We start from the raw sequence: 72,089 nt of genomic DNA, 5'->3' as shown, positions 1-72,089 counted from the left end.
AAAAGAAAATTCATTAAGCAACACCCTGAAGACTTCTATCTTGGGTCAGATTATTTTTTGGGGGAAAAAAGATTCATTAAATTGTTTCCAGTCAATGCTAATTTATATTTTTCTCTCCAATAACACAATTACTCCCTTATCAATCCTAGAAACCTGTTGTTATGTGGGAAAGACAAGATGATAAAGAGAATTTTCATCTTTTTTACTAGAAAGCATCCCCACTTAGCTGACTAGGAAATTAGATGGATCAGTAATTTAAAATAAAAAAGTACTCCTACCTGCATTAATACTTCAACACACACCTCTTGTTGTGCTTTGCAAATGCTGCAAAGGCAAATTCTGAATAATTTTTCTCCTTTCACCCCTCCCCAAGAAGCTAGTAGGGGAAATTACACTCTTCTAAGGCCCAAGATTGCTCCCATTCCCAGGATGCTTCAATTAAAAAAAAAAAAAAAAAAAATTGCTAAGCCAAACTTCCTTGTACCGTGACTGAAACCTGTTCTCAAAATAAAGACCATCTTCTTAGAATTTACTCTTTCTCTCTTTCTACAAGAGGCCAGGTATGCAAGATGTAGCTATTTCTGTTTAAAAGAGTTTTTTATCTGAGGTAGGAACACGAAATGATCCTGAGTGATTTCCTGGGTGTCAAACAGCCAAATGACCCCTTTTATCTGAAAAAAAAACATTTGAAATATATACATTTCCGTAAAAATCATCCTTCAAAGGAAAGTGTTGAAAAGAATAATGCAGAGTGGGTAAAAGGACAGAAGAATTAATACACTGACTTAAATTTGGCCTCTGGTTTTCTCTAAGAGAAATAAATCCCTTTGTATGATCCAGTTTCCACCATAACCATAGAATTGTTATCCAGACTGGCCCTGAGATATTCTACACCATGGAATTAGAAATATTTTGCATTACTTTCTATCATAGCAATGTGCAGAGTACTCAGGACTCTTGGCAAACTGAATCCAAGATAGTAACTTACACTGACAATCCCATACCAGTGACTCCTGCTGTTTAATTTCTTAATTAAAAGGTATATTGAATTTTAAACGCTTTCTTTTACAGAAAAGAAGAAAAATGTACAGAGATTACAGATAAGAGAATCCAGCATAATTACAAAGAGTTTGGTAACTGCTCTATTTGAAGATCACTGGATGAAAAGCACTTTTTTATAACAAGTCATAGCACTAAACAATGGTTACAGACCCTCATTGAACATAGAAAACAAGTTTTCCTGGCCTGTTTTTCCTGCATGATCTCTATTTTGACAACTGATCTAGGTGAAAGCTATTAACTGTCCTATTTTCATCAAGATTTTACTCTGCATCTTTCAGCAGGTAAGAGAACACCAGAAACATCTTTTTCTTACAAAAGCCACAGGTGATTACCAACTTCATTTTTACCTGTCTACACTTCAGCAACAGCTCTACTTAAGGATGTCTGTGCTTTATCCTGTTTCATCAGGAATCCCAGCTATCCTCACAGATAGGCAGATACAATGAACATGTGTTTTACTCTTGCACCTCATGCAGAATCCCACACAGAGGGAGACTGGTGAGCACACTGCAGGATGGTGCAGCTTGCTGTTGTGTGTTTCCTGTGGTCAGTATTTCGTGGAAAAGAGAGCATTTGAACTTCTACCCATTTAAATTTCTCCAGGCACTGGCACACAAGAGCTCTGCTGGATGCACACACCGGAGCAAGCGCGGCAGCTGCGACGGCCCCAGGATCTGGATGTACTTGCCCACTAGATGGTGCAATGGAATAAAAATAAGAGCTGGAAACTCCACTACTTAATGTTTGGTATCCCGGAGAAATCCAAGTATTCTTACTTCTCATTTTAGCCCATAAACATCACAAGTGTTGTATAACCGTGAATTTTTATACACCTAATATGGAGGTTTTTTTAAAATTCTGTTTTTAAAATTAATAAATACTAATATTCCTTCGCTGTGAGGGTTACAAAGGCTTCTTCAAAGGACCCTGCATAGTAAATACTTCAGGCCTCAGCTTTCAGTATTAAAAGGCAGATCTCTCAACTAAGCCTGTACAAGTATTTCTTCAAGTAAGTACTGCATTACCACAACCAGCAGTAAATCCAGGGAGGGCTCCCCTAGCTGGAGCCTGGCAGGAATACTGCCTGTTAGGAGTGACCAGGTTCAGATGGGACTCAAGGGTAAGACATGTCCATAACTGTTAGTGGCACAGGCAAACTGGAAAGCATTTACCATTCACCATAACACATGTGGGTATATATTTGCTTTGGAAAGTATCTCAGTAAGCATTTTACTGCACTGACAGTGACCACAGGAGGAAAATGGGGACTTTGGCACCCCTTTAACAAAAGGTGAGGATCTATTTCATTTTAATGCTCTCTGATGCTGCTAAACATGTTTTCCTGTGCATGCATACACTGACTGGAAGCACAGAACTCCCATGAGTAATAAAGCTGCACCCCTGAGAACAAATTATTGGAAAAGGAGTGGAAATCAGATGTGGATGAACCTGGAGCTCAGAAATGACACCAGCATCCACAGTAAACATCATGTCTCTCCCCCCTCCAGTCCATTCAATTCACTGGTGTCATTTCTCAGGCAAAGTATTCTTGTTAACCAGTTCTGAAAACATACTTCTCTGAATTCTGCACACTGCAACACTTCAGTGCTGCCTTTCCATAAGTGGCACCAAAGGGAAATATACTCTGACATGTTCAGTCTGCACCAGGTGGCTTTGCAGAAACTTGGGAGCCACTCCACGAACAGTGTGGTGCCACACCACTTCACTGTCCCCAGTCTGATGCCAAATCTCACATGCAAAGCAAAGGAGTGTCTTTCTGAACTGTAGCAGTTGAGAAGTTGAAGTTGTAGCTTTTACTTACAAAAGTCTTCCTCAGTAACAGTCAGATCATGGCCACAGGAAGCCTTTGCGCCTCTGCCTGCTTAGAGTTTATTCTCTGATCTGTTCTAGTCGCACCAATTTCTTTAGGTTCTTTTTTTCAGGTTATTTCCTCATATCCACAAACTTCACCAGAAGAGAACCTGGCAGGTATTAGACATGCATCTTGACATGCAAACCTTCCTTCTGCCCTCTGTGCTGCCAGAGCAAAAATTAATAAACTGGGGTAATAATGCTCATTCTCAAAAGACGACCTGGCTTTGCTTCTTTCAGGCTTTATCTCAGATGCCTCATCCAAAATCCCATTTGTCACTAGAGGGCACTTCAAACCAATCTGTCCTTACATATTAGCACAGCCTATAAATGTGGAGGGTTGTACCCAGTCTACAAAAAGTTCTTGTGGTTCTTAGCAAGCATGCACAGCAAGTTTCTTACGTTAGACAAATGCCCATTTTAAAAAAATAAAAAATTTTCCTACATTTGAGGAGCAAAACCGTGTCCAGACAATGTCTGTCTTGAAAGTCTAAACCGAAGCTGTATGTAGTATAAAACAACTTGTTTTAACACAATTTGCACTTTAAAAAAAAAAAAAAAAAAAAAAAAAAAAAAACCAAATCTTTTCACTCACTGTTGCCTAACAGATTCTGTCTCACTACAGTAAGCAGTGTTTTGTCTGTGTACTTTTAACTTCTGAATTTCGGAGATTAAAAAGCATGAATCAGGACTGAAAACAGCTTGGAATTCAATCTTACTGAAAGGAAAGCCTAGGACCAGTCAAGCACTACTAACCTGTTCATGTTTAGGTAACTGATGCCCTGATTTGCCACAAACTACTCACCAAGAGCTGCCTTACTTGTTAACAACTGTAGGTCAACCAGTTTGGTCCCATGTATGTGATGTCCTATTTGCCAAACTCTTTAAAAGCTTGGAGTACAAGTGCTTGAAAGCCCTGCCCAAGGTGTATCCCAGTCAATGGCCAAGACTTGAGGAAAGCAAAGATTACTTTCAAAGTCTGGATGACATTTGACTTCTTGTCACTGCATAAACAAGCAGTTAATTAATAAGATAGTAGGTTGGGCGGATAACCTGCCAGCCCTGCTGAAGTGGGAGTGACCAGCTGCCCATGGTTTAGCAGCATGAACAGTAGTACCCAGTAAGGGACACACCACATACAGAGACTTCACATAGCACTGGGAAATGTTCTGTCATTGCTGCCTTTCAATATTGCAAATTTTGACACAACTTATTTATAGAAAAGGGGACAGAAATTTAAACCACTGAAATTGCAGTGATAATTTTTCTGAAATTAATTATGAAGCCCTCAGACACATGTAAAGTGAGTTATTTGCAGAATGAGGTAGCTCACCTGAGTAGAACATACTTGTTTCTCAAGTGTATCACCAGAGTGCCAGTGCTGATCAAAATATCGGTACAACAAAACTCAAACAAAACTTGAGAACATGGTCTGTGTTTCCTCACTTAAACCAGAGAGTCCTGTCCCCTAGAAGCACTTACGAAAATTTTAAAATGAATTATGAACACCTAGAAACAAGTTACAAAACCTATAGCCCTACTGCTTTCAAATCCTCTGAGAGCAGAGTCTCATTTTAAGAATGCCCTGGGTCGGCAATATTGACTTTACCACAATGTTTTTAGCTGCTGACCAATTAGTTCCCAGATCCACCTACTGTGAATATATGGGATATGCTCACACTTTGCAACAGAACAAATTCCTTAATGCTATCTTTAATGACTGTATCAAACTTACAGGGCCAAACCTACAGGATCTGATTCCTAATACCACTCAGTTACATTCAAGAGTAGATTTATATTAAAATTAGCTCGTACAAAAGCTGCTGCCACCTACAGACCTTTCATCAAATTCAGAAACAGTTTGATTCTATGCTTTCTGAGAGTGCCTCTTTAAAAGCTGCCTGACCAAAAGTAGGAAACTGAGCAAACCCAGGCAAGGAGACAGCAGTCTGCTTTTCCCTTAGGTTTCATTACAATAGTAGCTTCATTTTGCAGCAAAAAATCTAGTTCCAGTTCCAAATTAAGTCACTCGAACCAAAAGAAAAACAAGCAAAAACCCAAATATAGGGCTCAGAGGAGATGTGAATTTTTTTTCAATACAATATCAAGGAAATGAAATGTAGTTTTCTGAACAAGTCTGCCAGTTTGAAACTTGAAAGTTGTTGAAAAGTGACAACTCAAGATGTGACTGGAGGGTGCTCTCACATCAGTGATGAACTTCAGCACTGGAAGTGAGCTCAGAGAGGCTGCAGTGGCTCCCTGCCAGTACTAATATGTACACAAAGGGTGTTGCTTCAGCTTCATCACACGCAAATTTTACTGAAGATACTAAAACAACAGCACTGCACAGTCCTTCAGAGACTGGGCCAGCCTTGCAGAAATCTTTACAACAGTAAAAATACTTAGGGCCAACAAAAACATCATTGCACACATTTAAAACTTCAGAACACATTGGTTGCTTGGCCAAAGGCCATGAGCCAATTGTTAAGAATGGAGAAAACTGTAGTTTAAGAAAATATTCATGAAAACTCTATGAAATGAGAGTTACCAATAACAGATTTTGGGCCTTCACTTGTCTTTGTGAGCACAGCATCCAATGAAGATTTTTAGGCGGAGACAGTTCCTCACCTTATTCTCTTCGCTTCTGCAATGACATACCCATTGCATTCCCACCTCCACCCTATTACTCAAACCAGTGTGATGATAGTTAATACTGCATGTTCTCAAATCATAGATAGGGATTTCAAAATTATGTAATTTTAGTTTCCTATAATACAAAGGAAAAGTATGTGCTTCTGAAGAGCTACAAAAATATATATACTTGATTATTTAAAATATGTGTTAGCTGCTTGCTGAGCTGCACACTTGATTCTATAAATGAGAAGAAAGCACTACATTTCAAAAGTCTGATACAGCTCATTTAAATGGTTTTTACTCTAAGCTGCACCTAAAGGCACAGGCTTGCCTAAACAAACATTTGGGTGAGTATCATTCCTAGAGGATCTGCAGCACTGAATATATGTTTCCATATAACAGCAGATAGTTTTGATGAAAACTCATAAAGAAATTCCAAAAACAACCTGAAAAAAACCCACAATTATTACCATCTCATGGTTATCCTCATCTTGCCAAGAACTGGTTTAACCACAACCATTTTTCCTAAATTCAGGAGAATATTGCATTGGACATCATATAAACAATCAGACAGACTAGATGGGCATCAAAGATGGTCAGATGTCATTAATCTGCTGGTCACTGAGCCACCGAAGTGTAAGTGAAAATTCCTGCAATTCATCTGCAAGTACAATACCTTGTACTTCCTACTTATAAAGTCTCATCCATTTCTAATATTTTGGGGTTTGTGGTTATCCACAAAGCGGGGAATTTTCCTGTCCCACCCACAGAAGGAGGCTCACTGCAGCTTTGTCTGAACAATACATCATATTCATATCTTTCAATTTTTGCATTTATGTTAGCACTTTGAAAAAAAAAAATTAACTGGGTAGATACTTGAGGAACCTAAGCTGTGGTTTTAGCACAGACATCCATCACAGATCCCCGTGATCTTCCTGTAAAAGCTTTAGATCACACCCTCATCTCTATTTAGTTCAGAGGAAGTGGTTCTTTGAAGGTAACCGTTATTATCTCAATTAAAACAGATGAAAAAATCTAAAATTTTATCCAAATTTGGACCAGATCTTATTTGCAGTGCAAAACTGTCTAGAGAACTACTGTCTTCAATTTCTGTTCCCGGTTGTGGCTAATTCTGTAAGAAAGAATATCAGGACAGTCTTCAGAAAATTACCAGACCACTCTGGAAGATCAAATATTGGTGTGTTTCAAAAAATAATCCCAAATACTTGTTCTCATGCCTTTATATCTGATATTCACCTGTTCTTAGAGAAAAAAATATCCCAGTAGATGAACACTTTGCAAAAGACAAATCCTTCAAACAAAGCAAAAAACACAAAGCACACCAAGACTGGCTTTGCAGATACATTTGCCATCTCCTCGTGGTTATTTAAGTGAACCTGTAAATTACTAAGTTCTTAAACTTCAGAAGGAAATCAAGGAACAATAAAAATTGATTTAGTCATATAAATGCTGAAAGCAATAAAGGTTTCATGTGATGTTTGACCTTCTGATAAACTGTGCCGCTAAATGATTCCTGGTTTCAGAGCAGTGAAAATCTCTTGGTTTGGTAACCAAGAGATTGCTTCTATAACATAAGTATGAATAAAGTATTGTACTCACCACAGCCTAAAGTCAAACTTTCGGGAGAGAAGTCAACAGACCAAAAGAGATCAGTCCCACACATGTTTTTCCAAACCTGCATCCATCCAAAAGATGCAGTGACTCAACTGTGCAAGCTGATAAATAACAGTTGATTTTCTTCCTTGAAAAAATAACTTCATAAAATCCCAATGGCTACTAGATTTTTCACAACACTCCTCCCTTATACCTAGTGGTGGAGTATAGAAAGATGCTTCACAATCTCTTGCAAGATTGGTTCCATTATCTGTCTACTACAGGCTCTGCATTGTGCTTCTTGACAGCATCAGAGAGAAAAAGGTTTGAATTTTCTTGACAAGGAGAGTGATCAATATAATAAAACAAACAAACAAACCACCACAAAACAAACTAAAAATCCACTATGAAATACGAGTCAGGAAGCAACAGGACAGGAGAAATTGGGAGTTCAATAGTACCAGACCAGAAGAAATAGGGCATAGGACTCAAGGGTTTCTTTTCTCCTTCAGATTTATGAGATCAGTAGTTTGTATTTCCCATGAGGCCCAAAGCACTCTTTTCATGTAAAAACAGCACTTGCAAAAGGGAATAGTTTTGGAACAAAATTCAGTCCTACCAATAAGTGGAGAACAGTGCATGAACTCTAAAAGGAGCTGGACTCCAAACCAGTTCTCCCATGCCCACAAATCCTTTTATAATCCTGCTGTGGAACACAATTAGTATAGAGGTACATAGTGCAACTTCCAGTCACAGTGAATTTTGTACAGAAAATATCCCACTAGCCAGAACAAGCAGACTGAGGCCAAACTTCTTCCTTGTTCCCAGATTCTTTTGAATCCTATCTATTTCAGCATTTTCTGCACATAGATTCTATGTCACCACTTTCTCCAGCTGCATGCCAAAGTCAAACAGTGGATTTTAACAGGGACTGTCAAAAGAAACTGTAATGGATCCTCAATAGAAGCAGCAGAAACAATCCTAAAAATATCCCTTGAAGATTCCAAAATATTCTCTTCTGAAGGTCAATAAAATCCAACTAGGAGCAGTAGCATCTTCACCCTCTTAAAACTTCCTTCTAGAGCTTGACCAGATCTTCCAGTTTGATACTTAATTTACTTGAGGGTTTGTTAAATACTTCTAAGCATGTCATTAGTTAAAGCCCTAGGGGACATGCAAAGAAGAAAAGGGGTTAAAATATAGAAAAAAGTGAAATCTGTGCAGTTAATCTTCAATCAAATGCTGAAAAAGTTCAGCTTTGTGATGTTGATTAAGGGATTACAGCATTGACATGTGCACACATCAAATCTTATTCCCTAAGTTGAATGACTTTAAAATTGAATTTTACAAATGTTGTGAAGATGAAGTTATGGCATGCTTTGATGTCTCTCTTTGTTATAATAAATTCCCTGAATTCATTTAGATGACCTTGATTTCTTTAATCATAAAAAAAGGGGGCAAAGTTCCATCCTGCCCTTGTCTTTTAGCCCTGGCACATCACAGTTTTACATGATGTCACTTCAGTAGAGAATCCTCAGAATACAAAAAAAACCTGTTACTAATTCGAGAGTGCTCTGACCAACCACTTTTATGGTAGGATTCAATTAGGCAATACTCCACAGGAAGACCAACTTAAGAAATATTTTAAAGCAGTCCACAGACATCTTTGGAACTAGCAAAAGGTGTAAGTACTTTTTTTACACCATACCACAATGCCTTACCACCTTCATGCTTGATATCAAAATCTACCTGAAACTGCTGGTTTTCTGGTCAGGCTGTTCACAGCTATTGGTGGAGCCTGAAGATGAGAGTGGAAGAGTGAGAGCAGGCTACTCACAGAAGGGTTTTCCTGCCACGTTTGGGGCTGGGACTGTACCCAGTTGCAGGGACTGCCCCATCCTGCCACCCTCCCAGCCGTACACACAGCAGTACCATTGTCTCCGAGTCCAAATCTTACAGCCACGTGCTAAAATACACAAATGATCAAACACCACCTAATATGCAACATCCAAACCAGGACTTAGTTCAAGATCCACGAACACTCCCATTGGCTGTGGCCAGCTGGCAATCTGAAGACTGGGAGAGTTGCTCTTACCCAGGGTTAATCCAGCCCCCAAAGCAATACTGCATCACAGTTAGTGGGAGTTAAAACTAATGGGAGCTACTGAGGCACTTGAAAAAAAAAACCAGTCTTTGTTTTTCACCCTAGTTCTTCCAGAATGTTTGTGAAATGTCACCCTGGAGTTGACTGCAGATATCTGACCCTAGGAAGGGCACTTTAGAGCATTTACGATGTGCTAAATAACATTGAACAGACCTGCCAAGACAGACTTTCTGTGCCTCTGGAAAATCCACAGCAAACAGCAAAGCTGTTTCTTCCTCTCAAACTGTTTCTTCCTCTCATTCAGCACTTACCTGTCTGCCTGCAGTTGGTATCAAGAGGCTTATGGAACAGAAACCAATCACCATGACAAGAACAAAGGACAAACTGCTGCCTTACAGCATTTTAAACACTTTTTACTTAGCTTTTTCTTTTTTTTTCATTTTAAACCAAATACATGTAAAGGCTTTTTGCTTTTAAAGAAGAAATAAATACATAGAAAGGCTCTCTGAAGGTCGAAGGAAAACACCCAGCAGAAAACAACTTTGGATCATAAATATTTACTAAAACAAGTCTGTAGTTATATAAGGCCTTTCAGCCTGGCATTTCAATGTACTGGTTCCCGTGGTGAGCATCCTACTCTGCACTGTTTCTTCTTGCTCCACGACATCCCCTTTTGAGCTGCCTAGCTTTTACCATGAAATACACAAAGTTTAAAATGTCCTCATATCTGCTTTAATATGTTTTTCAAACACAGGCACATAGGTTGCATTTACTGCTGGAAGTAACAACACAACACTCAGGAACAGAGCCCTCTAAATTTTGACTTCCATTACAGTAACTGTGACAAGTATTTTCCTCTGTGTAATATTTCTCTGTAGAAAAATATTTAAAGGCAGCCTGTCTTTAAAAATCAGGGATACATTTTGCAGACAAACTCAACCCCTCTATCCCATGCTATGCTAGTTTTACACTAGAAAAAGTCCCATCTAACTTGAATTGTCTAATGGAATGAAAGAAGCTCCAAAAGCCAAAGAACAGGCCTAAATCATAAGGTTTTGACTGGACATTAAACAGAGCCAAGGTTTAGGGTGCCCATTACAGGACCCTGAACTATCAGGCACAGACCTAAATTTCAGAAAAAAAGCTGTACTGGCCAATTACAGAAAATATACAGATATTACAAGACATCTCAATTCCTTCACATGTGAAGAGCCATGAAAACGTGCCATTTAACTTCCTTCACACTTTTTTTTTTTAGTTGCCGTTGATAATAAACCTTCAGCACTTGCCCAGCTTTGCAGGGTAAGTTGCATTGCTTTGCTGTTCTGGCAAACATATGGCAATTTACTGAGCTGGACATTCGTCACATGTTGCCTGGAAGCTGCTCCCCCAGCAGGACATTCCTTCCAAATGAAATACCATCTTATGCCTCCCACAAAATGCAGAGCGCAGCTGCAGGGGAGAAATTCTGTCACCTCAAAGCTGCAGCTGCTGCAAGGCCAGGAACTGCATCAGCCAGAGCCTGGAGGACACCTTCTTCCCCTCCTCTGATTATGTGTGTGGGCAGGTACAACCCAGAGTTTAGTTTCACTGGCAAAGAAATACTCAGACTTGCTTAATGTATGGGGTCATTTGACTAATTAACTTTTATTCCCCCATCCTTCTTTTTGCTTTTTGAATATACAATCTTCCTTTAAAAAAAAAAAAATTACAATCTACAAGACCTGACAGAGCATGTCATGGCCACTTAAACTCCTCTAACATGCAAATGACTAATAAAACTGCACTATAATGCACAACAGCAGAGTGATTTATTTGCAAATCTAAATGGATTCACATGAAAAAAGCAAAAACTGGTAAGGTACCATAGAGACAATAGAAATTGCACAAACTATTATGTAAAATCTGAAAAAGCAACTATTACTGGTTCAGCAACAGCAATAAAAGAAGATTCAAAAATCCCAAAGGTCATGTTATGTGCTCTGATGTACTAAAAGTAGGTTAATTTTCCCAAACTGTGTTGGCATTCTCTTGTATCCCCAAAAGTCCACAATTAACCTTCTAAAATACATTTTTAAAAGTCTAAATATAGAAAAGTACTGTAGGAGAGTTGGGTTTTTTTCCGTCCTTTCTTTTCTAGCAAACAATTTGCAGCATTATTTCTCATGTGAATTCACTGATTTTTGATTAATACTTTCAGAAAAGTAATGGAGGGATACAGTAGATTTTCTTTTTTTCTGAACTTGATGATTGTGTTCAAAGAATTGTACTATAACCTATTTTAGGTAGGCAAAAGGGCCAATATATGCTAGAGAACCTGTGTTACTTGTTAACCAAAATAAAGTGTCCACACAATGAACCTGTCACTAAATGCAGAAAGGAAAAACTCCCCAGCAGTTACTGAGTTTCAGATAAAACTCTGTGCTGGAGCACATCAGGCATGTTCAGTTATAAAATACAGGTGAACCAAATAAGCTCTATGTACTTCCAGGCACACTTCAGCCCTGAATGACCTTGTAGTACAGGGTAGGGGATGACACAATAAGACACAGACAACAACCCAAAAAACTCACCAAGCCATCAAATCTCCTGACTGGTGCCACAGCTACAAGACTAGATTTTTTTATTGCCTCAAGAGACCAAAATAGGAGAATTTTCTTCAGACTCAGAAAAATCCAATTCCCTCTCTGTCAACAAAGTTTCATAACTTATGGATTCAGTTAAAACCATTTTACATGAACAAGCAGGGCATCACATTCTAGTCCTCTTAAACCACACAGAGAACATCCCTGAAGTCACTGACAGTTAAACTAAGCAAGGTTCCACACCTGCATGGAAATCTGCACCCCAAGTTTAGCAGAGATCAATACCCATTCACTGTAAATTGAAATGTAATAGTACACAATTTTCAATACTATTTCTAAGACAATGCCAGAAGTACTCTCAAGATTTTCTGGTTTTCCAGCTGAGCTGACACAAAATACTCATTTCAGCTTCACAGCTGTAGATATTTAGTCACTGAGAGTGGTTTAGGTTAAATTGACTTCACAAATGCACATGGCCTCCCTTATGTATATACACTGAAGCTGAAAATACAGGCAGGAATTCTGTTTTGCTTACCCAGCAAAGCCCATTTAATTTTGAGAATTTATTCCCTTGCATTTGTGTTACATTTATGCTTCCCAAAATTCTGAAGTAATTTATTACCTTCTCCCAACAGAATCCTGAGTCTGGAAAGTCAAACTGTCTCCTAAAGGCCAAACAGGCTCAAGGCAGAGGAGTCTACACTAAGGCTTGAAGCAATTAAAAAACCCCAAAATTTAAAAGTCCCTTATCATAGTATCTTCTATATTGCCCACATAAGCAGCCTAGCATTGATACTCTTTGCTATTGGAAGCGACTCAAATAAATCACTTAAAGGAAATGAGGAATAGTTGCTAATCAAAACACAGGAGTTCCAAATCAGCCACTTTGACTAAAGCCTGAACTCCTTTATGTTGAGATTACATCAATCCCCACTACAAAATACAACTTTTAAACAGGAACAAAATACTTTAGACACTACATTTCATTAGGAAACATTCCATCCCACACATTTGGTTTTATTTCTCAAAAGCTGAGAAGGCCAGATAAACTGCCTGCAGTATCTCCAAGGCCTCTTGGCAGAACTGCAGTACATAATAATAATCAGCCCAAGCTCAATTACAAGTGCATTTAAAAAAAAAAAAAAAAAAAAAAACAGCCACAATCATGACTTAACCAGAGATACACACCTCAAAAGATTCAATTAACCTATGAAAAAGCCCTGCACCAAGTTTGGTTTTACTTTCTGAAGTTTGTTTAAGGTCATCAAATGATCAGATCAGTTTATGACCAAGACATTTCAAAAGCACATAGGGCCAGAAATTTGCAGTTAATCCTTTCTCCTCTAGTATTTCAGCCTTATCTGTGACCTACTAAAAGTACAAGATACCTACAAAACTGACCCACAAAATATTCACTGCTTTTTGAGACAAAAAGAATGCTATGAAGTTCCTTTGACTCCAAACATAGTTCATTATTCAACAGCCTGAAACTAATAATTAACCATTCACCAGTTTTATAACATTGATCCACAAAACTTATTATATCCCATTTAATGAAATATGTCTAGTTACTTAATTTCTGTGCTTCCTACACGTTTGAAACTTTAACCTTGAACACAAAGTAGCGCAGGCTGCTGATTTCAGTGAAGGTATCTTTGGTAGCTTCATTTTTGTAACATTTGTCCCTACACAATATTGACACTAATTATTCACAAAGATAAACCAAGCTTTTTTCAATTAGCAACTAAACAGGTCTAGCTATGTATTGAAAGCATTTTTTTTCAAATTAAGTTTTGTAATAGGAGATTTATAAAAGCATTTTGTTTTCTAATGGGAGAAAAGAGTAAGGAGAATAAGGCCACTGAAGAATTCTACATTGTCTTTGAAACATACAGAAAAATTGATACTAAAAAATATCCATTATTGAGCAAAACTTACTTTGTAGCAGATAATGCCTTCAACAAGGATGCAGATGCCCTCCAGCGTTCGTAAAGACTAACTCTTCCTAAGTGAAAGCAACCTTTAGGTAAGTAGGGAAAAGAAACCTCAGATCCCTTTGAAATACAGATCATCACTTAGATTTTCAGCTGCTGCAAATCTAGGTAGCACAAGTGATTTCAATCCCCTCTGACTTTATGGAGCTCATTTTAAGTTACAGCAGCTGAGGACAGTCCTGTAGATGTATTTACTTCTAAAGACTTAATGCAGCAAATCATTTAGTGAAGGATGGACCTGTCTGGGAGGATGCCCAGCTGTAAGTCAGAAGCCTCTCAGCAACCATAGGGATAGCCAGCAACAAAGTAATCTGTGCAGTTCAGTTCCTGCTCACATTTGCTTTGCAAATGTCTTGCTTGCTTAAAAATCAGTGCTTTGTTGCCTTGTAAGAGAATTGTTCCATTTCTCCAGAGAACTAGGTGGGAAAAGAAGGCATGGAAATTTTAAGTACATCTCTCTCCCCACTGAATGCTAAGGATGCATCACAGACACCACAAGAGTGTTCTAGGAGATACAAAGCCTCTGTTTGCCTCTGGGAGCTTTCCTGGTCTGGTTTCATGCACCTTGCCAAAGTTCTTTGCTAGGAATGCAGCTGCCCTAGGCTTCCTCTGATAGAAGTAACTCTAGAAGTGTATGCTCCATCCAATGCCCCTGCTATCCCTTACCTGGAAATTAACTTTCTTCTTTTCTTAGTGAATGTTGTTTTCTTTAATGATGTTCAAAACACCTAGATGGTTTAAATGTTTATATGAAACTCCACAAATAAAACCAAGACAAAAGATATTTTGTTACGGTTCAATAAATAAAGGACGTCCAAGACTGAGTGATCCATTTTGCCTGCAGTTATCCTGATGTAAATGAAGGAGAGGGGGTATTTGCAAGACATTACCAAATGCTAGCCTTGATCTGATCAGATGTAACTGAGAACAGAATTTGGCCTACAGCTACAAAGTGTTCAAGTTGAAAAATCTAGCTCTATCCTCCCAGGCAGTCTGCACTGCACAGACAAATGCAATAACATGTAGATTTGGCAAACAATCTACTACTGGAGAGGGAAACGTCCCAGAGCAGCCTGCAATAACAAATTGTCACTGTTCAGGCTAATAAGAACAAGCACTTAACAAAGTTGACATGGAGAACTAGGCTGATCTTACATGGTAGCAGGTGACAGCAGCGACAGAGACATTTATGGAATTTGGAACAGTACACTGAACAAGGGGACCGCCATCCTCCCACTGTGAGAGTGCCTTAGGCTGTACACAGAAGCATCAGGCTTTAATCTCCTCCATATTGCTCAGAACTGAGACCATAATCAGTATTAGATAAAGAGGTATTTTCATATTTGTTTATATTCTGGATGGCAGAGAAACACATGCCGTCATTTGAAGCCTTAGAAATGAGATGAGCTGGGGGTTTTGTGCATGTGTCACCAAGCATTAAAGACAAGTATCTCTCACTAATTTGCTAAAAGCTATGCTAGGCAGTTATAAAACAACTTTATAATCGTCTGTTTGCGGTGACTGCTCCTTTTCTCTTTAATGTTGCATCCCAAATAGTACCCGACAGCAGAATACCTGGTGGGATCATCATTCTGCTGCTTACCTAGAGTTCATCTGCTTGCTTTTCTCTCACAAGCAGCAAGCCAAGCCTTTGTTTCACTCATTTCTTATCCATGCTGTCCATTAGTTTTGCTGATCTTATACAGCACAATAGAAGAGTCAGAAAGAGCATTTCTTACCACAGAACATTTGAAAAGTCCACCACTCCTTCATGTCTGCATGAGAAGTTAGGATAAGGATGAGAATGAGGAAGGAATGTTTTGGTCACAGTCAGACAAGCACAAATGGAATGGCTAGAGGTTATAAATGTTTGCATTTTTTAATAGGGTGCTGGAAGGCATTTTTCAGATAAATACAGACATAAAGTGCATGCTTTGAGGAGCTCATAGTCCAAACATTAGATTTTGGGCAACTGTTCAGGACGATGTTGGACTGTCTTTCACGTTTCCCTGAAACAAAAAGATCCTTCTTAACAACTGTTAGTAAATCCAAAAACTAAGAGCTGATCTCTTCTGTTGCCCCTCTGACCTGAGCTAGTGAATGCAGCAGAGCTGGATATGGATGCAGCACAACTACACCCTCCCACACTGTGCCTGAGGAAGCCACACAGACTGGAAATCTCTGAGGGCCCTCTGTAAGGTCGACCCTGTAAGCCAGCCTGAAGGGGTCTGGTTAGTGCAGAATGCTTCTCATGCTCCAGTGCAGTACAGGATACCTATCCTGTCAGGTCTGCTTCCAATTTACTGATTGGTACAGCAGCAAATGGTCTTGATCTGAAAAGACTTGTGTGGTGGGTTTCTGCTAAGTCTGAGAAACTGAATCCCTCTCCAAAGTGGTGTCACTCCCAATTACATTCTCTGTGACACACATAAAAAAAGTTCCTAAGTTCATGCCAAGAGGTATTTCCTGTTTCCCAACCCTGGTATTTTTAATCCTTCTTGGACCAAAAGTTAAGATTAGTGGGTGCCTTTAGCTTAAGAACATAAGAAAAGCCATAATAGTTCAAAGAAAATGTCCCATCTAGCACTATTAGGGCTGTCCCTGGGGTCAGAAGTAGCATGATTTTTCCTTGTATAAACTTTACAAGCTTCTAAGAGTCAGTGGCTCCAGAGCTGGAAGATGCCTTTAGACCACTTTGACAGTAACAGCTCGATCTCTGAACCCAGTAAGATTAGTATGAAGTCAATAAGCTTAGTACTAGAGTTAGGATCAGATCTGGCATTATTCAACATGACTATATGTACATTAATTGACATTAACTTTTCCTACCTCATCTGTGGCTGTGAACAACAACTGCAGAGCTTGTATTCTGCTTAGTTCAAATGAATGATATATATTTATCCAGCTCACCTTGACATTGTTATTTTGAGGTGGTTCATAATCTTTCTTGCTCCTAAGAGCTCACAGACCTGTGGCATAAGAGTTTCATCACCACATATGCCATTAATGAGCAACTCAAGTACCTGAGAAAACAGAGCAGACTTGGCATCATTCTCAGACCTTCCTCCCGTGGCTCAGTGATGTGGCATTTGGCACACTCACCATGCACAGCCAGAGGAAGCACAGAGTTACCAGCGTAGCATGTGGGTCACAAATTTATGTGCAAATTTGGGTTGCAAAACTGAGGGACAGCAGCAGTGGTGGGATGTGTTCCCTTCACTTCTGTATGGACTCCCACAAGGACTTCTGCTGTCAGTTTAAGTGGAGTAAAGGTCTTATTTGTCTTGGATTAATTTTAACTTTGGAACAAGGGGAAGAAATTGCAATTTCCTTCTTTCACCCTATTTCACTGTGTCACAATCCCATGCACTCTTACTGGGTGTCACACTTGGTACAATTCCTTTCTCCTGACTCTTCAGCAAGGCAACTTCTCAGAAGAAAGCCTGACACAGATGCCTCCAGAGTGGAAGCATGAATGCTACTCAGTTACACAGGGTTCCAGGGGATGTGCACTGCTCTGGTACCTGAAAGTCACTCACTGGCTGTAATAAAATTTGATAGATATCAGTATCCCTTCAGACAATTTTGATGCCTTCATTATCACTTGTTGCCTGCAGAGAGTGAACTGTCAGGCATTGGTTGACACAGAAGACCCAAAAGAGATTATAATGCTAAGTCTTTTAAATGTAACTTTTCCTGCCATTAGTTTAAATGATCTTGGAGTAAATACAAGCCTAGAAAATAGATATTAACTGTAACTTCAGCAAATTCTGTTGTAAGATAACAGATAACCTTTTTTCCTTGCCAACTCATTTCACCCATGTGTTGGAAGTATTTAGATGAATTGAATTATTTGAGTTCCTTATTCTTATAAATATTTATATTCAGCATGAATCCAAGACAGTGTCTCCATCTAAAAATAGCATTCTGATTTCTGGCTTTGCAAACATGAGTTGAGAAGTCAGAGCATTACAAACTAAATACAGTAAGTGTGTGTAATTATCCTCATTAAAATACTTTGAGTGGAAAATTTTCATTACACTGGAATATAAGAGAAAGCAGGACAGACACCCTCTGGATCCTGGTTGCAAGCTACTTTTATGAAGACCATGTAATCCTGCATTTCTAGTAATTTGCTCCGACTTTGAGGGACTTTCCTCTATTCCTGAAGCTACAACCTGTCCATGCAGAGCTGAGGCAGATGCATGACCACTTCCTAAGTAAATCCCTGAAAAATTACTCTATGGATTTCTGCAGGCAGGTGGTCTGGACTTCCAAGTGTCAGAGGTGAAATTTGAAAAATGCTACGGAAAGGCTCTAAGCAGGACATTTAGAGTTCTGGTCTTCCAAGATTTCCTTGTTTAAGAAGCATTGTGCTTGACTACAAGCTGAGTATTTGGTGTTGCCACTCAGTGGGGCCTGGAAATTGAAATATAAATGAAAACATCACCATCCCATAATTGCCAATCTGTCTGATATTCTGCAGCTGCCTTCATGAGAATTGACATTTTACTTTTATTCTCCTGCTTTCATTTTAAAAACATAAATCCTCAACATACGTTTTCTCTCCCACAAATTTAGGCTTTCTCCTTTTCCCCTCCAAACACCATCATGTTATTTCCCAAAGAACCCAGAATGTTTCTGCCCTACTGAATTAGGGGGACCACAATCCTTTTCACTTCTCCTCTGAATTAAATCACAGCAGGAAGAACTCCTCTGGTGATGTTTATTCAGCTGTGAAACCATCTTCTAGAGGAAGTAGCAGAATTGCTAACACCTGAGTCATTTTATCACCAGACCCCAAATACTGCAGAATCCATGTCCTCTGCTAGCAGCGTAGAGCTGATCCTGTTTTGTCAAAAACCTCCCAGCTCCTGTTCCCTTGTCTGAAAAATGTGAAATAAAATACAAATCGATTAAAAAAAATTGTTCATCATTCTTCTTCTTTGTTAAACTTCTGATTCTTGTTCTTTCCCAACTCATGTTCTGTGGTAACATGTTCAGTTTGTCTTTCCTGTTGATAAGGTGACTGTGCAGGAGAAGGGCACTCTGGAGAACACACACTTATGGAATGACTTAGAATTAGTAAGTGACTCAGATTTAACAGGTCTAATCATCCAACACACTTTCCCTCTAAGTACTTAGTTATAAACCTAATCTTCTCAGCAAACTACTCTCTCTTCCATTTTCAGGATGTTAGATTAGTTTTTAATATATTTACTCATTCCATTGGCACATATACATATCCATAGGAAAAAAGGCATATGGAATATAACAGTAGAAATAATCACAGTCCTAGTACATGTTAACTATAGCACTTCTGCTGTATCAAAACCCTTTGGCCCAGAGCAGAAGCAGAGATAAAAGATAGCAGATGAGGAATCAAATTCAGATGGCTCCATAATGCCCCTTACCTAACATTTTGTCATGGTCCCCCCATTCTCCACATGTGCAGGACAGTAACTCAAAGGAGGGTGCACTTATTGACAGGTCAAGCTGTAAAAGTGTTACTGCTCATGTTACTGGGTCGTTGGCACTCCAGTGGAACGCATTGCAATGACCTACATATTAAATCTTTTTAATTCACTTCACTTTGCTTTGAATGCAGAAAGTTTAGATGATCTCTAATTTTTTTTTCGATTTGAATCTTCAGCGTGAGAAACATCACCCTATTCTGCACTTGCTCAACCAATTCAGGCTTCAAATGGTTAACCATCCTCCACAGGGTAAAAAAAAAAAAAAAAAAAAAAGGTCTTTTTTCTTCTGGGCTTCCTCACTACAGCTGAAACTGAAAACAGAAGGGCCAGAACACCACAATAAAGGCTGCTCTTACCGTATTTTTGAACTGACTAGAAGAGACAGGAAGATCAAGAAACCCTGTGAGAGATAATAAAAGACAAGCACTTGAAAACTAAATTGTGATGTGGCCACCAGAAATACCACTCTGAGAAGCAAAAATACTTGAAAAGTGCATCCCTAGAGGATAGACTGCCAAGCCTTGGCTTGGCAGCTCTGCTCTTTTTTTTAAGATAGATTATGCAAGAATCTTCTGTGAGCACAAGGAAGGAAAAACCAGCAGTGGCTTTTGTCAAGCATCAAGCTATCATGAAAATCTAGGAATTACCATATTAGATTAGGCTATGCCTCCTATCAAATTCCTCTTAGCAGTCATTAGCCCCAGATGCTCCAGAGGAGGCTGAGACAGTTCTAGTATATCATATTCCCCAGGAGACTTTCCCCCCTCAGCCCTATTTCTCATGTTAGTGTTTGGACAAAGCACTGAAGCACCAGGGCAGGACTGCCTCTCTCTGTGCTCCACAGAGTTCCAAGGAAATGCATGTAACTTGGCCCCTAACTGATGGGTCTCTGGATCTTTTCAGAGTAACTCAGGGTTAGCTCTAGTCCAAAGAACATTTCATTCGTAAATGTTTTTAATAAAGCAATGGGAGCCACCCACATCCTGCTGGGACAGTATGGGTTTGTGTTTCTGAGCTCTTGAACCACTTCAGCAAAAAACTGATGTACACCAGAATCCTTTTAAATGTCATATCAGGCAGTAAGTGACATTTGGCATAGTGAACTAATTAATTTCTTAATAAAAAGGAGTTATCCAACTAAATTTTTCTCTACGAACACACAAGAGTAGCCCCAGCTCAAATGTTTATGCAAGATGAGTACACAGCCCAGTTTCTTCCCTATTACCTTTTGAGAGGCAGCAAGGCAGCCTCAGGCAGGCCTCTGTCTGCTTGGGAACATCACTGGGGAGCTGTACCACTTCAGACTTCTTCAAAATAGGAAAGCATTTCAAAACCAACCACACACTTTAATTACTGGCAATTAGAAATTCCTGGGTTTGTGTGTTTACAGCTGAAAAATGTTAATGTGTGCCAGTTGTGTCAGAAAGTTTGATTAGTCTCTTTAAACTGAACTTGAAAAACTTAAAACACTCCAAAGACTCTGATCAGAGTATCTTGGGGGGCTTACCAAAGTGATGTGTAGAAGTCAGAACTGCTTTAATAGTCTCCTCACTGTTCCCAGTGGACCACAACTTGCCTTGCAAAGACACACACCCAACATAGTTGGCAGGAGAGATTCCTATCTGGCAGTTTTACAAAGACTAAGCAGCATCTTAATCATATCTAAGGTCACTGTCTGAATGGCAAACTGGAGTTACATCGAAGTTCCAATGATTGCACCTGAAGTGAGTGGGGTTTCATAGGAGCAGCTATGAAATTAGATAAAGATGAGGCTGTATGGGTTAGCTGCTTTTTCAGCATACAGCAGAGCTGTGTTAGTAGTTTTGGAAAATTTAAGACTCCAAGAAAGAGCATCAATAAGAAAGTGATGTTAGATGAAGTTCATAAGGAAAATACAAAGAGAACAAAAGGTACTTTTTCCTGGCCTAACAGAGATGATATTTCCATAGACACGTAAGGCTGGTGATGAATTCTTGCTACAGAGTTCTCCATGTGTCATAAAATATGAGCAATAAAATAAAGCCAAAGAATTGAAAAGACAAATGACAAGCCTCTGTGCATCATTAATGAATGATGAGGGTAGAAAAGCAGAAGATAACCCTCCATGCATATAATAATGACGTCTTTGACTGGTGATGTTTCTCTATGCCTGCACGTTTAATAAGATGTGTTAGAATTAAAAATTTAAAAATCAAGTCCATGTACTCCATAAAATATGAGGAAAGAAGCAACTCTAGCCTAAGTTAAGATCTTAGCATTGTACATCCTATTAAAGAAGGAGATGTGTTGATTTATGCAAATACTCATAAATGAAGCATGATGGTATTCTAATTCTGATAACAAACCAAGTCATACAGTCAGTAATCTCATGTCTCATTAAAGAAAGAATTTTGATACTTAGCAAAGAGTTGGAAGTCCACAGGAAATCATCTGTTATTGTATCAAGTGACCTTTCGTCAACTGCAATATACCTAAAGCTGCTACAGACACCAGGCTGACTAGCAGAGTTCTTTATTTTTTCCTGAATAACATGGATTAGCAAGAAGACACTAAGGGTTCATGTTTTGCTCGTAACACTGTCCATTGCAACAGAACTGAACACAGTAATGAACAAACCTACATGCTTTCAGTATCACAGGTACTCCCTAGTGGAGAAATGAAAGTCTGGGATGTGGCTAAACCCTGGGATGGGAGGCCCCTGACTCACATTAACAACCATTAACAAGTGGTTTTGACTCAAATCACCAACAACCCAGTAGTTAGACCACAACAGCTTTGATTTCATTATTACGGCTGGTGCTAAAGAAATTCAGACCAAATTTTCAGAAATAGCTAATTATGCAGAAACAACTAATTAATATCTGAATTATTTTGTACTATGAACCTCATCAACAATAAAAAAAAAATTAATTTTAAAAAGTGCTAGTCATAGAATTTCCCTTGAAGTAAAGTAACCAGAAGTAGAGGCAGCATAACCATGCTGGTGCTCAGAGATGCCATTGCAGGGAGTTTCATACGAGTGAGTTGTGCCTCTGGGGAGTGTGCTGGAGGGGCAGAAAGAGGAGCCTGTGTGTGCAGCCAGATGGTGGGATGAAGCTGAAGCCTTGGAAGAGAAACACATCATAAAACAGGCAACAGAGTCACACCATGTTACACCTTTTAAAAAGAAAGACACACAATCAACCACAATATCTCAATACCTTGACACATTTTTATCTATAAGAACTGTTAACAACTGTCTTTGTCCCACCCCCCCCAACTTTGTTTCAAGTTAAGAATAAGGAAAATGTGCTTTAATGAACCATTAGTGTCTCTCAATATCTTCCAGGCTAAGTCTACTCCATTTATGAGGCAAGGGATTTTCTTTTCTCCTTTTTTCATTTTTTTTTCCCATGCTTCCAGCTCTGCAAATGCAACCTGGAATGAGAAGTCTGATGGTAATGGCTCAGATATCATCACCAACAATAAAAATCTGGTAACCAAATTTACCGGAGAGTGATGCTGTTAATGTGCCAGACAGAGCAGAAACCAGCTCACTTTCCCACAACTACATTGTCTCCTAATTGCTGGCAATAGCAAAAGCTCAGTTCAGTTAAGTAAGAAGATATGTCAGACATATGGGGAGCAGGTCTAGGGGGCAAGTGCCATTGTTTTATAGTCATTTCCCTCACTGTAATGGCATTTAGGAAAAAGTTTTTTGCAGCATGTAAACTAGAAGACATGCATGTGGGCATTGTGTGAGAGACAGATGAACTAGGAAAAGCATCTGGCTTCTATACAACAGAAATCTTAAACCTTACAGCAATTAAAGGTCTTTAAAGTAAGGAACTCTGTCCTGTCCCCCAGGGAAGAACACGACCAACATTCCAAGGTCTACAAGAGGAAGAATCCACCATCAAAACTTCCAGGAGTAAAGCATGAGCTATTTGTTTCACTGCACTTGAAAAGTTCTTGGTCAAAACTCATAGATTGTAAAGGACTCATAATGTTAAGGTTCTTAGGCAATTTTCCTCTGGATGTAGAAATTCTAGTTTGCTACATAATTGGAACAGAATTATTTTTAGCATTACATTCAACACAAAAAGGACTATAAATGACCCATTTCATGGCTCACAACTGGGTGAGAGGAGGAGGAGTTACTTTGGCCCACAGGGGCTGGGAGGGAGAGAAGTATCACTGGGTTGTATGAGAAAAGGTTCTGCCCATGCTTCAGGAGTGCACCTTACACATCTAAATACACTCTGCTGCAAAGCTCTCCCAGTGAGAAGCAAGGAACATGGTATGATATGCCAGTAAGAGGGAAATGACTTTTCCCACTTTGATTATAGCAGTGTCCTAACACTGGGCAAGGTGACTTGGCCAGCCCAAACTTTTTGTTTGGTGGAAGTGAAAAGCAGAATGAATGCAGTAAACTTTAAATCCAAGGACTGGTGTCATGGGAGACAAAAAGACAAACTTCTTATAAAAGGATCTTGGATAATGGCAAATAAGAGCTGTACTGAAATCATATTTTTAAATTATTTTTATCCAGTTGAATGACAGAGCTTGTCACTTCTATGTAGTATGAATGACTGAATAGTTGGTATGAGCAATAATACCGCGGCAGACTGAGGCAAGCCAAGATTTGATTCTTAGCTCTGCTACCAATTCATGCAGATAAATCATTCAAAGTCTTTGTGCTTTGACTTTCCCATCTGAGAAAAGAGATATTCAGCTTAGTTCACAGAGGTGTTGAAATGTTGATCATTTTTATGCACACAGCAATGTGAACTCACTGGGTGAAAGGTGCTTTGGAAGTATTAAATATTTTTCTTGCTGTTATGCCTGCTTTCCTCTTCATACTGCGTATGAGTAGTGCTATTCTTTTGACTGAACTTCAGCCTATTAGAATTTGACAATATAGAATTTACATTCTTTGCAATGATAAATGCATTTAATTTTCTTCAAGCAAATACATTCCAATCCAGCATTTAAGCATAAGACTAATCTCTTTTGTTTCACATGACTATTGAGTAAAAACAAGTGCTCAAGTGCTCTGTCAGATTGAGGACATAAGAGTTTTTTCAAGAATAAGCAGCAACGGGCAGGTGAACTCTTTAATTTGAAAAAAGTTCTCTTCCGAATCTTGGAGAAACTATCAATACTTTGGTTGCTATCCCACCAAGATTTATGAGGTGTAGCATCTATACACACAGGTTAAAAAAACGCAAATAAGATAAAAAAATAACTTCCCATCGTAGTTTTGATTGTTCCTCTAGAACTGCAATATTCCCTGTTACATCTTGTTCTAACTCTGGAGGGGAAAGTAACACTAATTACAAGTCCAGGAAGACTGAGGGAAGAGGAAGATTCTTCCCTTCACCATCCTCATAGGGACCGGGTTTTCTGTTGCGGTTTTATCAGGTGGGTTACCTTTCCTACAACCACAAGAATCTAATATACCATCAATGCCTCTGCCCATTTCTGTTGTCTTCCTGTTTTCCACATCAGTAGTAGTTATATTCCTTACACAGCCAAACCATTGATCCAGGGTATAAGGAGGTGTGTGCAGCCTCTGAGCTATAACTCATGAATTCCTCCAGAGAACATGCAGTGTATCCACACATATTTCACTGATTCCAATCTGTATATTCACATTAATAACAAATGACTGCTATGAATCAGTTCTCATGCCTATCTGCAATAAACCAGGAAATAATGTAAACAGAGCTCACTTACACTGGTTTTCTTGAGATGTTGTATTAAGTCACAACCTCACTGTGACGATCAGTTTGTAATCTGAAACATTACAGATTATTAGGATTTCATCTGACTTCAGAGGCAGAAGATTATCTTCACTTTTGCATACAGTATTGGGGAGATTCTTGGAATGATCTCGTCAGCTTTCTTGAAAAGAGAGACTTGAACTTCAGTGAAATGAAAACGGAAGTTTCTGTTCCTATGAGTTTATGTACCTATGAAAGAGCCTGGCACACAGCAGGATTGAATTAATGAGCAACATACTTGCAAACAGTTTTTGAAATGGTGAATTCAGAGAGGCCAATCTAGGCAGAAAACTGGAAGAGCTAATGTGTAAAAATCTCCAATGGACACACAATGCAAAACCTAATAAAGCTGGGACACTTGAAGAGTCCTCCTTCCCTCAAACCTAGGTATTATTAAGGTAAGCAAAAGTTAAATTCTGTCATCAGGAAAGGTATTTGATCAGTTCTTGTAGAAACGGGGTTAAGATTGACTTAAAATTGGCAGCAGCAAATGCTGAGTTTTACTATGCTCAGAAAGGGATTCTGGAGAGGTAGGACTGGATCTTGGACCAAGAGTGTGGAAAAGCTTCTTGTCTTAATTTATGAGCTCTCAGTGCACCAAAATAAATGGCAAATCACTTATTTCATTCCCCAAAGAAGCCTTAATGTCCTACCTCCCCCTTGGGAACTCAGAAAGTCAGGTTTTTTAAGGTTACAGATTTCTGCTCAGTGAATTACCTGAGTGAGATTTGTAGACTGCAGGTACAAGCACCAGAGAAGTGAACAAAGGCTCAGTAAAGCAGCATCCTGAATGAAATCACTGTTCTGGGTAAAGCATCATGTCTCATCTCAGATGACATGTGGACTGCCATTCCCAAAGCTACTCAGGAGATCAAGTAGAAAAAAATAATCAGCTACAGCTGTTGAGGTTGCAAAGACACTCAAAATGAACAGCTGAAAGCAAGAAAACTCGATGCATTTTAAAGTATATGTCTTCCTGGATTAGGAAGATAACCCCACCATAGATTGTAATGCTAAAAAAAAAAAAAAAAAAAAAAGAGAAACTTAGTAATATGGTAATAGTGTACAGGTGCTGCCTACACCATAGCAAATGGCATGTTTTCAGAAATGCCTGTTAATTCATCACCATACACAGAAGTTCCCACTGCTTATTTTACTATCAACAGTAAACATTTACTGATTTGCTTATGATCATAATTCCCAATCTAAATCTATTACATTATAGCAGACTGGGGAGGTGGGAGAGGCTAGGAAATACAGAAATGAAACCAAAGTAAATCTTCACTTAAATTTCAGAGTAAAACTTTAATCACTTTATTCTTTGAAACAGAGGAAAAAAAAATACATGACCCAGACTTTGGGTGCAGCAGTAGTCATATTGTTTAATATCATCTTAAAATCAGGAACAAAACCCAGTGTGAACTTGTGCAAATGGCCCTAGGATCAGTCTTCCTGATAGGAAAATGTAGACACATGGTACAGTCGATCAAGCTGCCTCTGGAAGCAGTTTAGCCATTTATTTGCCCTGTATTAATAATGGTCAAGTATGAAAGAAATTAACGGCTCATAGAAAGCATAGGAAGAGCAATAAAAATGTTGAAAGACAAAAAAGTTGGAATTTAATCCCTTTACGGAAACACTCCCTCTGCCCATTAAAACACTGCCTTTATCCAGCCCTTCCCATTAAGAGCCAACACAGCCCTCTGAAGGACAGGCAGGGGGTGCAGCTCCTTCAGGTTTCCACACTAATGGAGGTTTCCCTTTGAACTCGATACCTCCCACCGAAGCACGGCAGCCTGGCAGGCTTTCCTCACTTCTCCCCCTTGGGATTCCCACAGTGCCCTTCGATTTTTCTTCTTTCTGGCATCTTTGAGGCTGCGATTTTGTTCCTGAGATCTCTGTGATGAACCAACGCCTGGTACAACTTGTTAAAGGAGAGAAGCTGACCCTGATACCCAATTAAACCAGCAAGGAACTCACGAGCTGGTTTCCTGAGCAGCTCCTCAAACAGCTCCTGCCCCACGTGCAGAGCCAGGAACTGCCTGAACAGGCTTGGTGTGGACCCTGAGATAACTTCTACATACTGGAGCTTGAGAATAAGCCAAAGCTTTTCTAGTATGATGCCATGAAATATTGCTCAGCCAGAGGAGAGCCTGCAGCCAGCTGACGTTTCCTTTGGTTCAGCATTCTGAAAGCCCAGCCTCAGCTGCCCTAGCAATGGTTGGGCCTGCAGAAACAGCCCAGTGCTATTAAGACTCATATACAAATACACCTGCCAGCCAAACAGCCTTAAATAATCAAATGTGAGTAACACTTTGCTGCAGCAAATTGACAAAAAAAAACAAAAGAAAAAAACTCCAGATAAAAATCCTCCATGATTGTGCCCAGGAATTCCATATTAACAGTTAAAAAATCACAGTTTTAGCACTTGGTTGAAGTATTACATGAAAAGCTAGCAATATAAAACTGATGAACTTTTTGCAATATTACCAAGAGCAACCACTGAAGAAATCAAGTAATGTCTCCTTTCTAAGGAAGCTATTCTATTTTTATAAGATACATTTCTATTTTTATAACTAAGACGTTGTTGCCACTGTAAAGGTAAAGATGGTAAATACAGATGACTGAATGATGTTCAATATTTACCAAAAACATTTTTCAGAAAGTGCTGAAAAATTTGGAATCGTATTTTCTTGCTGTTAAACCATTTCTGTAGCTGCTAAATAAGACATTTCTGAATTTTTGCCAGCTTGCAGTGACTAATTTATTCAAATGCAATTTTTTCCATTATTCATCTCCCTCTCAAGGCAATTTTTTTGAAAGATCTTGATGTGACTTATTGACCAATTTCCCTTAGCTATATTACATTGTAAATTTTGTTTAATTTATTAGCTTTTGTATGTGTACCAAGTAGTTATTCTTGTTGGTTAGTTTTATTTGTTTGTTTTTTTATGATGGTAAGATCATAGGTTGAGCTCTATACACAGGACAGGGAAATTTGGCAATCTCAAACGATCAGCTAGTCCCACAGAAAGGAAGACCCATCCCTTAGCAGACCAGATGAGATGATAAAACTTAAAATACAACCCACAATTGTAAAATCAAAACCACAAATATCCTCTAAATCTTTACCCTTAGTAGGCAGAATAACCAGCAAGACCATGAAGTCCATTCCATGGACTTTATGGAAGTCACTGCACTAGTGGGATAGCAGTATAAGTCTCCTAGATAAAAAACATATTTTATAAGATATTTAGGTGAATCAAGATATATGGCAAGATAAAATAAACTGAAATAAAATCAACTGTCATAAGAAAACCATGCTCTCTGGTACAACAGATTTAATCTACAGCAATAAATTCTTTTACATGTTTGCTTAAGTCCAGGTCTCCTAGCACAGACCAGAAGGACATGCACTTGATCAGTGCAGTAGGCTGAACTCTTCAAGATTCCATGAATTTCTCCTAAATTGTCCGTGTGAAAGCACTGCCTCAGTTTCTCTTTATGTGAAATTTTCCTACAGCCTTGACAAGAGTCCTCAGGTGCTGGAGGGAGTACCTGAACCGTAAACAGCATCTTTCCACATCATCTCTACAAATAATAAAGTAGTATATAAGCATTTATACAAAAATGTGTCTTTTTTTTTTCCCCTACCAAGAGAGACATTTAAAATACATGAGGATTTTAAAGAAGGAAATGGGAGTAGGAGGGGGAATCAAATGACTGCAGGCCCCTTGACCTTACCATTACAGGGACCTCTCTGTTTAAAAAAAAATAAAAATCAACAAAAACCAAACATTCTGTTCTCTGAGTCTGCTGTGATGAAATGGAATTTGCATTCAGCATCCATCACCAGTGGTCAGAGGAAATCACTGTCTTCGTCAAAGATTGTGCACTTTAAATCCTCTGCTAATTCAACTGCTATATATTTGATTTTAATTAAAGTTCTACCATGAATTATAAAAGACCATATCTTCAAAGTCATTAATTAAGGCCCCTCGGTGTCTGAATACTAACACCACACTGACAAGTGAGATGTACCGTGCCTATCAACAAGCGGCTGCCCAGCAGCAGCAGCAAAGCAAGCAGAACTATTATTCTGACAAGTTCAGGATTGCACTTGCTGATTGTTAGAGCAAAGAGATCTCCCATGAATACAAACAGAACAGCGGTGGGGAATAGTCAGTCCTTGGCGTGGCTCTGTTTGTAAGTCATGTGCCTCTTCCCAGACTTTGGGAAATGGGTCGCTCGGTGCAGATTCCTCGGGGTTTGTCTCTGACATTTGAAAAGCACAAATGCTATAGCTCTGTACTGTGGGGCTTAGGAGCTGGAATTTCCTTTAAAGACAAATTAGTTTGGCATCTTGTATACACAAGGTCCAGCTCTTTTTCAAATACGTAAGCCATTGACCAGACATCCCTCCCTTCCCTACAAGTAGCACCCCTTGGGTTTTTTTTTTTAGACACCTTACAAATGCAGTATGAAAGAACACAAAACAGCTCAGTGGGTTTTAGACATTGCAACCAGCTGGGCAAACCCCATGGTAAGTGGAACTTGCAAATTGTTGTGGAATTGGATGCTTGAAAATAAGAGGAAGAGCCGATATGTGAAAATGGAGAAAAAGGAGGAAATATCATATCAGATACTAATAGTCTTTACATTCTTCTTTGAAATAATACAAACTAATGCATTTCTTAAAGTTTTAAGCTGGCTGCTCAGGTTTACATCTGAAACAACTCAGGTTTCCTGTGCCCTTTACAGATGTATGGTCTTCACAGAATATTGATAGCTCAAATCTGAAAGATCCTTACACGAAATCAGCTCAACTCATTTTCCAGAATAAAGGTTTCCTCTTACTCCTCTGCACCTTTTCCCCCCTCAGTGCTGAGGACCATCTTGAACTCTGTTTTCTCTCCCCAGACCACTGGCGTGTGGGCAGCCAGTGCCCCTGGAGCCAACAAATGAGGCCCTTGAGGAAATCAGAGTCATCTAGAGTTTTTCTTTCCTCAAGTAGATTCTTGACCAATAGACCATGCTGATTTCCTTTAAATTCAGCTGCTCCATAAGCTAGAAGGGAGTTCTTCAAACTCATTTTGAAAAACATTATCAATGCACACTTTCACAATATTCTACACTACTTGTCCAATTTGTGACAACTATTTTTAATTTACTGACCTTGTACAGAAACTCTTTCTCTATTTTCACAGTTCCACCATAAGGAATTGCCTTATACTGTGCTCTGTTTATGCCCATTTAGGAATATTTCCCCATTCCCATCCCTTGCAGTATTAAACTATGTCATTTTTACAGAAAGCATTAAATTTGATACTTTACTGGCATGATTTTCACTGAATACCCATTCCAATTACTAACCTTAACAGTTAGCAGGTCAGGCATATATTATGTACTATATAAGTCTCTAAATGGACATACCTAAAATACACATTTTTTTTAGGTATGAAATTCAGAGATGACAAGCAGACCATGACCAACTTCAAAGAAAAGAGTTTAAAATTAGTTTCTTACTAAATTCACAATGGTTTTATTATTTCTGAACTAACTCTCTATCAGAATACTCACAAGAAATGAGCAATCAGAACACAAAAAATTAAAGCTACAGTAAGTCATCAGATGTCACTTTATCCTTTCAGGTACTTGAAATCAAAATAGTTAAAACAGGTCAGAAAGAGACTGGGAAGATGTGTAGGGAGAAGAGATAAAATTATAAAAGGAGTCTGAATTTTTTTCTCTAGACCACCTGGCAGCATTAAGAAGGCTCAAAGAAGTTTGTCCTGGTGGTACATGTAGACTTGGCCTGGGGTTGTGCCCTAAGTAGTTCAGTGTATTTCTGCTGAATTAATTTGCCCAACAGAAGCTTTGCAATACCAATTAACACCAGCTGAAGACACAAGCAGGAATTTCTGGTTCAGGCAGAAGTATAATGAAAAAATGCAATGGAAAATGCTTTGTTGAGAGTAACAGATTTACTTAAAATTCATTTCTAATTTAGTAGCAAGCTAACAAATTAAATCCATGTGCCAATGGAACTTCACATCCTCAGGACTTAACTTCTCAAAACAGAAGGGATGAGAGAAACCAAAGCTAAAATACAATTGCTACCTTAAATTCTGGAAATCACATCTGGTACCAGCTGTTGACCCTTTGTCAACAACATTGTCCTGCTCTCACCCTCTCATGCACTCACACACACACGGATTTCCAGCAGTTTAAAGACTCCCTCATGTGGTGGTCAGATATGGCGAATTAGATCACTGGAGTCTGAGCCAGATGCTGAGCAGGCACAGAGCATACCCAGACAATACATGATGGGGATGTTTGAAGCTTATGTTCTGTTGGGATCAACCCTTCAACATATAGGGCTTAGATGATCTCACTTGCCTGCAATATAAATGAGTTCTCACTGAAGTTATTAATCCTTTTAAACTCCAGTGGGGACTGCTCTGACTAACCACTGCTTCCTGGAGACAACATTACTAAAACAGATAAACTGCTAATATCATACCTTCCTCTGTTCCTACAGGAACACTTCTCCACTAGTCTACTGCAGGAGACACCCCCTATTTCTGCTATAGGCACTGAACAGCAGGTAGTTGCAGCTTTGTGAATTGCCAGTGCCAAACAGAAAGTCTGTACTAAGTCCCTTAGTATATCAATACTGTTACTTATAGAGATGGTCCATCTTCAGCATATGTACCACTAGGTAAGCAGTGAGTAGATAAATGACTCCTATGCACCTCAGTTTCAGAGGGGCACCACGCTGGTTGCCTTTCCACCACAGTGCCCTACAAGTCAGACGTTGAAAAAGACATCAGAATTCCTGCTTTAGCATAGTCCAGTCCTACGCTTTCTTCCGTAAGCTCTTTGATTTCATCGTACTTTAAAACTTCTCTTCCTCAGGCAGGAAGAAAGAAGGCTCTGGAATGATGATCCAGGAGAAATTACGGAACGGGATCTCTGCAAAGAGAATGAGTCACAAGGCAACCCTGGAAAACCAAGAAGGAGCCAAAGGCCTGGATAAAGTGGACCTTGGGTTAGTTGCATTGGCACCTTTCCTGGAGCTCAGGCAAACTTTTCCATCATCTGAGTTTCAGGTTTTCCAGTTCCTTAGAAGTTCTAATTGAAACACTCTGAGAATACGACATTGGCTCGGGCAATTTTAACTGGTCATTTCTTTTTTCACAAATCCTGCTACAATCAATGGAAGTCCGTCTACATTAATCAAGATTCTGGTTTGCTTCCTAAATTAGAAGCTATAAACTCACAGCACATAACCTAGAAGTAAGAAACACCAGAAGAGGTTATATTATATGTACCACAACAGTTTACTTGCGGACACACATCCCACTGCACCCAGTTCCAGTCAGCTGAGTCTGTAATCAGAGGATCAGCTGCTTTCTTAAGATCTTAATTGTTCTGATGATTATTTATTTCTTCAGCCTAGCAACAGGTTTCAAATTAAAACATGAAACTCCCCTAGGAATAAATCCATCATCCTCCCATGGCCTATGCTCACTGACGCTCTGCCTAACATACTCCTCTGGAACCACCAGGAAATCATCAGCTTTTGATAAAATTTTGGAATTAGTGGCAGTGGGAATTGCTACAGTGCATTTCTGGAAGGATGACTACTCTGTCAGCAAGTTACCCAGGACACCATCTGACATCTAATCCTGAAACTGCTGAGTGCTCCTGAATAATTTCAAAAATAATTTTCTGAAACAGAAAAATCCTTTGATAAAAGTAGCATGTTAATGCACACTCATGTGTCTCTTATCACGGTCAGATCTGAGGTATGTAGCTTACAGCTCAAAAGATATCATGATTGCCTTTTTACTGTTATTACTGAAGTATGTCCTCAACAGAGGCATTTGCCATCTCAAACTGTGTGATTTCTGCCATACAGTAACTATTAATGCATAAAAGTAGGCATTTAAAAGTAAATCTGGCATCTTACTTATAAAGTAGATGGTTTAAAATTTTCAGCGTGGAGCTTTTTATGACTCAGGAGAGATGAACCAGTATATATATCAAATAAATATCAAATACAGAAACTCTGTACAACATGGAAATAATTTTTTTTCACAAATACATCAAGTCTGTAGAAGGAGTTATAACTGTGTTCCTTTTTCTGTAGCTGATCCAGAAGTAGTGTCTGTGTATGCAGACAAAATATCTTATAGAGTATTAAGGTAAGAGAAGGAGATAGAGGTTAGTGTTTCAGTTCTTCCATAAACTTGGTAGATGGTCTCATGTTTTCTCCTCAGAGGGCTTTTTCTTCTTTCCCTTTGTTTTGCAGTGCTTCTTTCCTTAATTTTTAACTCCCAGGGAATCCATACAGAAGTTACTAATTAATGTCAGAGGCAATCTCTTCAGAGTATGGAGTGCCGAGGAATGTTTATGCACTAAACACTAACAGCACTTAAACTGTCAATCTGTCAATGTCAAAAAGCATCAGTTCAAATGCTTCAGAGCCTGTCTCTCTGATTTTAACCTTATCTAGTCAGAGAAGAGAAAACACATCATACTGTGTTTTTTCAAATTCAGCAAGAGTGGTAGGGTGATGGAGTAATTCAGGCTGGAACAGACCTCAGGAAGTCATTTAGCCCAACCTCTGGTTCAAAGCACAACCAGCAGCAGAAATGTCCCTGCTTCCAGGATTTAGCACCACTGCACTCCCCACCTGTAAAAGCAGCACCTCTGTAGCACACTAGGAACAGGATGATCCCATAGAGCTTAAGGACAAATATAAGGGCATAAGAAACATTTAATTCTAAATTAATTCACATTAAAATAGGACTTCTACTCTCACAAATAATTGCCACCACCATTTACTTTGCTTTGCCTATCTGAAAGAGGGCAGCTCAGCTGGGACCTCATAAGCTGCTACTGATCTCAGGTGCTAATGGAATAGAGTGCCTTTTACTGCCTGCTCAGAAACTTAATCTACTGGTTCACCCACTACCTGTCAATCCAATATTCCATTATATATTATGTTTCCTAATTGAAAATAAGTTGCTTAATTGTTCCCTCACTGAAATAATACCAACAAAACAATTTACTAGCAAAATGCAAACAAAGGTGAGAAACAATGCTTCACTGCGTGGTTTTTATTGCTTTGACAATTCCTTTTAAGAAGTGCATTTAGAAGGTGACCTCAACCTACTCTCGCTGTGAGCAAAGACAATAAACAAAATACAGTGAGTTTTTCAAACTGTAAAGATCTCACAGTCCATTCAAAAGTTTCCTCATCCATTTCTGATCCGATGTTCATTAGGACACACTGAGAACAGAGCATTCATTAGTTCCCAATGAGGCTTATGAGTGCAACAGGAATGTGCCAGGACACATTTGGCTTTAAATGGCTTCACTGCAGTACTGTTCTAAATCAAAGCTACTGAGTTATCATAAACTACATTAAAATTCTTATGAAAATGGCATGGTTCTTATGCTTTAAGATTCATGGCAGCTCTTGAACTAACACAGAGCATAGAGATAACTGCAGAATCTTGCAGCATGATACATAATATTTTTACTTGCTTAATTAAGGAAAGCCAAGAGCAGCTTGGCACATCTAGTGAAGGCTTTCTTAGCCTTTGTTCTCTTACAGTGTCACATGGCCAGATACAAATATGAGCTGTCATCACAAACAAAGCAGAAGAGTCATACTCCACAAATATGTACCGGGCTCTGGAAAAACTGGACCATATTTTCAGAACTGCTGTTTATTAAGGCAACTCTTTAAATGACCATGGGGTTTTGCTGGTGGGGAAAAGCTGAAAAAGAAGGTGCAATTTCAAAGCTGAACCATTAGGGGAAAGTTGTTGACTGTAAGTCAAGCCACATTGGCTTCACTCCTGGAAGGATGAGCGGGTATAAATACAAAGCTACTTGCTTACAAAGAAAGCTCCATTCATGCACGAAGTTCCCGTAGCTCCCTTTTCTCTCTCGAGTGTTAAGTGTCATTTCCCATGGCCGATTCACCCCACAGCCATGCATACAGCTGCTGTGTTGGGTTGTCAGTGGAACTGTATGGGCAACAAAAACTCCTGCAAATGCTTTCTCCCTGAGCCCCTCAGCCCACGCTTTGAAACCATCACCTTTATGTAAGACTGTTCAGTTCAGGGATGATGGGGTGCAGTTAGCAAAGTAGCTTGATATTGACACAAATCAAAGAACTGCCAATATTAACTATTTACAATCAAATATTACCAGTAAACACAAAATACCAGACAAGTATTTCCTTTTCATTAACAGCCCTATGTTAATAGGAGTCACATCTGGGAAACTTTCACTTAACATTCAGTGGAAAGCTGTGACAACCTTTATGGTGGCATACAACCCAGAGGAACTGTCATGGCTGGACTCATGTTCAGTAGAAACTGTAGACACTTGGCTGGCCAGAACAGTTTGCATTCATGCAGAATTGCCTGAATCTTGAAAATTACCTCCCATCTTGAAGAGTCATGAGCCAAACCCCTAGATTAGGGTTATTCAGCTAAAAAAATTATTCCACTTGTTATGACATCTCAAAGCTGGCAATATTATGAATGACACAATAAATAGACTGTCCATGACAATGGCCATATTTACATGAAAATTTCAGACTAAGGCAGCTGCACCAGTGGATCTAACCCCCATTATAAGCAAACCCTGAATTTTCTTCACGTCCCCTGACATCAGTTATGAAGGTAATTTCTATTGCTGAATCTGCCTAATTATTTCTTACCCCATAGATTAAGGTAATACACTGTGCCTGTTGCTGGCAAAGGCTCCAGCTTGTTCTAAACCCAACAAGCCACAATAATCTTGTTCAGAGCTCTGCATGTTTTGCACAGAGCAGGATGAGCCCTGTGTACACAGCCTGTGTAGCCTCAGCAGGAGTGGGACAAGGAGCCTCCCTCGGCTGCACCAGCCTCAGCAGGGTCTGCCCAAAATCCATAATCAAAATGTTTGCTGTAAGGCACTGTGTGGGAGTGTGACCACACAGGACTAAAGCATAGCATTATGTCTGTGACATAAAAAAATAAGCTAAAAAATAAAAATTCTTAGCCAGGAAAATAATGTTTAGCAATTTCTTTCTCTTTTTGGTTTTTTGTTTTTTTTTTTTTTTCGTTTAAAAATATATGTGGGACTCTGCCTTCAAGATTAAGCCAGATTTTATTTTTTTCCTGCACTCTGGCATAAGTAAACACTTTCATGTATGCAAATGGGGAGAAAATGTGGCCTCTTTCAGCAATAATATGTATCTGCCTGTTGCTACCTTAAAATCACAGCAATCACATCTGGTAACTGCCCTTTTCTCATGTTTCCACTAGTTTTCAGACTTCCTCTTGTGGTAGCTTGAGACTGCGCATCTGGATGTTTTAAACATACAAAGGAATTGCTAGAGCAAGCAAAAGGGAAAAGGGTGCCGAGACTTAAGATGTGCAGATAAGCAACTGGTGCACCGTGCAGCTGAAGTAACAGAGAGACGGCGGGGAAAAGCTTTTTCCAAAGAGGAGAGCACAAGTTTAGGCAGAATGAAGACTCACATTGGCTGTGGCTTCGTTTTTCAAGTACTACTCATCCAAGTATATCTTTTTAACAAAACTATAGCTGCACCCTCACCAATCATCAAGTTTCCTGGAGACAGCACTCCCAAAACAGACAAAGAACTAGCAGTGGTAAGTGTTGGTTTCATCTTTGCTTCAGATTTATATTGTTGTTTCATAAGCAGATGTTTCTTTCTTGTTTCAGCTGAGGCTAAGGAATGATTGTAGCATTCTCTCCCTGGAGTCTCTGGAACTGCTAGCTAGCTAGCAAAGGTATCAGCTTTCAAAAGTTACAACTGGAGCCAAGTAATGTTTCCTCTCTTGAAATTTTTAAAGCCAGCAAAGAAAGTGATTTGTTTTGTTTTCTTTTTCCTTGAGTCTGAACATACAAAATATTTTCATTAAATCACCAATGATCAAAAGATTGCAATGGTAAGAGGGGAGAAGGATAAATAAGAGACATCTAGTTTTTTTACTTAAATCAAGTAGAAGTGAGGGCTGTTGAGACTCCCTTAATGCATGTAGCACAGCTTTCAGAAGTGTATTTTCCAGAGTGTTTACCGTGTGTTGCATAAACACAGCTTTAAGGGACACCACAATTGAAAGCTGGCTCGAATTTCAGAAGCCATTGTGACTAGTTTTGACTTTGAAAAAAAAAAAAATCTCATCAGGGGTTTAAAGAAACATTTTTTTCCCAAATCCTATCTGGAGCAGAAAAAGAGTTTGGATTTCTGTGATATTAGCAAATAATAGCTATAACTCTACAGCATTTTATTCTAACCTTATTTTAGCCCTGTGGACCTTCATAAAAATGACATTGTGGGGAAGTCCATTTAGAGGAAGATTGAGATGGATTATCCTTATTTTAGCATGTAAATTATAGACATTTCTCTTCAGCAGTAAATCCATTTTAAGGAAGATTGAGATAAATTATTCTTATTTTAGGGCACAGAATTTTGAAAGTTGGTCACTTTTCTCTAAGAGTTTGTGTGCATCTTGGGAAAGCTTGCCAGGTTAAAGAAGGTCTGGGGGAGGGTAGAGAGAGAATTTCCAGATGGCAGCTGTGTTGGAAAGTTTAGGAAAAACAAACTGACCCAAAAAGGGCACTCCTCAGTCTTTAACAAAACAAATTCACCCAAGGTTTTGCCTTAGCAGCACAGCAGCCAGGGGATGGGGGTGGGGGGTGGAGGGGGGCAGTGCATTTGGGAGAGGAGTGTGGGGTCCCACGTGTCTAAGAAATTTAATCACTCTTAGATAAACCCTTTTCTTAGACACAGCCAGGCTTTTATTCAATAACAGCAATCCACATCTCCCCTCATCTGTTTCTTTCCAACAACCTATTTATTATGTGTACGCAGAGGAAAATTACAAGTTGGTTTAACTCTGCAGTTCTTCTTTGTCTTTCTTGGAGTATTCTTGGGTAATGCTAACTGGCTGCCTTTCCTCACACCCTCCATCAGAACAGCCCCAACACTCAGCATCAGAACATAAATTGCTGTGCTGCAGCTGGACCCTGTTTCATTAATGGGCTGGATCAAAATTCCAGATCACCACAGCTCCCTGCTGACTCTGGGGAAACTGCATTTCGCAGCCTAGGCCAAGATGTGGTTTACATAGACATTACATTTGCTTCAAGATTCTGTTCTAATAGAACAGCTGGTCATGTTCATTTCTCATCTTCAGTAAAATTCCCATTTCAGAAAATATTCAAAGGGGTTAGCTTTTTATTTAGAATCCTAGCAAGTAAAATTCTTTACCATGCCTCATTTTATTTTTGGTTGTATATCTTGCTCCCAAACCTAAACTGGCAAGAGCAGAGGCCTGGTTCTTCACTAAACTTCAGTTCTGATGTACAGTCTGTATATCATGGTACCTCATGGAGAGATGCAAGCAGAAGCATAAGAAAATCTATCAAACTACACCAAAGTGAAAATTGGGGTAAGAACAGAGCCTCCAAACAGGCTTGTTTGATTATGTTCTAAATGCATTTCACATAGTTTCCACCAGGCCCCATTAACTATGTGTAGACAGCAGCTAAGTGGAAGCAAAGGTGAAACCACTCTGTGTCCTTTACTTGCCAGTGCCACAGTCTCAGCTGGAGAAATACCACATAAGTTACAGAAATCACAAAACCTAGACCCCCTCTGTGCTTAATCACTGTGGACGGAGAATATTCTGAAGGAAATGGTGTAACATTTTGATTAAATCCTTTTCTGAGTAAGCCCTGAACCATTTCCTATGCAGGGCAGATGAGGTTCGCCTGGACTTTGTGAGGAGGGTGGTGAAATTCAGGCTTGACCAACTACAGTCATCAAATATCCTTTGCTTTATTTTGCTGATGTTGTGGTCTTATCCCCAGTCTCCTGGGTGAACTTCAGCAATTAATTAGACACATAAAACAAGATTTCCCTTGGGAATACTCTCTGGCACAAGAACTTAAACGATCAGTCATTTTGTCAGGCTTCTTGTAATCCTCAGTTTGAAAAAGTTCTCTCTCATACTTCCAATATATTTTTGGCAGCTTTACCTTATTTAATTGTTTTCCTACTTGTAGTTAATATTTTGGATACAGTACCTGAAATATGTTTCTTCCTCTGCTGCAGACCATTTTTACCAGAAAGATCAGTAACTTGCAATCTTCTTGTCTAACAGCACCATGGGCAAGGGCATCTCTCAGCTCTGTGCTAAGCTCCCATTTGGGTGGCCTGCACAGCAGTTTGGGAACACCTGCCCTGTGACATGGCTGTGGCTCTTCTTTGACAGCTAAGCATCAAATATCGTAAAATATCATGAACTCATACTTAAGAGAAAGCAAGGAGACTTGGGTGGGTATCATTTTAGGGAAGAGAAGAAAATTATAGGATTTGTCCCATCTTTTTGGCCTCTTATGACAACTGTTTTTTTTAATGAGAGATAATTTTGTGAACTGCCACCATGATTTTATCAGAAACATCAGTCTGGCCATAATGTGCTAGAGCATTCAACAGAGTTTTATGTATGCAGATATTGATTGGCTGCAGTGTCCAAGCAACTGAGATATTACCAAAGACCTTCTTCCTCAGGTCTTTGCAATGTTTGACTCAAAAGCAAACACACATAACATTCAAACAGCTCTGTCCAGTTTGAATAAACAATGGGGTTTTTCACTTGTAAATAATATGGTCTCATTTGTGGAGCTGCTTTGATACCTTGATAAGTTTCTCAATAATCCAGATCCTTCCAAGAAAACATTACACAGAATCCAAAACTGTAAGCAAGTTTAAGCAATTCATTAAGTAAAGGTGATAGCTAATAATGGAAATGATTGCTTAATTAGCAATGTTGTGTGATCAAGGATGCTCTGTGCCAATTAAGGAGATTCTGCTGGTGCCTCGGTTACTAATAATAGTAATTTTGAAAAGAAAACTTGCAAATTACAGATGGAAAGCTAACATCAAATTACAGAATTTATTTGTAATGATTAACTATTTCTTTTATAAATGTTTAAGTCTTTGTTCTGTACTTTTTTTTCCCAAGCAATACCTGAATAAATACTATGGGTGCCCAAAAGACAATTGCAATTTATTTGTCCTGAAAGATACTCTGAAGAAAATGCAGAAGTTTTTTGGGCTGCCTGAAACAGGAGATTTGGATCAGAATACTATCGAGACAATGAAGAAACCCCGCTGTGGTAACCCTGACGTAGCCAATTACAACTTCTTTCCAAGGAAGCCAAAATGGGAAAAGAATCATATAACATACAGGTACTGACTGGTGATGGTGGGTTCTGCTCACAAACAACCACAGTGCTTTCAAGAACCAATCAGACAAGACACTTAGCACTGGAGTAGGTGCTTAGAGGACTAAACAGGATTCCTTGAATGAGAATCCCCTTGTGTTTGGATATCTATGAGTTGCTTTAACAAATATCTCCACCATTGTAATTTTTCAGAAATATTCATCTCATGATCAACTCCACGATTCTGGTTGCAACTAAAGAGAATTGGGGTTTACTCTTTGCTCTGCAGCATGTATCCTAAGGGAGCTGGAGCAGGAGTATCTCATCTGCCCATATGCCCCAGGAGGACCACAGTACTTATTGATTGCAGAGGCCAAATTCTTCTGCATTCAGCAGTCCTTAAAGTGGAGATTTGCAAATTAGTTTTAAAATCAATCAATCATATTGTTTGATATATAGCGACACGAGTTAAAGCAAGCCTGCTGCAATAAGTTTGGCACATTCCAATTTCTTCATCTTCAGCTAGAGAGTGAGGGACCAACACACCTTTAGTTGCAGTCAGAAGTAAAAAAGTCATTACCTTAAGGTGGTCCAAGAAGAAACTTTTAGCACCAATGAGAACAAACAGTGGATTTGTCTTAGTCTGCTGCTCCCTCACAAGTTTTGACCCAAAGCATCCCTCAGGCTGTGACTAACCTAATAAACACTGAAAAAAACCTGTGGTAGCCCTCGCAGCTCCCACTTGCTTATGTGCTTCCTCTGATTCTTCCTCATTCTCCTTAAGCACAAAGTAGTTTCCCTCACTATGCACAGCCCCAGCAGAAATGAATTGGAAACTGGTCTATATAGACCAGTGGGCTATGAAATAAGGCACAAGGAAGTCCAGTTAAAACATATGAAGAAGAAAGCAACGCACTTAAGAGTTTGTCCCTGTCTCACGTCAGGCCTGTGTCTCTCATGTGCTTTTCCCTCCTACTTCCCCATCCATCCCACTGCCAACAGAACCAACACACTGGTAATGGGTCAGCATCCAACAGGGATGAAACAACACACAGTTAGTGACAAAGAGGAGGGAGCAGGGCGGCTTTTCTGAGCAAAACCATCCACTCTTCAAACTTTGAGAATGTTATTAACCTCCTTTTCTGGTCTCAGTGCTGATGCAAAACCCAGAATGTTTTGTGCGAGGCTTGCTGCCAAGCAGGCTTCACAGCCTCTGGATATATAATTTTCTTCTTGCTGCTATATCAATTCCAAAATAAAATAAATAATAAGACCCACAACTAAACACCTCTCTAATCCCAAGGAAGGTGTTTAGATTTCATGTGCAGCAGGGTTACCTCTTAAATGGTTCACCTCTGAATATACTCAGCACGTAAACAACTAACAAAAGGAGTAGGTTTGTGTGTTAATTAACTCTTTTACCTCTAAGGATTATAGGCTATACCCCGGATTTGGATCCTGAGACAGTAGATGATGCCTTTGCTCGAGCCTTTCAAGTCTGGAGTGATGTCACACCGCTAAGATTTAACCGAATACACGATGGAGAAGCTGACATTATGATTAATTTCGGCCGATGGGGTATATTTTTCTATTTCTACACATGTTTTTGGTTTTGTTCCTTTCATTAATCCTCAGTATTGGGATGATCCACCCTCAACGAGCAGCACCCATGAGCCCTTCTGGCAAACCTTGTCCTTGTTTGCACTTGACTTATACAAGCTAAGACCTAATGTCACTAAGATTTTTTTTTCTTTCTTATACATGAGAGAGAGAGAAGTATTTATACGATATCCTTATACTATATTTAACTTTCCAAAAGAGAATTGCTAAGGGCAACACTTTATTTTTAAATTTACAAATCAGTAATGGAACTGAGAAATATTGGTACAGAGCTTCAGATGATGCGAGCTGGCTTCCTGCCACGGAAGAGAATGGAATGCCATCATACCATTTATTTATAGCTCTGTATGCTGTTTTCCATTGATAGTGGTAAAGGCTATTGAGGCTTAAAAATGGATTTGTGGGTTTCAATTTTGACTCTGTAGCTGGTTTCCATTCTTTAGGATAGCAGAATGAAGGCTTTCAATGTGTTCTTTGGTCTTGAGGAATTTAAAAACATGAATCATAAGCTGAATTATGGTTCGAGTCCAGTTGATTATAGGTGACTTGATTCATTTTCATTGTACATGCCTTCTTAATTAATTTTGGTTTCCTCTGAAAGAACGTTTATAGCTTTTCCATGTAAACACAGAATTTTAACTTCTTCTAGACAGTCACAGAATTTTTAATATTAATGAAGATGCTTGTATAGCCAATCACTTGGGAGGTAGACTTTGGAAGTGAAGTGAACAGTTCAAAGAATAACTGAGCTCTTTGTACAAGCCTTCATTTCAAGGTGGTTTTCTTTGCTTTAGCTACTGATGAGTTGACCTCAAAAGCTTCAGAGATTCTGTACACTCAGAACTTCAGATCCTCATCCAGGCCAGCTTGGTTCACAAAAAAAAAAAAAAAGTCTCATAAAGGCATAAGTGTTTCTGCTGTTTTTAGAACTGGTTATAGTCAGCTCAGACACTGTGGGCAAAGAGCTCCTTCCACATTCAGTCATTCTTATCACTTTACTGCATGTCACATCCACAGGAGCTGAGACATCCACAAGTTTGTTTGATTTTTACCCTTTCTCTTAAGCAAAGAATCTACTTTGAAATAAATGAGAGTAAAGCATGTCACATGTGTTAAAATCTTCTCCTTGACAAGTGACACTAGTCTCCTGAAATGAATGAACTGAACTAGTATTGAGAGTGACACCAGCCTGAAATCAGTGTAACAGAGAAGAGAATCAGGCCTGTGTATTTAGGGCTCCTGTTAAATGGCAAGACATCAGACCAAAAGGCCAGAAATGATGCAACTAGAGTTGCTGGCAGCCAGCTTTGATGCACAGGTCAGTGTGGTGGGAAAGCTATGAATACCAGGGCTATGCCCGTGCCAGCCTGCCTTACCCACATGTGGTGTACTTCCAAGAAAAGCCTACAGTGTAATAACAGCAGAGCTGCTTAACCTGCTGCTGCCCTGTGAGCTGCCTGAGCCTCAGGCTGGCTGATGTGGAGGAGGAATAGGCTCCTTCAGCACTCAGAGCAGCAAGATCAAGCTTTCCAGCGGCTCACTGCTGACACAGTCAGCTTTGCTTTCCTGCTTGAAGGAGCGAGTATCCTGCACAAAGAAAAGAGTAGCCTGCAAAATTAAATCTGCCTTTACTTTCCAATCTCTGTGTTGGACACTGATACAAATTACCTGAAAATGTCCCTCATCTGCAATGTTTATTTTACAGCTTCCTATCAGTCTCCACTGAGAAGTAGCAGTGTATGCAGTCATACATATAATGTACAACACTTTGCTGTTCTTCACAGTCTTTTTTTCCTTTCCACAATACTTATGAGATATAAAATAACATGCTGTGACAACTGCAGTACTGACACTTAACGTTCCTTGTAAGAACTGGCTGCTTCTCTTCTGGTTCAGTCTTGCCAGCACAACCCAAACCAATAAACCCCCTCACTAGAGTATTCTGCTGCTGTCTAGAATAGGGAAGTACACATGACAATCATCATTCACATTGAATCTGACAGAGCTGAGGTCATTAGCAACTGCTTTATTTTGTCTGCTTCCTCCTGCAGAACATGGTGATGGCTATCCCTTTGATGGCAAAGATGGTCTCCTGGCTCATGCCTTTGCACCGGGGCCAGGAATTGGAGGAGACTCCCATTTTGATGATGATGAACTGTGGACTCTGGGAGAGGGACAAGGTACCAGACTTTTTAGTGTTTCAGAACATATGGCCTGCTGGCTGCTGTATTTTAATGCTGTTTCATGGCACTGCACTAAATATTTTCATTGTCTGTCAGCAAATATTAGGAGGTGAAAAATCATTTATATGATTTAAATTGTTCTCTAAAACAATTCTATCTAATTCCTTAATAAACGTCACGTAGGATTTCCCTTTCTGTTCCTCTACTGCTGCCTCATGACAAACTGAATTAACAATTGGTCTGATGCTGCATAACCTTCACAAACTGTTGTAAAAGTACAAAGCCATAACTATATTTTTGAATGTTTCAGTTCTCAGGCATTCAAACTACACCACCTTTTACATAATTTGTAAGAGGCAGACTGGTCAATGTTTTTCTGCTGACATACCCTTTTTAATCGTATTTAAGCTGTGGCTCCAGTTGTTAAAAGTAGAACCATCCACCTGAGCAAGTTTTTACATACTCATGGTATCTTAAAAAACAACTGGAATATAAATCACTCATGCTGAAGACTGAAACAAAATTGACATCAAACAGTGGATTAAGATCACCTCCAAGAACCTTTAACAGACAGTTCACACACCTTTTAGAAGAAACCACTGAAGTCCAGATTATATCACCTGAACTAGACAAACAAGACCAAGTAGCAGTAGTTTGGAACCTGTTTTTTCTGGTTGAACTTTCCCCCAACCATATACTACTAATTATAATTCTTGTACTGTAAAATAATTTGGAACATTTAGAATAAGAGTGAAAACTCATGTTTGTCTTTCATTTCAAGTTCTAGTTTTCTCATCTGTCCTCCCATGAAAAAAATAATTGAACTTTAATAACAAAATAGTGATCTTCCTTCTCTTGGGCTTTCTTTTACCTTTAGCAGAACCACTGGTAAGTAACTGTACTACCTGGACTGGATCCCTGCCTCAGAGACAGAAGGAAATTCTTTTCCATATAAGTGAAAATACGACACAAGCAACCAGTTAGCTACTGTCATTAAAAGAAATGCTATAGATAAGTGAATTATCTATGCATTAATATATATATTACAGCACCAACACTGTAGCCATAAGACCACATGTGATAAACTGTAATAAACCCCAGGATCTGAGTGCGTTTCCACCCTGTCCCCCTGTGCCACAGCAGATCTCATTCAAGTCACACTGGAAATACCCAAGTGGTTTATGAGGCACAAGGCACTTTGAGCTCATGTTCAGCTGCTGCCTGGAACCTTTGAAACTATACTGAACATTTCAGTCTATATTACCAATGAAGCTAAATTACTAAATGTATTAACAGCATGTTTATAATTTTGCCTTGCCATGGTAACAACATATATATTTTTCCGGGCTGATTCTAGCACTTCACCATGAGTAATATCCGTGTAATTCTTTTAAAATTGCCAGTTATTATTTCAGCTATGATGATCATGCCAATAGAGAGACCAGCAGCATATTGAATTTCAAAGTGGAAATTCAGACTGCATTTCTCTATCAGTATCTTCCAGGAAAAGAAGATGTCCAGAAACTGTATTTTTTGTATTGGTTGGTGGCTAATTTCACCACTGCATTTGTTCTCTTTATAGTGGTTAGAGTGAAGTATGGAAATGCAGATGGTGAATACTGCAAATTTCCCTTCTGGTTCAATGGCAAGGAATACAACAGCTGCACTGATGCAGGACGCAACGATGGATTCCTCTGGTGTTCCACAACCAAAGACTTTGATGCAGATGGCAAATATGGCTTCTGTCCCCATGAGTGTAAGTAAATCAATGTTTCTGTGTTCTTTTCCTGGTAGACTTTCCCCTTCTTATTTGTTCATCCACTTCTCATACTTTTCCCACTTCTTTTCTGGTAGATTTAAATTTACAGCTTTACAGTTTGTGGTTATCTCTAAGCAGACAAAACTCGTTTCACTCTCCCTCAGTGTAGAAGAGTTTGTAACTGATGAAGAAGCAAGCCAAGGTCCTTCTCTGAACACACAAACATATTGAATGTGTGCCTGAAGCAATGTCAGCCCATATATACATCAAAGACACTCCAGGTTGAGTTTTACCATCAAGGAAAGACCTTTTTGGATTAAGCCGAATTTGGAGATGGAGCACACTAAATGACAGAAATGTCTCCCTAACTTTCAGGCCATTCCACAAACAATTGAAATTGCATCTACTGCAATAGGAGTAGCTGAAATAAATGAGCCATTAAGGATGAAACCCATTAAGTCCAACCTCCATGGCTTTGCAATTTTACCAACTGGTGGCCCAGGTTATATAAGAGACCTTGTAGAGCAACATGACTCTATTATTGTCACAAATCACCTTTAAATGATCTCACACTGTTTTTCAAAATGAAAATTACTGACTTTCAGGCTAACATCTATACCAGTACAAATTTATTTATATGTCGGTACCTTGCAAATTGCTAGCCAGAAGAGCACTCACAGTTTTAGACTTCAGGAGGTTTTTTTTAATGCAGTTCTTAAGACTCCTCCTCATGAAGCAGGGCCAACAGCCCACTTTAGATACGGGAATTTACGTCTTTCAGAAACCATAACACTGTATCAGTATCCATATAAAACTGTTAAGAGAGTATACAAAAGCTACAACTGTACTTAATTTCTAACTTTTTGGAATGTGAACAGAATTCTCTGTTTCACAAGCAAACGATTTCATATTTGGAAACACTCATTTAAAGATTGGACAAAGTGTATAATGCCTTCATGTAGCCAACACTTTTTAAAATTATACACAAGTTTATTATTATCTTTCGAATGAAATTATGACAATGTGTTTCCTGTTAAACAACTGGAGCACATTTTTCTGTGCTTGAAAATCTTGATGAGTCTTTACATCTTGAAAATATAATATTTTAGAGAATTTATTAGTATGAATTTCATCTCCTGTACATCACACAGCAGGAAACCTTTAGAGAAGCAATTAAGTATAACTGGTTGTAGCCTACTGAGCAAATTTATCAGCAGTGAGAAGAGTAGAGAAGGTAAGGTGTTTTTAGCCACTTGTTCCATCTCCTCTTTGCCAGTTCCTGACACATATATTAACAGACATTCCCAGTACTGCAGTTTCCCACATTCATTTATTTCCCTTTGTACTGCTGTTAGCTTTGGGCAGCAGGGAATGTTTCATCTTTTGCCTTACATATCAAGCAATGGATCCACAGGCTCACTAAAACTCCTGCCTACTACTGCTGGATCATAACAAATAAGAAGACAGTTATGAAAGAGAACAAAGCAGAAAGCAGTGGTGCTTTTTTCAGACTTGTGCTGATCCTACTTGAAACAATAGTACCAAACTTACCTACAGTGTTATGGCTACAAGCAATTTGTACAAGGAAAGAGAAGGGAGATTGCTGGAAGAAAATTAGTGATGCTTAGGATGCAAAGCCAACAAAACATCTTCAGGGGTTTGTGAGCCCAGGAATGCACAAGCACAGCCCAACATGAAAAAGTTCAGGTGCCCTGTCTCCCAAACTCCTCCTGTAGTATTGCAGCCAAACACTAAATGGATTCCTGCTTGACAGATTTGGGGGCTTTTTCAAGCTCATTTGCAAGACCTTACAGTTTCCAATATAAGATTACAGATTTTCTGCATCAAGATGCTAGTGGTTTCCAAAGATAATCTGTTGTAGAACATGTCAGTCTTCTATCCCTAATGTGCTAAAAAATTATTCTTCAATTTCCCAACTCCTAATTGCCTGTCATAGATCACATCTAGAGCTGGGATCTACCATGGTGACAGCTTTTTATACAACTACAGAGGATGAACAAGCAGGAGCATGAACTTTTAACAGACATCAGTTAATTAAAATAAAAAGTTATCATTTAGTTGCATGACTTTCAGAAGTCGCTTCTTTAGCCTAAGATTTACTTCAGCAGACTATATGTATGCATACGCACATACCTTCACAATCTTTTTGTCCTGAGGCTTTGCTATCTCCATTTTCCACTTTCCCCAAATCTTATCTTCCTCAGATTAATCCTTTCAGCCAGAAAATAGAAAAATTTGGCTTATTTCTTTAAAATACTCCAAATACTCAGATACCATCAGAGCAAAGCCCAGATTACAGGTAACTGGACAAATGGAGATCCACACACCCTAAATGATACATTTGTAAAATCCTAAAGTCATACAAGGTTGAACACATGAGCAGTGAAGCACTGTCAGGGAGAGTTGGTTCTGAAAGTGAAGCTCCTGGATATGCTTGTGTCAAGGTTTCTGAAACAGAACAGAAGGAACAGCCTTTTGTTTCTGATGTAATTGTTTTGCAAGAACCATGAACAGTTATTCACAGATGGTTCTTATTAGATCCAGAGTGGCATTGTTCACTCATTATTCCAAGTTACCATTTGCTAAACCACAGCTAATAAATTCAGATAGAGGATGATTTACATCAGAGTCTGTGTTGGGGGCAGCATTCCTAATTATTGGTCTTTGTTCCTGTCGTGTTTAACTCACTGAAGTTAGTTTCAATTCTTCTCATTATAGAGCCATGGTGCATGGAAACATTTTTAAAGGTATGGCACTGCACCAGCCTTTTCTAAAGTTAATCCCAGATCAGTACCCTAATTTTGTAAACTGATTCAAATATGGTTTGTGAAAGCAGAAGTAGAACAGAAAGGTACTACACAAATCCTTTGCAGAGCTGCCGAACCTCCCCTTTGCCACATGGGATCAAGGGATCTTGAATCTCTCTCTTTACACAACTCTACTGACACTAAAAGCAGTTTAGGCTCCCAGCTTTGGTTCTCCAATATATAACATTGCTGAAATCTGTTCTCTGCCTGTAGACCCCTCCCATCAGTCACAGTTCTCAGAGGCTGCTGCCCTCCTGCTCTCCCAGGCAGAACCCTCATGAAGCTGCACTACCTCCACCTTGGACCTGTGCCACAGGGGTTTTAGCAGCCTTCCAGACTGAGGTTTCCTGTCATCACAACTGGTGGATTTTTCTAGGAAGAACTAACAGTGAAGCTCACAGATTAGTAATGCCCAGTCTGAATCTGCTCTCACACCAATGTATCTTCAAGTTTTAAATTGCTGAGCTTGCTATGAGACAAAACAAGAGCCAGGCCCGTTAAGATCCCCTTACACATAAGTTGGGCTTTTGTTTTGGGGAAACTGACCCAGTCTCTATCTTTAACTTCCATTTATATTATAGCAATTTTATAGTTAAGGCAGGAGGGCAGGGGGATTGAAAACTTAATAAACCATTGTTGTTACTGTCACATGATGTTGCTTCAAGCAAAAAGAAAAGCTGCATTTTGACTGTGACTCAGAAAGGCTGCATGCAAAGCAGTAAGAGACTGACTTTCCATATGGTTTTTGCAACTTAGCCACATGTAAACCGACATAAAAAAAGGCTATTAAAATGCAGAGTTTGCCAGACCTAGAGCTGGAAGCAGCTCATGTGGTAAATGAGTCATCTAAACAACTCAGTTTAATTTTTCCCTCCAATTCTATCATTTCTTTATTAAAAAAAATAAAGTCTTTCTCCAATCACAATAACCACAGTCCTAGTTAATGCACCTTTCTGAACTTAGTACAGCATCTGAGATAAACACAAGCATTTGCTGCTTGTTCTTTTGGGGAGGCACAGTGTGTGTTGCAGTTCCCTTTGCCTGGAGACAGGACCTCTGAGTGGCTGTTTCTATGCCCAGGATGCAGAAGGATAGAAACACCCTCTCAGGCAGACCAGAAATTCAGTGAGCTCATATATGTGAGCCAGGACTGCAAAACTCCAAGCCCTCTCATTAGTGGGACTGGAACTTACTTCAGTAACTTACTGGTTCATGTCCCTGATGCTGTGGCCAATTACGAGTTTAAGTGGAAAAGGCAAAATGAGCCATCTGTGTCACAATACCCCATTGTTAGAACCCTTCCCAGTCACCCTTAGGGCAGAAAAAGTCTGAATATTTTAGTTACTGCTACTCTAAGAAGTGAAGCACACCCATAAGTAATGTCACTTCCCACTGATGTATCTGACTAAGCAAAGGTAAACCCCCTCAAATCCTACACAAAGACACTGAGGTTGGTTAGTCATCAAAAATGACAAAGTTAGAAGTAACCTGTAAGCCTTCCCACATACATATTTGTAGCTTTAAACTGGGTGAGAAAGAGGGATAAAAGTGCCCTTGGGCACCTCAAAAAAGGCCAAATGATGCATGTTTTACACTGGGAATTCAAACATTCTTAAATCTCAAAGGGAATTAGCACATGGTTGCATGAAGGATTTTTTGTCTCTGTTCAGTGCAAGGCCTAGAGCAATTTGCTGCCTTCACAGTTTCTCCTCACCAGGACATGGCACTCACTGTCCTGCTATTGTGGATTCCCACAGATAGAGCAGTCAGGAGAAGACACAGGCAGATTCCCAAGATCTCAGATGCTCCAAGCCACCTGTATTTTCATGGAATTCAATTTGGGCATACATTTTTTTTTAGTATCAGCATGTGAGATTGTATCTGTCTTCCTCTAGATATTCCAGAAATCTAAAATCTACTCAAATCCTAAAAGAAATTCCAGAATCCTTGAGTCGATTTAATCTGTATCTTTCATCCATAAGAGACTTCTGCTTCTCAGAGTTGAGCCACGGGTCCTGGTTTGTGCATACGGACAATATAAGACTAATACACAACTTTCAGGAACACTGACCAAGCAAAAGACAGCAGGAGCCTCCAGTGTTCAGCTTTGCTGGAGCAGCTTATTTGTCCTCTCTTGCTTATCTATTGAGTGCCTAAGCCCAGCTGGGGGGATTCTCAGAAATGAGATGCAAACCTAGAGGAAGAGCCTACAGGTTACTATCCAACTTCACTGTATGCCGGCATTTTAGAGAAACTCTGTCCAAAGTCTCCCATTCTAGGTAACATCTTTGACACAAGCTAAATGAGTCAGCAGAGGATTAAGGAACATGAGTAATTTTCTCAGAATCCTCTTTCTAAATGTTAAGTATCAATTTTGTGTTATGGGGCAGACTACAAAGGATATGCACAAAACCACATTCAAACAGCTTGGTCGAATTTTCTTCATTCCCAATTCACTTATAGAGGTCACTCAATCATTCTTTTCTATACACCTGTGAGACTGTACTGCATGAACTTCACCACAGATGATGCCTATCTAAACTCTGTCTGGACCTTCACACACTGCCATTGGCACACTGTGATTCCTTGTTGATGCTGAGCCTTGTGTGTTGACATTTTCCTCTCATTCTCCCTCCAGCACTTTTTACGATGGGCGGCAACGGTGACGGACAGCCCTGCAAATTTCCCTTTAAGTTTCAAGGCCAATCCTATGACCAGTGCACAACAGAAGGCAGGACAGATGGATATCGATGGTGTGGAACCACTGAAGACTATGATAGGGATAAGAAATATGGATTCTGTCCAGAGACTGGTACGAGGAACGTTGCCTGCATAACGCAGTCTAATTTGTCATTGTTTTAAGTAACAAGTCTCCTTTTGTACACCTTTACCAGAGTACACAAAAGTTGATGAGTTAGACCCAATTTCAACAAAGGTGGCCAAGGAAGTCACAGGAACAGGAGCAATCTGTATGTCATAGCACACCAGGTTTGTCAGGGATACACAAATGTCATAGAACTGGCTACATGGCTACCACTGCAGGATAATTACAAGCAGATTACAATTTGTTAATGGCCCTGGAAGAGAATTCTCATGTGACAGAAGAAAGCATGAATAATATTTTAGCTTAATACATTTACACTTGAAAAAAAAAAAAAATCCTGTTTAGTATGTTAAGCTTGTGTTAATAGATCTTTTCAGCAATTCAAAAGAACTAAGTGAAATGGTTTATCCAAGAAAATAGATTTCAGCTTTCTTCACAATTTCTTGTACTTTTTGAGTTTTACCATATAAAGGAACAAAAATTAATTTATAGCCTTGTAATGTTTGGCAGGTGTTCAATTTTAGGATACAGATTAGAGCCATAAGCATTGAGACTAAGTTAGCTATGGCAGTTCTAAAGTCTCTGGTTTTTAACAGAGCCAAGAGGAAGCTGCAGTCACCCTGTAGCCCCCTGAAGCTACATTCCAACCCATATGCATCCTGCTTTTTGATTTTTTTGAAGTCTTTTGAAAATGGCCTGACTATTTGCAGGAGAAATTTGATGCTCTGGTATTTGGCTTCCTGTTACCTTTGATAACCAGGTGTAGCACTTCAATTTTCCATTACAGTTTAAAATAATAATAAAAAGAAAGGATCAAATTCATTATAATGTGCTGCACAATTAGAAAGAGAAAATTCTAAAGGATTTTTCAACAGACAAAAGAAGCCAATATATCTGGAATCAGTGTATTCAAAATCCTAGGTAACACAGTCTCTATCACTGGAACCAAAAAATACATTTAGTTTAAGCTTTATTTTTTTTTCAGCACAAAAGGCTATTGCTTCAGGTAGCTGTGATTTTTTTTTACTTTAAAGCTTACTAATATGTCATAATGAAAGATAAATAAATATTATTAAATAATTAGGGTCACAACCAGCTTCCTATTGCTCTCATGGACCTTCCCAGAAGATAGACCATAATTTGAAAGGAATTGTAATTGCCAGTTAGGAGTGTAAATTAATTTAAAGGAGTTTTATATTCTTTTCATATCCTCTTTATGATACCTACTTTAAACTGTTATTTTACATATAGTTACACCCTCTTCCCTCCACAAAAACTTGCACATCCATATAAAAATGTTATTTCTTATCTCTTACTGTCATATGCTACATAGATGAGAACACAGTTATGGGAAAAATTTTCAAGTTGTTTTTGCAAAAATACTGGTTAAAAAAAAGTTATCCACATTTAATATATCCTTTCCTCTAGAAAATGTTTAAAATCATATGGTTTTAAAATGTACTCTGCTGTCGCGATATAGAAAGCTTATTCATCAGTGGGAGGCCCACTAGCCAGGTGGCCACTCCATAGCTCTTTGTGACACTAATCCTACCTTCCACCTATCTAACACACCTTTTAAAATATCAATAGCAAAGACCATCAAAAGATACTTGTCAGTCAATCACCTTCCACAATACACTGCTAGCTGCTGCTGTCTCAGAGCTGTGAACATGAGTCTGGGGCTTGCTTTTACTGCCACCAAAACTATTGACAAGTTCATTGCAATCACAGTGCTTAGACACTTTCATTCTCCGTCAGACAATTTTCAAATATTACTTTTAATCTCACTCTTCATATTCTTCAAAGGACTGCAGTTTTCCTGCTTGCTTTCTGGTTTTAGTGTGTAGTGTAAGAGAAGACACACAAGGGATTCCCTTCTCACCGCCTTTTCCTGTTGTTTTCCACAGCCATGTCAACAGTTGGCGGAAATTCAGAGGGATCTCCTTGTGTATTCCCCTTCATCTTCCTTGGGAACAAATATGACTCCTGTACGAGTGCAGGGCGCAACGATGGCAAGCTCTGGTGCGCTTCCACCAGCAGCTACGACGACGACCGCAAGTGGGGCTTTTGTCCGGACCAAGGTAATGCAGTTTGTCAGAGCAGCAAACCGCAACCGAGCAGCAACCACAGTGGTGGCATCACCCCTCCTCCCCAACCCAAAATCCCAGACAAACCCCTGCATTTAAACGTGAGAGTGCAGCTAAAGAGCCAGTCCCAGAGCTCACCCGCGTGAAATAAACAGATTTTCTAAGGTTATAATGATGAAGTGTCTTTCCAAAATATAAACCAACCAAATAAATAAATAAATAGATGGATATTTTTCTCCCCATCAATTTTTCCTTCCAAGGCTAAAAGCCACTATTTCACTAGTATGCAATAATTATACAATGATATTGGTCAAAACAGGAACAAATGCTAAATCTAAAAAGTCAATACATTTGTGACTGGTATCACCAAGGATGAAAAACACGTTTAAAAAATGAGACAGTATAAAGTTTATATGGTGGCATTATTTTGGTTAATATTTGTCCTTATTTCTAACATGGGTAAAATTAAGTTTGGCAAAAGGTTTTTTCCATATTTACAAATAAATGTTGGGTTCAGGTTTTTATTTTAGGAAGAAAAAATGCCAAATTTCAGGTACTGTTTGGGAATAATTAATAAAAGATAATTATTATTTTTAACCTAACGATACTTGGTACATCAGTACTGATTCAGACTTATACATCTGTTTATCACTTACAAGCCATTTCATGGTTAAAGAAAGATTTCATATTTAGGTTGCAAGTTTAATTCTTCGATGCTTAAAAAAAAAGTTTGATGTTATTTGCTACACTCCTTTTTTTTACAGAAGTATTAAGACAGTGGTCAGAGTCACTTGCATGGGAAACAGCAGCAAATATCATCTACAAAAAAGGTTTTAAAATCTCTCCAAGGAAATGTAATTACTGGAAATATGTGTGGCATTCACCATTGCAGGCTTTAAATACTAATTATTACACTTACTATTGAGAGATTTTTTTGATGGGCAGCCAGGAAAATAAAATTGTAAGACTCTGAATAATCTGTGTGATACAATTCTATTTACGTGAATACAGCTAACACTATCTTACTGTGTTATACAGGATACAGTCTCTTCTTGGTTGCTGCCCATGAATTTGGCCATGCCATGGGATTAGAGCACTCTGAAGATCCTGGAGCTCTTATGGCCCCCATCTACACCTACACCAAGAACTTCCGACTCTCCCAGGATGACATTAAAGGGATCCAGGAACTATATGGTAAAGCCCTCCCTCATTAGCAGAACTCATTAGAAAAGCATGCAGCACAGGTTCCAATTTGGGACTTAGAATTTGCAGTAAATTACAAACTGCACAAACCCATCAATGCCAAAAGCGCTCTCTGTTCCTTTCTCCCTGCTTTTTTCATGTTAATACCAGGGCTTCTACTCCAATCAAATATCACAACTGGAGGATGGGGGATCACTAAATTTAGTGAGTGAGAAGGAGCTCCAAAATTCCCCATAACCAAATCTTTATATGGAAATTTCTAGTGCCTTTACTGGGTCAATGAAATGCCATGTTTGTCTCTAGCTTGAAACACCTCACGTGGGTGGGGTTGGACGTTACTTTCTACAACACTCTGAGCTTCCCAGATAGCAACTCCCTGTAATAGGGCAAGGACATTGCTTCCTGTGTCCCAGCTTGGAGACATTCACATTGTCTTCCCACAGCAATTCAATCTGTACCATCACAATAATGTGCAGAAAGTGTGTGGGAGCTGGAACTTCAACATAAATGTATTTGTCAAGCTCCTGGAGAAAAAGTGGATTTAAGTATTTTTACATTGCTACATCTTTAAAATTTAATTTCTCCACAGATATTATTAGTAAAACGCATAAGTATTATTATGATTAAAATTCCTTGCATGTAAATGTTTTCCACCATGGAGAGGTACAAGTATACTACAGTCAATTAAGCAGTCATTGCTATATACTGTTTCTCTTTCTGTGTTTTTCATTTTTCTACAGAGAGATCTTCCTAACTGGGACTAGATTCTAGAGTATTCAACACTTTGGAAATTTTAATAAGAGTATACCAAAATTATTATCACCTGAGACAAAAATCTGATTTGAATCTTCATTTTTCCCTGTTCTTAGCTGCTTTAATTAAGAATGGGAATTGAGATGTGGTCAAGGTTAAGTGAGTTTTCTAAGCTCACACCATGTATCTTTGATAAGAGTTAAGAATTTAACCCAGTTGTCTCAAGGCATTCTTCAAGACCTGGGACAAAACTGTCTTTCTTTCTTCTTTATAACTGATACAACCCATTACAAACCACTTTATATATAAACCAGGTATTTAAAAAACATTTGTTTTCTCTCCTTATTAGTATTATTACAAATCATCTACAGTCCATTTTTTTCCTACAATAAACCAACCTGACTTCTAAGAGAAAAAGCAAATGCATTGTATGGCAATACAGCAGAAGCCAGATAATAAAACAAACTAAACCAGATGGAAAAGTTCATGTTCTGAAAAACACATTCTGATTATTGGTGAGAGCAGAAAGATTACACTAATGGCTCAAAATGCATCTTTGCAACAAGGAAAATATAGGCACTTCTTTAAAAAAGAAAAATCCTCTTTGACAACTCTCAGCAGAATTGCAGATAATTCTGAGTAGAAGGACTTTACAATTTTTATTTTGCTGGCTTCTAAAAGGAAGAGAAATGTATTTCAGTGTTAAATTCTGAACTCAGTGTAGTCACTTCTGAATATCTCTCAGGTTAAATAGGCAGCTCAACACAGATAGACACACACAGGCACAAAGCCAAGGCTTCCTTAGCTCTACTCAACCATCCTCCTCCTGAAAAGATTTTATTGTAAGTTTTTCCTCCTTCAAGCACTGCCTCCAAATGATTCCCCTGCTAGAAGTCACGGCAGTTCATGTTCTCAATGTAACCCAAGCAGCACTATCTCACTGTAACAATATCTGTGTTCACCACCACAGAAGTGTCACCTGATGTTGAACCCGGACCAGGGCCAGGACCAGGACCAGGCCCACGTCCAACCCTTGGACCTGTCACTCCAGAGCTCTGCAAGCACGACATTGTATTTGATGGAGTCGCACAAATTAGAGGAGAAATATTTTTCTTCAAAGACAGGTAAGTGAGATACATTGCTTACCAATAGGGTCTCAAGTGGAGGAATCTGTGAGACATAGTCATCAAAATCTAGAAATTTATTATCAGATAAAGTATCTGCCCTTGGTTTTGTGTGTTCAGAGACGGCAAAGCGTCCTAACCAACTCCTAAGGGAAGCGAATGGCAAATTCTGCGTTTATGGGTATATTATTTCACCTTCTTTGCCACAAGGGTACACTGCTGGCTCAGGGCCAACTTGGTTTTGACCAGGACTTCTAGGTCCATTTTCACAAAGCTGCTCTCCAGCCTGTTGGCCCCCAGTGTGTGCTGGTGTTTGGAGCTGCTCCTTCCCGGGTGCAGGACCTCAAACTGTCTGTTGCTGATCTGTATGAGGTTCCTGTCACCTCATAGGTGAGATGATTATGTCATAAATTCACCTTTTCTTAGAGATACTCTCAAGCTTACTTAAGAGTCTGAATTTTCAACTTCAGTAATTATTTTCAGCAGTTTTGCGACATCTTAATTTCTGGTTTCTGTCCTACACTGGGACTGTGAACATCAAAATGCTGCGACAACTGGGCTGGTGATAGTTCTAGCTAAAATCAGGACAAGGAAACTTCACAAACATTAAAAAAAAAAAAAAATAAAGAGGGGAGCAGGGGGGAAGAAGGCCCATTCTCCCATTTTCTGCCCGATTTTACAAATTGGAGAGCAAAAATTAACCCTGGTGTCACCTCTGCTGTCCTGTGAAATCACATGAGGGTTGCTCAAAACAGTCAAGTAGTTGTGAGAAACATCCAAACTCCAAAATTAATTATAATTCAGCAATAGAAATCCCATCTTTTTTGGGGGAGTAGAGCTCTGGAGGCATTATTATTCCTGATTTCACTTAATATAGTCTGGAGAGAGGTTTCAAATCTGATTACAGAAAAATTTCCAATCTCAACTTCTAAAAATACTCCTCAAAAAAAAGGAGTTCACCCAAAGCTAGTGGCAATATTCTCAAATGCCTGTTTCACAATGGAGGCACTGTTTTAGCAAATCTTGGGTTTTAGCATAACTTTCATTATGATCGACTGGTCCACAAAGGATCTGTTCCTTTCCTATGTTCTTAAAGAAAAAAGTCTTGTTTCTGAGTTGTTTTTAATTCAGGTTGAGCCCAAAATCATTAAATAACAGTGTTACATGACTCATGGCTGCTGTAATAACACATCAAGGATGCTGGTGATTGAGACAGGCTCCATATGTGCAAAGCCTCCAAGACTGAAGACACCAAAGACATTTTTGATGCAAAAGCAGAGACGTTCCTGATAAAATGTGGTGGCTGCACAGCTGCAGCTCCCACTGCCTTTGCCAGGGCCTGTATTATCCAGCTGCTCAGCAATGAAGAGCATCTCCTAAGGAGTATGGGACTTGGCAGCACCGTGGTGAGAGACACTAAAGCTCCTTTTTCCCTGCCATAAATCAGTGCCCAATTTGAAATCATTTATCCTCAGTTACCCTGAACACTCTCTCAACACCACTGAAGATCTGGGCCCACACACATTCACTGAGCTTGCCTAAATCAAATAGTCTCCCATCATATAAAAACACATAGAGCATCTGAAGATGAGGGAAGTATTGCAACTCACCTCTTCATTGCTCCTTGCCAGATGTCAGTGGAAATTTAAAAGGAAGCAAGAACCAACAAACAAGTCTGCCTCACAAAACAGCAATTTAATTGTTACTTCTATCTCCTGGTGATATACCCAAGTCCATTCATCTACTTCAGATTGAAATTTTCAGCTAGAAGACATGAAAAATTTATTACTATGCCGAACAGTTTAGCTCTATTCATCAGAATTTTGAAAAAAAAAAATCATGGTCAATTGGGTAATATTACAGGCTATGGTATCCAGTAATTCCTTCAGTGCCTTTCCTTCTAGATCTAATCTATGTGATATCCAGAATAATGGAGCTTTGGGTTTGAACTTTGACTTAATCTTTTTCACAGTCTTTGTATTTTAGCAACGCAGAAATGGGATTTAAAGCTTCTGACTGGATGAACATAATATTTCCATTTGTACTACAAGTGCTAGGGGCAAAAAGGGTTCATTCAATCTGGCTGTGGGGACATCTTTGATACCTTTTAAACTCTTCCTCTTGGCCCTGTCAGCAGAAGGCTAAGATTCCAGTGACCACTACAGGCAGAAAACAGCTCTTTCTTGGCCACGAAACGGCCCCAGAGTACAAGAGATCAGCCCCACTGAAAGCTCTACTGGGTCCTTCCACCAAGAGCCCCACGAGCTCAGCCCAACACGTTTGTCAAAACTGGTGCCCTTGTTTGCCAACACAGCCATCCAAGAGCATGAGAGTATCACCTCAGCTCAGTGCCTTCAAACAACAGATCTTCTCACAGCAGTAAAGCCCCTTTCAAGTTCCACAGCAAAATGCTCCTCTTGTCCTCACTCGTGGGCCTTGGTTTTCTGCCAGACCTCCACCTTGCTTCTGCTTTTGTAAGCTGGTAGTCACCCAGAGGAACAATGTAAAACCTATTCCTAAATCAGCAAAGTGATCCAGCATTCTAAATGATCCCAACAAAATGGAAGTGTTTTGCATTTAGATACAGTTGGTCTAAGAACTATGCAAATACCAAAACAATCTGTTCAGGCTGGCTCAGGCTTTATCTAACATGCAGCAAAAGCAGACAATTATTGAATTGTTTTGCTCTGGAATGGCTTTGCCTGTCAGTCCTGCAGCTTTCCAAGTATCAGGCAAACAGCATTATGACTCACTTTTGGAATTCAAGAAACAAATGTCTATCATGTGTCGTGTGACTTTTATGATTCATGAAAATAAGCATAGAATCCAACTGTCACATGGTACAGGCGAAGAGAGCAAACAGCAAAAAGGAGGTCAGGTATGATTAATTTTTTTAAAAAAAGTATTTCCTCTCCCTCCTCAAGCCAAGGAAATAAAATTACTGAATCACTGAAGATGCTGTTGGCCATGGAGAAGAGTTGAACTTTTCCATTGGGCACAAAGTGCTGGAGAACAGCATTTACACAGAGGGTTTTGTCCTCAGAGTGAACAAAAATTCAAAACTTCTGAAGTTTACCAATACGTTAAAAAAATGTAGTGTTTTGGGCCCTTTTGATAACTGCATGCAAGAATAATAATAATGGCAAATGCTGGTTATGTAAAAACATGATGTAAAATACCTAATGTGACAAAATTATTAAATCTGTCTATAAATGTAGTATTAAAATTTAATATAGAGGAGTTAAAATATTTTATCATGTTCAAAGTGAAATGAGAAAGCCAAAAAATTCATTTTACCATTTCCTCAATAAGATGAATAGAAATCAAAATACCTCCTACTTCATTCAAAAACAAAATAAAATTCAGCTTTGACGAAGTTTCCCTTTCCACAAGAAAACCTCACTGTTTTAACAAGTCCCTTGAAATGTGTGGTTTATTAAAAACCTGGTGTTCAAGTCTCCATTGGCTCTGGAAAGTTTGGAATTCATGCAGATAGCCATTTTTAGAGCTGATTCAGCCACAAATCAGGGCCAAATTTGACTGAGAATTCTGTAACTTGGATTTTTAAAGGAGCTACTTTCACAAATGCAATGTTAGAAAGATTTTCTATATGAATTTCCCTTCCATATCATCTTGGATCAGCTTTTCTGTCTAAAAAGAGATTCATGACACAAATGATATTACCTTTTACAGCATTTCATATGTCTTTTAACACTATCAAGAGAAAGAGTAATTAGCAAATGCCTTATTCTTTACCTCTTTTTTGTAAATGAAAACTATGAGTCACGCTCAGAGATACACATCTTTGTATGCAAAAATGGGAGTACATTAACATATTACTGTCATAATTATTAGTACCATACCTCAGGTTAAATTAATACATAATTTTAATTAGGAGAAAAAACACATGCACTTGCCAGTTGTGCTCTTCCTCATATCAAACGCTATAATTCAGTGTGCAGCAACTGATCACACTTGCAAATGCATTTTAAAACATTTTATTTGTCCTAGCTAGCTATGTTTCCAATCAAACTTTTGTTGATAAAAATACAGCAATTTATTAAATTCATTTAGGACTGCTCCTCCAAGTTCTAGGCAAAACTAAAATCTAGTTTGAGATCTTGGGTTTCTCAAAGGTACCATTATTCTAGGCAGGAAGGGGTAATGACAATTTAAACTGCAAAAAATAAGATACCAGTAGCACCTGGAGCTTAGAAATGTATTGCTGGTAAAGGCTGTTTGACCTCAAAATCTAACAGCTTGGTGCAAGAGCCATTCCACCAGCCTGCTGAGTTTTCATTTTATGACCATGTCAAAACTTTTGTTCTCTTGGGGGAGAATGTTGTTCATTCTATGGAGGAGGAAATAGCAGGGCCATTTTAATACCAGAAGTCCTCAGCAAAAAAGCTCTGCCATTTAGAGATAATTAGAGCTTTTTAATGCTTTAATCAAATGATGATCCTCCTTATACATAAAATAGCCAATAAATTACCCTTTGCATTTCTCTAATGAACGTTTTTAGTGCCAGCAGTTTCTTTTACAGCCAAACTCACTTCCCAGCAGTATGATATACTGCTATTAGATTTGAACTTTTAGTCACTACAATAGTAATTGCAAGAGCAATTCATGAAATACAAAACTCTGCTTTTGTCAGATATTCATCCCTCTGTTCCAAACAGCAGCAGGAGAGCTCCAGCAGTTTAAATGCCGTGTTTAATGAGTTTATTTGTACACTCAAAGCGCAGGATAAATTTTGCCCTGATGCAAAAAAGCAACAAGAAGCCCAAGGCAAATCAGGGCAATCAGTGCAGCAATTTCCCCTGCAGTCCAGCATGCAGCTTATGGTGCAGCTCTTCAAGCAACATCCTCCTAAATAAACGTGTTAACTTTTCAGTCACTGTAGGAAAAGAGTCACAAGTCTGTGTTGCTGTTAATGTGTGTGTGCACATGTGTGTCTACACAGGCTTGTTGGCCTTTGCCAGAGGTGATGAGAAACAGATGTGCTGGTGAATTAGTTCATTGTAAAACTCATACAGTTTTCTGTTCTGCTCAGATTCATGTGGAGGACTGTAAACCCCCGAGGAAAACCCACAGGTCCTCTTCTTGTTGCTACATTCTGGCCTGATTTGCCAGAGAAAATTGACGCTATCTACGAGGCCCCTCAGGATGAGAAGGCTGTATTTTTCTCAGGTATTGGCTTTAAGTTTCAAAATGTAAGTAGCCATTTGCATACTGTTGCATTCGAGCTCAGTTCTCTGGGAGTTGTAACTGGGCCAGGGAACAGCCTGTCTAAGAGCCATTAAAGCCATCAGGTATGGGTGACAGATCTCCATATGCTCATGCTGAGGATTTAGGACAAAAGGTGGAATCTGAAAGACTGAACATTCAGCCTTCAGTACAACAGAAGGGGAGCACCTAGAAAGAGACACTCAACAGTAAGCAAGACTAAACAAGAGTCATAATTTAAAAGGAAAACCAACAACAATAACAGGAGTTCTGTTTCATCAGTCACTGCTCTGTTTTTCTGCCCTTTCCTTCCATTTTAAGCTATTGTCTCTGCACACTTTGCTTGAGAAGATTACACCTTTTTTTTTCTCCTCATGCCTTTCACTGTCTCCTCCTCTTTTGCCAAAGACTGACTCCCACTCTGGCTTCCAAGCATCTTCCTTGGTGGCTCATCAGGCAGAGGATACAGGTGGCCGTGTGAGCTGCCTCCATGGGAGAGAAGGAGAACAGGAAGCACAGCTTTGTTCCATGTCACACATATGGTTCAGCTGGAGTGGCCAAATGAGCAGAGCTGTGAGCCTGTTTTCAACACGAAAAACTGAGCCAGCAAAAAAATGGGCTCCAGTATCTACTAAAACATGACTAAACATCTCCAATCATGTAAAAACCATATGGCCAAAGCTGCTGCACATTTTCTGTACAGGAGGGAAAAAAATAATGGTAATCTATTCCACATGCCTCAGAAGCCATTTGCTCTAGTTTACATGTAGGAGAAAAAAAAAAAAAAAAAGCTTAAAAAATCTTATTTCAGGCAAGCCAAAACACTTTAAATATTGCATATACTATGTATAACCTTATTCCATCTAAACCTCTCCCTTTCTTTATGAATTCCAGGTAAACATAACTAAACTGCTTCTTAAAAAAGAAATTAAAACTATCAAAAAACAAAGATTGGTTTGAAAATAATGCAACTATCCTAAAATACACACTAGGGAAACCTACCCTTTGCTCCTGAATGGTGAAATAATAACTTCTGAGGATCTCAAATGCTACTATTTACACTTCTCATACTAATACTTCACTTACTTTATTTCCCAATAGCACAGAATCAAAGAAGTGTCCTTTCATGAATGAATCTTTCTGTGACTTTTCTTAATCTAGTGAGGGTATTTACTAAGTAAATTGTAAATCAAGGTAAAGAACACAGAACACCACCACATCTTCCACTAGTACATATTTGGAGAGACATTAGAAAAAGTTGTGTGATAAAGGACAACAGGAGCAAAAACTTCCTGTTAATCACTGAATAGAACTGCTCAACAAAACACACAGAGGGTGAACACGAGCTGCTGCACCTGAAACTCAGGCTCCCCCATCTGGTTTCAGTCCATCTTCATCATACAAAAGGTTACCAGTATAAACTATTTGTTTTAGCATAACACAAACGTACCAAGACAGAGTCTGCCTCAAAGGTGAGTCAACTAAGAAGGGAGGAAGCAAGAGCACATGAGGTGATATCTTTCCTGATAGGCAAGCAACACTTTAGTAGCAGAACCAGTTGTAATCACGGTACACCTGCATTGTGATGGAGTGCTTCACAGATGGCAAAGTACTAGAAAGACTAGTAGTACAGTGAATGCAATAAAAAGTCACAGAGCAAAGTAAAAAAGAACTGCAAAGTAAAAAAACCACTTCTGTTACTGACTAATAAACAGTGTTTGTTTGCTTTGTTTTCTGCCCTACTTAGGAAATGAGTACTGGGTTTATTCAGCCAGCAACTTGGACAGGGGCTATCCAAAGAAACTCACCAGCCTGGGACTGCCCCCTGACGTGACACGTGTCGATGCAGCTTTTAACTGGGGCAGAAACAAGAGGACATACATCTTTGCTGGAGACAGATACTGGAAGTAAGATGCAGTGCAGGGTGGTGGGGTGCTGGTGGCAGAGTTGTGTCTCCAGGGCTGAATGCATGCTGAGGGTCAGGAGGCAGGGACCAAACACAGGGGTTCATCCTCTGAGAATACAAAGTGAGGGCTACCAGAACAGTGCTGACAGCAGAAAAGAGTTTCAATACCACAGCAGGAAACTGAGAAAACAGCTTGCAATGGAAGAGGGTATCTGGGAGTGTCTGTCAGGCTGCTCACCACTACCAAGCCATCCCTCTGCCCTCACATACCAGGAACTGCCCCATGCTGATCTCAGGTTCTTAAGAGGGGCAAACTGTCCTTCCTGACAGCTCACAAATGCTGGGAGAAGACTAAAAGGAATTTCTTAAAAATGCACTGATCTCCAATCACTTGAATTGAAAGACTGACCAGATTGCCTTTGAAATTCTTTCAGTAAGCCAGCAGGCTTGGAGGCACTGTAATGAAAAGAAACAGCAGTGTGACTAGCAAAGCCTGCTGGGGCTGACTGTAAATCCTTTCAGCAGCTGATCTACCAGTCACTCACACCTTTGCTCTACTAATATATTTGGCACAGGGGGAATCTGAACAAACCACAAGTGTATCTGTTAGTACTTTGAGAAAAATCTTAGCTTAAATTCATCTTGACAGTCTCTAAATCCTTTTCATGTTTCCTGTGAAACTCAGGTGACCTGCTACAACACTCTTATCTTCTTAGATTAAGAAAGAATGTCCTTAAAATGTCTCAGAGCTATTACTGTGGTAGAAAAATATCCCACGTTACACCTGGAGAGTCTACTAATTGTATAATTGTACTTAATAGAATCTCATTATCACACCTGGCAGAGAGATCTGGCACAAAAGATCATCTTAAAAAGCAGAGGTACTTTGGTGCTTTGAGGAACTTTGTGAGTTATCTCTATGCTGACTATCAAAATGGCATGAGAACAAAACAGAGACACTAACCCTGTGGTCACTGTCAGGGGCCTGTTCCAGGAACAGGATTTTACTTCAGGAATGCAGACATTACACAACAATCTGAAAGTGGACCCATTCATTAACTGACAATTGAGAAGCAAGTTAAACATCAGAAACAACCACCAGAAACCTAAAAGATTCTCCAAGCTATAAGAGTTCCTTCTGAGAGATGATCTATCTAAAATATCAGAGGAGGTTTCAGTATAATTGAGTCCACTTTATGTGAACAATAATTTCATGTTACAATCAAACTGAATGACTGCCTTTATTATATCCTAATGGCCGTGGATTCCTGTAAGTAAATAAAATATCCTTTCACAATTGCCACTTGATCATAACTTTCAATTACTTTGAGGACAGTAATCTCCTCCATTATCTAAAGAGAAAAAAAATAACTTAAAAGCTAAAGAATGCTACTTATTTTTTATTGTCATATTGTAGAGATCATTTAAACATTTGCAAGTAGTTCTAATACAGCCATTTGCAACACTTCAGGCTCCTGCCAAAACCTATGGACTAATGAGTTAGCAAAGCTGCTGGTCTCCTCTGTACCAGCTATTGTTTTGATTAACTGTACTGCAAGACCTCCAAGTAATTCATCACTCTAATCACAGACAGTATTTCTGTCTTGGTACCTTATCCATTGCAGTCATTGCAGAATGCATAATTTATTGTAAAGGAATGAAAACAAGCTTAAGTGATTTCTATCTGTGTAAAGAAGAAAGCAAGCAGTTGACAAATATTTCAGGAAAAAAACCACATCTCTGTTCAACAGATGCTATAACCCTTAAATATGTGGCTGTTACATTTTATACAAGGACTCTGTCACATGGAATCAAAATAGTTACATACCATAGTCCTTCCTGTGCCATTATCACACTTACTTTAAATGGATTTTTTGGAAGCCTTCTCTCTCCCTCGTTCCAACCACAAGCTATTTTAGTGTTATTATAACAAGACTGTTAAGCATAGCAAAGTTTTGTGAAGGGGGGAAGAGGAGCTGGCTCAGATTCCACAGCTGAAGTTTTAAAGCTACCCAGTAAGGTACTAGATTTTCTTTAAATATCCAAGGCATAAAATAGTGAGGAATGTAAATTAATAATTTAAATTGATTTTGGCCATCTACTGCTCAGTTGTACTGGTGTAACTTTGGACATAATCCGAGTAGTTCCATACAGCAATGAGGGAGAGGTAACCTGAGATACCCACAGGCATGGATAAATAGAAATTGGGAACATAAGTGCTTCCCTCCCTCCAGTACTAGTCAAAGAAGACCTCTCTAAAGTCCACTGCTCCTCAAGAGGTGTTGTTGGGGTGACTGAGGCCTCACATGCACTGGAAACCTGGTCCAGACTATATCCCATGCCACTGCTCCTCAGGACAACTCCACTCTTGCTTAGCACTGACTCCCACCTAAGAACCAGAACCATGGGGAAGTGAGGCAACAGCCTTGCTCCTTCCACCTTCCCTGTCAAGGACCTTGCACGCTTGGGACGTTTATTCCCTACGTATGAAAACAAAAATCCTGGATTACTTTTTACTTTTGAAAGTGCAAGAACTGCATTTTCAAAGCAAAGATGTAAAATTTCACAGGGTTTTAAAGGAGCCAAGAATAATTACAAATAAATAGAAGCAATGTTACAATCTCAGTTGTTATATTTCTGTTTGGTTGTGTTATAGGGCCATATTTGCTGAGGACTCTCTGAAAAACTTTATTACATTTTACCATTAAACACAGATTTGTAATGCAGAGATATTCTTTCCCTCAGGTACAATGAAGAAAAGAAGAAAATGGAGCTTGCATCCCCTAAGTTCATTGCTGACTCATGGAATGGTGTTCCAGATAACCTCGATGCTGTCCTGGGTCTTAGTGACAGTGGTAAGCTGTAATTTGGATTTAAGTCACTAAAGATCTCTTATTTATCTGCTGTGAACCTTATTGAAGACATTAATTTCTTGTGGTTCACGAGTAGGAGCCAAATTGAGCCTGATGCACAGGATGTCCTCACACCAGGAAGCACAACCAAGCCATTCCCTATGGCTTGGAAATTTCCCAATTCCTTGACAGCTCCATACCAGCACACAGTCACAGCAGCGTCCTGTTCTAGCACAGCCAGAACTCAGGATGATAATCTCCCTGGTCACAGGCATGACTGGGTTTTATTTTGTCATGTTTTTAGCTTCCTATCAACTGCAGCTGTGAGCCTGGCCCATGGTTTTAAGGGGCCTTATTTTGCACAGATATGCATAAATCTGAAAACACCACTGGTATCACATGAGTCTTGACTCAATCACATTTTCAACATTTATTTTGCCAGCAAACATTTTCTCCAAGAAAATTCTGGCTCTCAAAATACTAACTTGACTGAGGCTCCATTTAACAAGACCTCTCTCTTCTACAGAATGGGAACTTTATTGTAGATTAAAAATATTTCTTTCTTTAATCATACAAATACAACTACATGCAAATATTTTGAGAAATAAGTCTTCCAGTTCATTGAGATTCATGAAATCACATAGACAAAAAAGCTTTGATCAAGAATTATGTGCTCCGTAATCTGATCGTGCTTTTTTATTTATCTTCACAGGATACACCTACTTTTTCAAAGATCAGTACTATCTACAAATGGAAGACAAGAGTTTGAAGATTGTTAAAATTGGCAAGATAAGTTCTGACTGGTTGGGTTGCTGAGCCGTATGAGATACTAATAACCAAATATTTACTTTTTTGTTATATGCCTTATCTGTAATTAGAAATAGATCTGAATGCTAATTACTGGACCAGTCTGGTACTGGCACCAAAACATTAAGTACCAGTACTGTACACATCAGATAATTTAAGAGTGTTTGCCTCCTCAGTATACAAAAGATGTTTACGTATATATTCTGGTACAATTTTTGTCATGCTAGTCATAGTAGTGCTAGTAACAGAACAGCCATCGTTCTGTGTTCCCTTGGTGCTTAAACAAAGCGTTGAAACCTCTGGAGACTGGATCACACCCCTCTGTTATACACACACCAGATAGGCCCAAATGAGATGTACCAGCAGTGCACTTTGATTTTTTTTTTTTTAATACAACTCTGTTATAAATAGATGGTTTGTCTTGATGTTTTTCACCCTCCTGCGAGTTTGATCATTACTTCCATTTATTTACATAATAATACAGAAAGACTGTCAAAGGCACAGGTTGCCTCAGGATCTGCTTTGTGTTGATGCATGATGGAATCATGGCAAGAAACTGTGTTAAAGTATTGTTTTAAAGTACTTTTTATTTTAATACCTTAGTTAAATTTAGCAATTTGCTTCATGCACTTTGTTACTACTATATAACTTGTTTATACAGATGGAAACGACTCAGATTTTTGAAGACAATGCGTTATACATAAAAGTCAAGTATTATTGTTTAACTTGTTTTATTTTTCTGTTCTTCATAATATTGGGGGTTTGGTCAATTACCTTTTTTGCTTATGCATTGGGCAACAGAAAATGTTCTTTTCACAATCTGATGGAATGTTTCTCATTTAAAAAATAAATCAGGAAAGAATGTCCCACACACGAAGTGCCAACAATACAAATAAAATCAAATTACACTGTCAACACTTCTCATGGCCAGGCTTCCTTGTATCATTTGAAGTTAGAAATTCAGTAGCATATTACAGTGAAATACCTGTCAAAGGAAAGAACGTGTACCCCGGTATAAAACTGCTTCCTGGGTTTATTGGAAACCTAGGCTGTTTTCTAAGATGCAACTGCAGCAATTTACATTAAAGAGATGATATGGCCCCATGTGTCCACAAAAACACTGCCTTCTCTGAACAGTTCAGATGCCTGTCTGTTATCCCTGCTCTTTCTCCTTATCAGCAGGTTACCTCAGCACAGCCCAGGCAGGAGGAGACAGCACAGACACAATGGTGTACGTATCCTAGAGGTACATAAGCTTGGGAAACAGAGATGTAAACCCTTAATCCTGCCCATGAGATCAGACACCATCTGGCCAAGGATCTTATCCAGCTCTATGCAGATGAAACACTTCATGAGCCTCCATGGGCCACACCATGCAAGTGGTCAACCCAGGCCCTTCTCAACACATCTCCCAGAGTCCATGATTCACAGAAGTGCCTAGTAACCAACAACCCCTGAGCCAATGATCCATTTGTTTATTCTCATGTCCTCTACAACTTCATGTTCACACTCAGTGCTTTCCTGTTCTAAGCAGATGTTTTTTCACAATGATACTCTGAAAAGGTAACATTTCTAAAGTGGCTGCATTTGCCAAATAATCTTTCCATTCCACTCTATTCAGATATAACTCCCCCTTTGGGAAGCTGTTGGTTACTACAGACAATCCTCACCTGGATGAACCAGGACTATTTTTACTTCCACCAAAAGAAAAGATGACTTATCTCCTTCTCAGAATCCTCATTCTCTTCAGAAATCATTAATCACCTTCCCAATTAGTCCTGCACCAGAGCCAACAAAATAAGGCACAAAGCAAAGTAGTTGTAATTGCAAAATCTTAGTGTTGTAGTTTTTACAGACACCTGGCAGCCTTCTCAGGATTGCAGGATCTATTGAGACATTTCAGGGACGTATGGCCTGTCCTGACCATAAACATCTTCCTGCACTAGTATTGAAAATATTCTCTAGCTTTAATGACTGCCAGACGTTCCTTTTGAGTGTTGCAATAATTTAAGTTCTGTCTTAAGAATCCTCAATAGCCATCCCTTAAAGATTTTGATCTTCTTGTGTCAATATTGCCCCAAAGTGCATGCTCTAGCATCTGTATTTAATATGCAAGGGTTTTGAAACACAGACACAGTGGAGGAACATTTGCAATGGGCCTTTCAGTTCTGAACTTGCTAAATCACATTTCTACTGATGACTGAAATAGTTTCCTTTTCCTCTACAGCTTACACATGTTTTGCAACATTGGCAAATCTACCATCTTACGTTCTGTAATAATAACACCATAATCCTACGAAACTCCGCACATCTGGTGGGTTTAAGGAATTCTGCTCAGCTTCTCCTTTTGTTCTTGCTTATGTAAACCCATTCTCCAATGACTAAATCACTGGCACAGAACCAGAAGTAAATTTTCTATCCTTAAACTGACGCACATTTCTTTGGGTTCAGTTTCAGACTGGCAACTTTAAGATTAACACAAGTCATTTGTAAATACATCTGTTTCTGTTCATCAGCTGTAACATTTGCCAGGTTATCACCTACGTACGTCAGACAAGCCAGAGGAGTATACTGACCCTGCTCATTAACCTTTCACATCTGACCTATAAAACACTAAGTCACAAAATGTGTCCTGAAAAACACTTTGGGTTTAATTTCACTTACTGATAGCCACTTCTGAAACCTCTCTCCCTTTTCTGTTTGTAATAAGTTAACCATGAGATGGAAACTCCTTGCCTGAGCAGCACTGCAGCTCTGCCTGTACCTGTCCATGTCCCATGGCTTGCTTCCCTGTTTAACTTTGGATCTGTCCCAATACTGTGACTTTTTTGATCCCTAGACTTTTGGCTAAACCAGATTGCCCTCTCCAGGCCTCTCTTTTCACTTCTCTTGGGCACTTTGAGACTGTTGCCTTGTCACTGAAGCCACTACCCTTGCCTTCCCTGCCCTCCTGCTTGTCCCAAGACATTTTTAGAACTGAGGCAAGGTTTTTACCTACCTCCTTTACACAGGAAGAAACAAAGACCAAAACCATAACTGTTCATCTCAAAGCCATATAAAACCCAGCATGAAACTCTATCAGACCTTTATATAACTTGTTCTACTTCTGGAGTTTTGTTAAATTGAAGTCAGGGTCACTTAGGACTTTTTGGTGTCAGAGTCGATTTGCTCAGATGCTGCACAGGGCTTGTTGCAACAAGGAGAGAGCTCAGATACACTTGCTCCTTGAGCTGAAGGAAATTTCCTACCAGTTATGAGCAGGACAGGCTGTAGGCATCCAGCAGGGCAGCTCCAGTCAATAGAGCAGAGGGCAGTGGTTTAGTAACCCCTCTGTCACAATACATAAAAAGCAGCCAAGGCTAAAATGAAATGCCATAACTTAAACACTTCATAGACAGAGCAGCCTGAACTGTGGATCGTGCTTAACATTCTTGTCTCACTAACAATCTGTATTTGTTAAAAATACATTTTCTTCCTGCTACTCTGCCATGATTTTACTAAGCAGCAGTTAACCATAAATTTAAGCAATTGACGGTAACTGTGCTGTTCTTTCAATCAGGAGGAAGTAGGTCCTTTGGGCCCATTTTGGAGAAATTATTTCTATTTATGGAGTCAGACATGCATGTTTTTAGCAGCAAAGGCAAGGTGAACGATCATTCTTCTGCTTTTGAAAGAGCTGAAGCCAGCAAATGAGCAGGCATTGGGTCTGTGGCATCACTGCAAACACGGACATTTGTACATGCAAGGGGAAACTGACTTTTTACAGGCTGGTTATGTTAAACACTTAAAAGAATTAAGGTATTTCCAGGTTGGGAACTCTAGTAAGAAAAAAACCAAAATCAGAACAACCTCCCAAAACAACAAAAGCGACAACTCTGTCAGAGAAATAACATAGGCATAAGTAAAGGCATCTCAAAATCTGCCAACAAGGTTTCTGCATACCCAGCCTGTCAGAGGCACATCCTGCTGCTTGAAATACAACTCTTTCTGGCATTGTCTTTTAACAAAGAACTACATCTTAGGGTAAACTGTCTGTTTCTGAGACTTACACTTGCACACAAATAGCCATGGTTCCACACACAGCTAACCAGGAAGGTGGGAACATGAGTTCCCCCACCCTAACTGCAACAGCAGGTGTTTACCTGCAGAAAATATGAGGTCAGCTCTTCCAGGGATATGATATTCAGTGTGAAAAAGACAGTTCAACTACATTCATTCATTCTCATAGTTCAAAAAGTGTTTTTTTAATAAGACCTCCCATTAGTTTTTTATTAATCAAGACAAATATTAAGAAACCTTGTTATTATCTCAGAACTTAATCTAAGGGAGAAAGACTTGGTAAGAGCCATAGCCTAGAACATAACAGAAAAAATTCACACTTTATTAGTGGTAAAATCAATAAACATGTGTATCAGGCTACCAAAAGAAGTGAAGGGCACTTGTTTTGCTTGTTTGTTTATTTGGGGGTTTTTCTTTGTCTTCACACCCAAGACTCTCTGCCTTTTTGTAGAATATCCTTCATCAGACATTTTATTTCTGG

General features: G+C 39.1%; 1 protein-coding gene across 1 annotated transcript; it reads left to right on the top strand.

Moving 5' to 3' along the window:
• The first annotated feature begins 36,472 nt into the window (after positions 1 to 36,472).
• On the top strand, positions 36,473 to 68,464 carry MMP2 (matrix metallopeptidase 2). The gene is made up of 13 exons (XM_050311350.1): positions 36,473 to 36,791; positions 40,176 to 40,402; positions 41,807 to 41,955; positions 44,049 to 44,177; positions 45,763 to 45,936; positions 51,406 to 51,579; positions 53,499 to 53,672; positions 54,717 to 54,872; positions 56,605 to 56,758; positions 61,812 to 61,948; positions 63,732 to 63,891; positions 66,636 to 66,745; positions 67,455 to 68,464. The coding sequence occupies exons 1-13, from the start codon at positions 36,648 to 36,650 to the stop codon at positions 67,556 to 67,558; spliced, it is 1,992 nt and encodes a 663-aa protein (XP_050167307.1). The 5' UTR covers positions 36,473 to 36,647; the 3' UTR covers positions 67,559 to 68,464.
• Positions 68,465 to 72,089: the final 3,625 nt, after the last annotated feature.

Source organism: Myiozetetes cayanensis, unplaced genomic scaffold (assembly GCF_022539395.1).
Source record: "Myiozetetes cayanensis isolate MyiCay16 unplaced genomic scaffold, myiCay2020 scf16, whole genome shotgun sequence".
Taxonomy (NCBI): Eukaryota; Metazoa; Chordata; class Aves; order Passeriformes; family Tyrannidae; genus Myiozetetes; species Myiozetetes cayanensis.
This window is presented reverse-complemented; position numbering and strand designations above follow the sequence as displayed.

Bases quoted from the DNA above. Each gene is read 5' to 3' on its own strand.
- MMP2 (XM_050311350.1), top strand. From the start codon at position 36,648: ATGAAGACTCACATTGGCTGTGGCTTCGTTTTTCAAGTACTACTCATC. The intron at 36,792-40,175 runs GTAAGTGTTGGT...TTTTTTCCCAAG, and splicing joins CAGACAAAGAACTAGCAGTG to CAATACCTGAATAAATACTA. The intron at 45,937-51,405 runs GTAAGTAAATCA...TTCTCCCTCCAG, and splicing joins TGGCTTCTGTCCCCATGAGT to CACTTTTTACGATGGGCGGC.